General features: G+C 45.5%; 1 protein-coding gene across 1 annotated transcript; it reads left to right on the forward strand.

The window, feature by feature from the left end:
- Window positions 1-714: 714 nt before the first annotated feature.
- On the forward strand, window positions 715-32759 carry MAPK1 (mitogen-activated protein kinase 1). Its single transcript, XM_056858945.1, has 9 exons — window positions 715-891; window positions 12794-12976; window positions 15466-15655; window positions 18046-18162; window positions 19887-20001; window positions 29386-29517; window positions 31239-31348; window positions 31990-32116; window positions 32516-32759. The coding sequence occupies exons 1-8, from the start codon at window positions 749-751 to the stop codon at window positions 32104-32106; spliced, it is 1107 nt and encodes a 368-aa protein (XP_056714923.1). The 5' UTR covers window positions 715-748; the 3' UTR covers window positions 32107-32116; window positions 32516-32759.
- The last annotated feature ends 20993 nt before the right edge of the window (window positions 32760-53752 follow it).

The following is a 53752-nucleotide window of genomic DNA, read 5'->3' on the forward strand; positions in this document are numbered from 1 at the left end:
ATGCAAATAAGTATTAACGTTTTATACGCTTTGGAAAGGCCATTTAAAAAAAAAAAGAGAGAGAGAACGAGGGCATCTTCTCTCCAGAGCACTCTTCAGCACGCTGGCTCGGAAGCCCCACTTGAGGGCTTTAATTTACGCCCGAGTAAGCACGTGCGCCAGGATCGCGCGGCTCCCTCCCTCCAAAACGCCGCGCAGCCTTCGCAAACCCCGGGGCGCCCACGTGACCCTCCTCCTCCCCCTCCTTTTCTGCGGCTGTGAAGCTACCGCAGTCCCCGCAGAAGCCACGCCCCCTCGGGCCCCACGGCCACGCCCCCACGCCTCCCCCCCACCCTCGCGTGAGATCATAGCCCGAGAGAGAGCCCCTCCCCTCGCCTCTTCCTCCGCGCTCCGGCCCCGCCCTCTTCTCAGCGCGAGGCGGCGGCGGCAGCGGCGCGAGCCTCCTGCTTAGCCCCGCCCTCCCTCCGCTCAACGGCGGGCGCGGCTGAGGCCACGCCCCCTCCTCCCCCCCCCCGCGCCTCCTCAGAGCCTCCGCGGCGGCCGCCCTCGCAGAAGCCGCAGCGGGACCGGGCCTCCCTCCGCGCTCTTTCCCCGCCCTCCTCGCGGGACACCGGAGGGCGGAGTCCGAACTCCGCCGTCTCCTCGCTCCCCTCACTCGGCCCCTCCTTCCCTCCCTGCCTTCCACCTCCACGCACAACCACCCGCCTCCCCCCCCCCGCCGCCGCGCTCTCCCCTCACAGACAACAACATGGCGGCGGTGTCGGGGCCAGTGGCGGGCAGCTGTGTCAACCCCGCCGGGGGCCCGGAGATGGTCCGCGGGCAGGTCTTCGACGTGGGGCCTCGCTACACCAACCTCTCCTACATCGGGGAGGGCGCCTACGGGATGGTCTGGTAAGGAGAAGGCAAAGCCCCCGCCGGCCCGTCCACCCTTGGCCCCCTTGCTGCTTCCTCCTTCGCCCCCCTCGCTTCCAGAGGCCGGCCTTGCCCGCAAGGTGACTTGTTGCAACGCCTTCCGACGTGACGCCCGGATAAGTGAGCCCGGGATGGATTGCAGCTTTGAAAAGGAGTCGGGTTGGGGGGGGGTATATATGACTGTGGCCATTTATGCATGGAAGGTTTTGCCTTGGATTTGCTGCTCTCTAGATGCACATTCCCCCCCCCCCAATTCGAGTTCTCAAAACTCTACACTCTTAATGTTGAAAATAGTGTCGAAGGCTTTCACGGTCAGAGTTCATCGGTTCTCGTAGGTTATCCGGGCTGTGTGACCGTGGTCTTGGTATTTTCTTTCCTGACGTTTCGCCAGCAGCTGTGGCCAGCGTCTTCAGAGGAGTCACACTCTCAGTGTCAAGTGTGTAGGAAGAGTAATATATAGTCAGAAAGGGGTTGGGTTGAGCTGAAGCATTGTCCTGCAAAAAGTATCAAAGGTAATGTGCTAATCATTGTCCTTTAAGTATCGAGATAATGTGCTAATGAGGGTGTGGTATGTTAATATGGACCTATTGTATCCTGAAGTGATCTGTTAATGTGTGAAATCCAAAGCTAATCCGCATGGCTATTGTTGTTGTTGAGTTTTGAGAATGTGGATGGGGGAAATGTGCATCTAAAGCAGGGGTGGGGAACGTCAGGCCCGGGGGCCATATAAGGCCCGCGAAATCATTTGGTCTGGTCCTCCATGGGTCCTGGCTTATCTCTAGCTCAGAAGGATGCTGCCCTGCCTGAATCTCTTGGGTCCAGCTGGGGACAGCAGAGCTCAAAAGCAAGTCGCTCTAAGTGGCAGACACTTCGAGCCATCTCCGGTCGTGCCTCTTGGCTAAATGTTTCACCAAATATAGCAGGCTAATTTTTAAGTTGATAATTTTGTATGGCCCGTGAATGATGTCATAAATATCCAAATGGCCCTTGGCAGAAAAAAGGTTCCCCACCCCTGATCTAAAGAGTGGCAATATCCAAGGCAAAGCCTCCCATGCATAAATGGCCTAAATTGGTTTTATGGCTACTTACAATTCACTTGGAGCTCTTTTGGGGAGAAGGAGACAGCCCTTCCTAGCCTCCCGCCAGCCTCCACTTCATTCGCATGTTTGCTTGCAAAAGCATTGCATTGAGCGCTTTGCTTGGAGAAGAAAGGTGTTATGAATGTGGCGCTTTTTGAACAACTGCTTCCCGGGGATGAGGGTAGGCTTACCAAGAAACAAGCCCCCTGCCATCATAGAGAGTTGGAAGGGACCACCAGGGTCGTCTAGTCTAACCCCCTTGCCCAATGCAGGAAAGTCACAATTCAGGGGGAATGCATATTTTCTCAGAAGCCAGCTCTCCCGAGTTTAAGGGGCATACAATGGGTAGCCCTGTATTTGTGTACAGTGCCTGCTGTCGCTGGTATATGTATTTTAGTTTTAGTTGTTGGATACTTGGGGAGGACAGTTGGGGAGAGGGTGGCTGAAAAGCAGAATGACAAAGGTGATAAATGGGTTCTGATCTGCATGAGATTTGCTGCCTTGCAGCATGGTAGCCAGCTTCTTTCTGGAAACCTTATCTGGAATCCCACGCTTTACACCTTTCCCCCCCCTTCCTTTGCTGCTTTTCCTCCAAACTGTTTAACACAATGATTCCGGGGTGAAGTGATGGCTCGTTTTATGTCTTTTTAAATCTCTGTTTGCATTGCTTCTTTTCCAAAAAAAAGGCCCCTAGTAATTTATAACAGATTATTAAAGAGATCAGATACCAGTCCCGTGCACAGTACCTAGCTGAAAGTCCCACAGAATATATTAGGATTTAATGCTAAGTATATATGCTTAACATGCAACACATGTTAAATAACGTTCATTTGTGGTTATGGATGTGTCTATGTGCTGGATTAGTTAACATGTTCACTTAATGTATATGTTATGTTGGAGGAAGCCTAGCCTTCATTGCAGAGTCAGGTGAAGGGTAAAAGTAAAATAGAGCGTTGGCATGTCCCCCCCCCATTAATTACATATGGAGATACTACCATTTACCTTTTCCTCCTTACTGTAAGTACTTCCTCCTGTTTCCTTACTGGATTTTTGCCATGGATACATTGCCAGAAATGGAAAAGAGATCTTTGGTTAAATTTAGTTAACATTAACTGCTAGCAATGGGTTACCACTGACTAATTGTATGCTGTCATGAGCTATGTAATTAATGGAAGTTAAGGGAGTTAAACATTGGAAGAAAATGGTGGATTAAATACCACCAACTGTCACACTCAAGTTAGCATGATATGCTCTTGCTGCTGTTGAGGTGGGTAGTTTGCTACACCCTTGTGTACTTGTGGAAGTGTGGCTAAGCCATACGATGTAAAAGTGGTTTTAAAGCTATGTATTTAGTTCTTACCATGAGGTGTAAGATGTGTAATATAGCCTTCATATATGGAGACCTGGGACAGATGATAGATATAAAATCTCCCCAGAATAATAAAATGTATAAGAGGCAGCATAGAAATTGCCTAAATAGATACCTTTAAGTTGTGATGAAAAGAACCGGACCATGGCTGTAAGATGGAGGAATCAGAAGCAGTGATGCTTATTGTAAGTAAAGTCTCATTGTACAATACTGTAAAAAACAGGACTAATGTTGAGACAGCCACACCTGTTGTGGTTAGCTGGTAAAAGGCCCTGGTTTAAATCTCAAATATGTTTTACTTTTAGTATTGGAAGGCTCCATGGGTCCTGTAAAAATCATGTAAAGGCCAATGTACTTTAGTGCAGTGTTCATAGTTGAGATCCAATTAAAGCACAAAACATACTATTTGATTGTAGTAACAGTCTAAAGATGTACATTTTTTGTAGATTCCAAAGCTATTGGAGAAAATGCATTTTTTCCAGGAAAAAAATTCTGAAATGTTGGGGGAAATTTAAATATATTTGTGTTATGTTTATATCATACCTAAAATTGAAGTACTATTTGGCATACTTATGGACTTAGAAATATAAATGCCGTAGTTTTCTACAAACCAAATTGTCAGTGCACAAAATATTTGTGAGACCTGTAAATTGCTGCACCCTATGCCACTTTAGCATGTGTATTTTAGTTTTTTGCCATCTGACAAGAGAAAAATATAAAAGGTGAAAATAGCAAACTTTTGTAGTAAACAGAGTCATACAGTCATAATAGGACTATCAATGTATTTGGATATTGTGTTAAGCTTTATAATGTTAGACCAAAATTGTGTGTGTGTGTAAAGTGCCGTCAAGTAGCAGCCGACTTATGGCGACCCCTTATGGTGTTTTCAAGGCAAGAGACTAACAGAGGTGGTTTGCCAGTATCTTCCTCTGTATAGCAACCCTAGACTTCCTTGGTGATCTCCCATCCAAATACTAACCAGGGCTGACCCTGCTTAGCTTCTGAGATCTGACGAGATTAGGCTAGCCTGGGCCATCCAGGTCAGGGTAGACCAAAATTAGTCACTCTTTAAAAGTGAACAAATATAACTTGAGTGAGTAAAACACCTTGCCTTTACAATCACTTCACTCATCCCAAAAGAGAGAGTTTTACACAGGATCTTTTCAGAGTTATCAAAATTTCCCATTTTTACAATGGAAAATGGGGGGGGGAAGTACTTAAAGAAAATGCTTTCCCGGGCTCTTTTCTGTTTCTTCACTTCTGCAGCCAGAATCAGTTATTGCACAGGGGGCAAATAATACATCTAGTGCAGGGTTGGGGAACCTTTTTCCTGCCAAGGGCCATTTGCACATTTATAACATCTTTCGGGGGCCATACCAGGTGTAGATCTCCCGGTGGGGGGGGGGAGAGGCTAGGGTTGCGAGGTCTCCAGTCACCACCTGGAAGTTGGCAACCCCAGGGGAGGCCACACAGAGAAGGCCTGCAGGGCGCCCCCGCTCCCCCCTCCCAGGCGGGAGGGCAGCCAGCGGTGGGCCCCAGCAAACGCCGGGGGGGCGCAGCCTGCCGTCGATCGGCAAGGGAGGAAGGAAAACAGAGAAAGAGGAAAAGGGAGGGAGAGAGAAAGAGAGAGAAAGGGAGAAAGAAATGGAGAGAGGGGGCGAAAGAAAGAAAAGGACGAAGGGAAAGAAAGAAAAGGACGGAAGGAGACAAAGAAAGAGAAAAAGAGGGAGAAAGAGAGGGAGAGAAAGGAGAAAGAGTGACAGAAAAAGAGGAAGAAAGGAGAGAAAAGCCTCCCCACACGCTAGCCCGCACAACTGGGCCCCAGCCTCCCCACCTCCCCTGCCCACACACACACCTGGTCGCGCACGGAGCCCCGAGCAACTGGGCTCCAGTCTCCATGCCCTCCCCTCCCAGAGCCCATAAAAGCCCCCCCCCCAAGCCCGATCAGCTCCCGTATGCATGCTCTGCTGCTGGGAGCCGCCGGCCTCTTCCCCCCGCCCCGCTGCTCAACTGCCGACAGGCAGCGAGAGGGGCTTACAATGTGCCATGGCGTTCCTGCACGCCGCGGCTGTAGGGGGCAGCCTTGGGGAAAGCGTCCCTCCTCCTCCCCTCTCGCCGACCAACAACCAACAGTCGGTGAGAGGAGGTCCAAAGGGCACTACAGCGCCCCTATAAGCCGTGGCCCCAGGAACACCCTCGGGGAGGGCTGCCCTGCGCTCCACCTCTGCGGCAGGGTTCCCGGAGCTCCCGAGGGCCACAAAAAATGTCCTCGGGGGCCGCATACGGCCCCCGGGCCTGAGGTTCCCCATCCCTGATCTAGTGCAATAGGGTTGGATGTAAGCTTTTGGAAGTCAGAGGTGAGGGGAGAAGATAGGTCGCAAGGATATTTTCTGTATGTGCAGAAATTAGAGATTGTAGCTACTTCCATGTGAATGTGTTCAGTGTCAAATTATTGGCCTTTTCGGTTTTGCTAGAGTCACCTACCTGCAAGTAATTTGCAACCTGTTATTGAAACACTATGTGTGCCCTCCTGTGGCTTGTCAAATCTGAGGTCTTGTGTTGGTATGGCTTTCTAGCATAAGTAGAATCCAAGATGCAAGGCAGAGTAACCAAAACAGCCAAGGGCTTATGTGCTTCCCGCCTGTTGACTTGAAACGAAGAAAGTGGCCGGAATGTCAGGCTTGCTTCCAGCGCAACAGTGCAAAAGGTTAGTCCCCCTTTGACAGTTTGTGATCATTAGGAAGCTTTGTTCTCTTCAGCACCGTGATTTCACCAAAACCTGGCTCCCATCTAACACTGCTGCCACTATTGTAGTAGCGCTATCTTCCTTTGATAATCCTACCAGTTCCAGCCCCTGTTTGCACTCCCCCCTCAACCTTTTGAAGTTCATTCTCAATTTCCTTTACATCTCTGTGTTGTGGTATATTCTTGCACATTGGTTCTCGTAGGTTATCCGGGCTGTGTAACCGTGGTCTTGGTATTTTCTTGCCTGACGTTTCGCCAGCAGCTGTGGCCGGCATCCTCAGAGGAGTAACACTGAAGGACAGTGTCTCTCACTGTCCTTCAGAGAGACACTGTCCTTCCCTGTTACTCCTCTGAAGATGCCGGCCACAGCTGCTGGCGAAACGTCAGGCAAGAAAATACCAAGACCACGGTTACACAGCCCGGATAACCTACGAGAACCAATGAACTCTGACCGTGAAAGCCTTCGACAATATTCTTGCACAGCTCCACTCCCTTTCATGTCTGACCTCACTTAGCTCGTTTCACTTCCCCCTTGAATAGTATTCCTTAGAAATTCGGCAGTCATGTTGAAAGGCAGCCATTGAGACATCCACTTCACTTTCTCTTCCTAGTTTCTGCTTTGATCTTTCCCCACCCACTTCCACAGACTCTCTTGATGTCCTGTGCTCTGTCTGATCCCTCTGCTTTACCACAACCTTTAGTACTACATATTTGTCCTACCTCCACCACATTTTGCCTGGTCTCCATGACCATCCTTCTGTTGAAGCAGTGACCTTGGAAGTGTTCTTCGCCCCTTTTCTGCCCATTAGATTCTGCGGTTTCAACCTTCAGTTCTTCTGTATTTTCCTCTTTGGTCCCCTAACCCCTGTACTTTACACCTTGTATTTGATACCTTTATGCATTGGGGCATTTGAGCTGCTTTAGGAAGTCAAGAGCTGATTGGCTTTGTTCGGTCATGAACTTTGCCATATTCTCTGCCAAGCAACTATCACACCACACTGATCTAGAGTTGCTTTAATGCCTCTTTACCTGATTAAAGCTTGCTCCCTTGGCATTTTTTTCCTTTCTGTTTGCTCAACAACTTGCTTCTAAGAACTACACTGAAGCTTTTAGTCTTTCAGCCTTACCTCCCCAGGGTGGCATGATTTAAATCTAGATTCAAGCTCTGTAATTTATAGGTTTCCTGAACAAGTATGTATATTAATTGGTTGCTGTAACATGTAACATAGTTGCAATTAAATAGTTCTTCTTGTGAGCATAATCCAAAATCTCCATATATGCAGCCTGTATAGCATTTGTTTGCTTAGAGAAGATACTGTGAAATTAAAGATTTGTTTGGCTCTCTCAACATGTGTAAGGACGATAAGCAAGATCACTTAACTGGCTTGAACTCTCAGAACCAAGGACTGGCAGTTGTTGGATGGAGTGGTTTTCTATGAGAAATAAGTCATAACATATTTTACAAGTATAAACATTTTGCACAAAAATGAACATAAATGTCTTGTCAAGTGTTGTAATGATTGACCACAAAAAAATTTTTTGCCCATGGTTTTGTTTCTTTAAATGGAAAGCTTTGTTTTCATTGATTTTGACAAAAGGTCATTCTGTTCTAAGTGGTGAGTGTAAAATTTGTGATTTGTATTACAGTAAGAATTTTAAAATCAGGTTTAAACTTTGCCCATGACTTAAAGTGAGCTACAATGCTCAACATAACTGGTAGGCTGTATGTCTTTTGAGTAATGTCTGTTGTTATTAATCTGCTTGGTGAAGAATATCAGGTTCTGAGTTATGCTGTTTGAAAACTTATTGAAAACAGAAACCCCCTAAGAAAGAATAATGATCAAATGATGTTTGTCTCAGGACTTTCATTTTGCCAGAGTCATGAGATGGGGATATCTATTCCTTGGTTTAGCAATTAAACTTCAGCAGTAATAGAGCAAATATAGAGTAAAGGCAGGAGATAGATAATCTGGTATTATTTGATTTTTATTACAGTTGATCAATAGTATCTTTGGGTGAGGAGAAACAACATAAAATCAGAATGCATATATTGATACGCTGAAACAATTTAAAATCAACTTTGACTTGATTTATAGTAGTAAATTAGCAAAATTGCTGGGGTTATTTTTATTGCTGCAGAAGTGATGAATTTCAGTGAACCACGCATTAATTTGTGACGTCTTTGGGTGAATGCATTTCTTTTAAAGGTTACTTTATCCTTTTTTCTAAATTGGGGCTTTTCATAATGTTTACAGTATCTTGATGTGATATAAGGCATAACATCCAAATCACAAGGTGTCATATTTCCACTGTACACTGCATTGGTCAGGCCACACCTGGAGTATTGTGTGCAGTTCTGGAGGCCTCCGTTCAAAAAAGATGTGGACAGAATCGAGCAGGTGCAGAGGAGAGTGACGAGGATGATTAGGGGCCTGGAGACCAAGCCCGACAAGGACAGGCTGAGGGAGTTGGGAATGTTTAGTTTGGAGAAGAGGAGGCTGAGGGGGGACATGATTGCTCTCTTTAAGTATTTGAAGGGCTGTCACTTAGAGGAGGGCAGGGAGCTGTCCCTGTTGGCAGCAGAAAATAGGACTCGTAATAATGGGTTTAAATTGAGGGTGGAAAGGTACCAGCTGGATATTAGGAAAAACATTTTACAGTAAGAGTTGTTCGACAGTGGAATCAGCTACCTAGGGAGGTGGTGAGCTCCCCCTCACTGGCAGTCTTTAAGCAGCAGCTGGACAAACGCTTGTCAGGGATGCTCTAGACTGAGCCTGCATTGAGCAGGGGGTTGGACTAGATGGCCTGTAGGACCCCTTCCAGCTCTATGATTCTGTTATTCTGTTATTCTATATCTGTATTTCTTGCCACTATGAATACCTTTTATCATCCATTCTGCTTATAAACAATATGGGTTTGCAGAACTGGAGGACTTAGAAATTTAATTGGTCAAATTTTGTAAGACCAAACAAGTATACCTTGGTTCTTCCTCTGTCATTCCCCTTTCAATAATATGTAGTTCTGACAAGATAGTGGGAAACAATTGTCAGTTCGATGTGGGAAAGGAAGAAGGTAGTGACTATCAGTTTCTATAAGAAAAGTGGAATGGAGGACTTTCAGTCCCATGTGTCCTCTTGCAAAGCAGTGCACTTGGCTTGTATGACCAGCAGTGCCATGGAAAGCAGTCACACGCTTCTAAGTTCATTGTTCAGTGGACTTAGAAGGGTGTGACTCTCTTTAGGATTGCACTGTTTGTTTTGTGCAAGTCTCTTCTGGTTTGTATCCATACAGTGGTCTGTAGAAAGATAAGAGGTATTAAAGAAAGATTGTTAAAGGTAAATTAATACCTATCATTTAAGAGAGAAAATGTCTCCCTGATGTCTCCCTGCCAGCATCAATTATTTACCATAAGAATTTACATTTAGAAGAACTTGCATATACTAGTGGGTATATCCTAGAATACAGAATTGGGAGAATGTCATAAATGCTGTGGAAGGACAAAAGAGGTCGCTGTGATATGGCTAGTTTACCTGCAGAGGGTAAGATCAAAGAATTACCGTATATACCCATGTATAAGCCGACCCGCGTATAAGCCGAGGTGCCTAATTTCTCCCCCAAAATGGGGGAAAATTAGGCACCCGCGTATAAGCCAAGGGTCGGCTTATAACCCCTCCCCCCCAGCAGGTTTACCTTCACTCCAGGCCCGGCGAAGGCGGTGGCGGCGGTAGGCCCCCCGCAGGAGGCTCCCCCAGGCCGGTCCTGGGCGGGGGGAGCCGGGTGCGCCCGGTGGCGCGGCCTTCCCGTGGCCGCAGAAGGCTACCCCAGGCCGGTCCTGGGCGGAGGGAGCCGGGCGGCGGCACAGCCTTCCGGCGGCTGCAGGAGGCTTCCCCAGGTCAGTCCTGGGTGGGGGGCGGCGGCGCAGCCTTCCCGCGGCCGCAGGAGGCCCTCACAGGGCGCTCCTGGCCGGGGGAAGCTGCACGGGCCCGGCGGCGATGGCGGCGGTAAGTTGCCCCCTCCCTCCCCCCTCCCTCCTCTACCGTATTGACCAGCATATAAGCCGAGGCCGGCTTTTTCAGCCCTTTTTTTGGGCTGAAAAACTCCGCTTGTATGTGAGTATATACAGTACACATTGGTGTTTACTATATTGGCCACTGCCAAAATACTTCGAATATTATTCTGGATCAGACAGAGTGGCTAAATCTATAGTAGATTAGAGAATTAGTGGTCGTTATTTGTTCAAGAATCTATGCAATATATCCAAGTAAGTGTAATTAAAAATGCCACGTTAACAACATTAATTTTTTGGCATTGGGACTTAGACAAATCTAATAAGAACCATGATTTTCTAGCTTGGTTTAGTTTTTTAAAACTGATTTGTCCTAAGAACGAATATGTTACGCTTCCCTTTTTCATCATAGGTGATAACACATTTTGTGACTAGCTGTATCTAATAGGACACTATACCCTGGGGAAATTCTGGCAGTGTTTTCCTGTTGATTATTTTTCATTCGTATGTGCATGTGGTGAATGCATAAGAGCATTCACTAAATATTGTAATATGTGTTTTATGTAGCTGGGTGCTTCTGCATGAACTGAAGTGTCCTTATTTAGCTGAGACTTGTACCCAGAAGAGTTCTTTGTTAAAGATGTGTGCACCCTGTACCCTTTACAACTGCCACTAATATGTTAGAGTGATTGCATTCTAACTTCAGGAATCATCATGGTGTAAAGACAAACTCCAGTGCAGTATATGCTAGCTAATCCATTATAGCCCTGCCAGAATTAACAAATACAGCATTAAAACTCACCAGGATAAGTATCTATTTTGTCTGTCATTAAACATACATCCCTTTTTATGTATACTTGAAGTATGTAGATAATCAGCAGCATCATTTAGGAAAATAAAGCCAGGAGACTTTTGGATTCCTACCTATAATTAATATGTCATTGTAGTAACTCAGCTGTAAGAATTTCAAAAGCATAGATGTTATAAGCGTCTCTTAGGGTAAGTTGGATAAAAATCTTACTATGCATTACTAAATGAGGTGTATGCCAAGCAGTCCTCTGTTAGCTTTTTTTAGTTGATCTTGCTTGCTCCTTGATTGCAAGAGTTTAATCCTGATACAGACTTGATCCTGACCTGATTATTGTTCAACCAAGGGAAACAGTAGTCCTTTACTCAAGGAGGGTAGGAAGTTGCTTCTGATCTTCCCTATTAGGCACATTCTAAATTAAGATGGTCTTCATTTTTCTGTAGTTTTTCAGCTTGATCTAATGTAAAAGTTATTTGGCATACAACTCTTTTTTCCCTTTAATAATTCCTTCTGTTTTCCAGAAAGATCTTACTGGTTTTTAATCATCTCCAGTGAATTAAATTAAGGCATCATTCTCCCTCTTCCCTTAATTATTAGAAACCTCAGATGTCTTATCAGATAATCCTTGCCTTTTTGGCATGCCTTATTTCTCCTTGATACCACTAGAGAAGCATGCTTTCTTTTTGAAGAAGTTGAGATTTAGAGTCTAGGCATTCCCAAATTTAGATTCTTTTCATTCCTGCCAAGTTCCTTTAATTCCTTCCAAATTAATTCCTTTAATTTGACTACATTTATTTTTAAAAACATTAGATTGTATGTTATCTTTCAAGTTAACACATACATCAGTCACTTTAATAGGCCCAGAATCTGGAACAAAGTTCCAAGATACACAAAAACTGAATTTTGAACTGAATTTTGGATATCTGGACAGTCTTCCACATTACAGCTTTTCACTACCTTGCACATGTTTGAGAATAGTTAAATTGAGAAGTAACTGTTACCAGGATCCTTGTCAAAGCGTTTTAAGGCTGGATCTGTATACACATTTATGAGAGAAGTCAACTTGTATAAAATGTCTTACTTAGTAAATTGTAACATCCTTATTCCCATAATCCTAGTTTTCCCAGTGTTTTACTAGGATAGTAGAAATGTTGTTCCAGTAAGCTTGTGGTAATACAGAATATCTTTGGCAATATGCCTGGCTCGTGGGAAGTTACTTAAACAGAACCTGCTTCTAATACAAGCTTCTGTGTTATGAATAACAGGTATTACAGGGGTCCCCAACCTTTTTGAGCCTGTGGGCGCATTTGGAATTCTGACACGTGATGGTGGGCGCAGCAACAAAATGGCTGCCATAGGAGGCAAAGCTAGGCACAAAATGATTGCCACAGCTTAAATTCAGTAATGTAGTGCAGATCTTTGTGCTGTGGTGGTAACTACTGCCAAAGCAACATTTTAAAAAATCTGCACAGTCAATCAGAAGCCTTGCTGTGCAAAAGCCCTACCTGGCTCCTCCCATTTCCTAAAAACATTTGGCGGGCACTGGAAAAGGTGTTGGTGGGCACCACAAAGCCAGCAGGCACCACGTTGGGGACACCTGCCTTATTGCATGTAGTCGAAAGCTTTATCGGCTATGTTGTTTTAATGGAAGAGAGGAGCAACATTTATAAAGACATAAGAAAAGCGAAAATCGTGTACAAACCATCAGTGACTATGGGGTGTCTTGATGCTGAAATTTCACCAATGTCTTGTCACGTGTTGAAATTCTGTTGCACATTGCTTCATGAATGTAAAAAGTAGTGACTTTTCTTGTTGAGTTCCTGGATGATGATTAATAAATAACTAATCATGAATACTGTCACCTCCTTTTCCAGTTCTGCCTATGACAATATCAACAAAGTTCGGGTGGCGATAAAGAAAATCAGTCCTTTTGAACACCAGACGTACTGCCAGAGAACTCTGAGAGAGATCAAAATCTTACTTCGCTTCAAGCACGAAAATATTATTGGAATCAATGATATTATCAGAGCTCCGACTATTGAACAAATGAAAGATGTGTATCCTTTAAAGATATACTTCTGTATGCTGCAGCATTTTGTTCTGAGTTGCTTATTTATCTTTTATCTTGATACTATCTGAATCTGTGTTAGCATAGAAGTCAGCTTTTTATAGCAAATTCAGTTTGTTGATTCTTACTCAACAGTTGGACTTCTGTTTGCCAGCTATAACCAGCATTTACATTTTTATTTTATTTACTTTATTTATGGTCCATCTTTTTCACTGAGACTCATGGCAGATTAAACAGTACAAATTAATGCATTCAATAGGATGATAATCTTATAAGCAATGTAATAGGACTAGGCATTTCAGTAATTTGAAATGGAGCAGTCATCTAAACAAAACAAACATGACATGTTAATGCACAACATGGTATTACAGCAGTAGAAACATGGTCCTGTCTGTTATGATGTAGTCCTATTTCCTCTACAAAAAAGCCCTCCTGAACAATTTTATTTTACATAGATTTTGGAATGCCAGCAGCATGGGGGCCTTTGAAGATCTTTGTAAATGCATTCCTTTCATGTACACTTATAGGCATAATACACTATGACTTCAATAAAATTATTCTTGTGACAATTTCCATACGCCACTCCCATCTGTTTTTAATTTATTTAAAAATAGCATTTATTTAAAATATTTATATACCTACCTTTATTTATTTATTAGGCTTACTTTCTCCCAAGCATCCCGTGGCCCAAGGCAGGTGGTAACATAAAAACAATATAAACACTGTAATGAAAACAATAAAACACATTACAAACAAATTAAAACCCAAATATTTATGCCCCAACCAGCAAGGTATTCTCCTTTTGTCCAAGCTCAGGCTTTACTAAAAGCTCTTAGGAACAGCTCTGTTCTACAGTCTCACCAGAAAGCCAGGTGTGTAGGAGAGCCCATGGCCTCCGGGTAGCCACTGGAAAAGTCCAAGCCCAGACTATGGCAGAAGGTGCCTTAGACAGTGTGGGGGTTGGGTTTGGGTACTGATGATAATATCCTACTCCGACGTTCTGATCGTATCACATGGGTCTTAGAACATGGGTAAGGTTTGCGTATAACTACTTGCCTTACACGAGTGGCTTATTTATTTTATTTACATTATTTATAGTCTGCTTTTCTCATTTGAGACTTCAGGCAGATCACATAGTGTAAGTCAAATACAATTAACAAACATGGGACATCCAATCAACAGTGCAATAGGGTTTGGATTGCAGGAACAAACCTAAAACTGCATTTAAACATGACATGTTAAGCAATGCAGAAATTACATAATAGGAGCATACTTATAACAACAGACAGAACATAGTGGTATAGTCCACAATCCCAAAAACAAAGCATCTGTCTGAACCATTTTATTACCATACCAGTGTTATTACCTGTGTAAAAAAAGTTATCCTGAATAATTCAGTTTTGCATAGTTTGCAGAGAGTGGAACCCTTCCTAACTTTGTCAGACAGGCGATTCTGTCTGGTGTAGCCCCCACCTTACAATGCATGTGTTCAGGGGGTCATTGATTTAGTCCATTTGCATGGTGGTACCTGCAAAAGGCCCTGCAAAGCTGTTGTGGTAGAGCATAGGGAGAAGCAGTCCCACAGATAAGTGGGTCCAAGGGGGTAAAGGGAAGATGACTGGGGAAGGCACTGGTAAACCACCCCGTAAACAAAAGTCTGCTTAGAAAACGTCGGGATGTGACGTCACCCCATGGGTCAGGAATGACCTGGTGCTTGCACAGGGGACTTTTACCTGCAGAAGGCCCTGCAAAGCTGTTGTGGTAGAGCATAGGGAGAAGCAGTCCCACAGATAAGTGGGTCCAAGGCCATGAAGGGCTTTGTATGTCGATAGCCAATACCCTGAATTGATTCCAGTAACTGATGGGCAGCCAATGGAGTGATTGTAAAATGGGAGTAATATGTACACTCTGCTGAGCTTCTGGTAAGAACTGAGCTGCAGCGTTATGAACCAACTGGAGTTTCTGGCTTAGAATTTAATGCTTGGAGCAGCCTTAACAATTCTCTAAAAGTCTGGCTACTTAACAAATTTTAATAGGTCTTATTGTTTTCGAATCTTGAGCATATCCTCTGATGAGATAATTATAGTGTCCTGGATTCCACCAGGAGGCAGGGTTTTTTGCCAGTAAGCATGACTTTCTCTCCTCCCACCCTTGTAGTCCCAAGTGCTTCTTGAGATGCTGCTCCTGGCACAGAGATGGGGGACCCTGGAAAGTTAAAAAGCTGCCACAGGAGGGGAAGTCCAGTGAAAATAAATCATCTCCCGCATATACGTGGATCTGTTTGGGATCCGTAATTTCTTTTTGTGGAATTACTTGATCTTAAATAGGACTAGTAGGGCAAATAATGATATGTGTCTTCATCTCTCAATACAGAAGTCTTGTGTTTTCTGCTTTTCTTGTGTGGAAATCAGTTGTAAGCTGAGTGACTTCAGTTTCTGGAATAAAATTGTAGCTTGTTTGCCTTAGCTTGATTTACAGATACATTGTGCAAGATCTCATGGAGACAGACCTTTACAAGCTCTTAAAGACTCAACATCTCAGCAATGATCACATCTGTTACTTCCTTTACCAGATCCTGAGAGGATTAAAATATATCCATTCAGCCAATGTGCTGCATCGTGACCTCAAACCTTCCAACTTGCTGCTAAACACCACTTGTGATCTCAAGGTTAGTGAGAACCTTTCTGTAAGTTCAGTGCCTTTCTTAATCATGGTACCATGAATTTTCTTCCCACCAGGATACATGCAGAAAGTTATGCTCTGGTGATGATCAGGCTAGATTTTTTGGCTTGGATCCACTAGAGGTTTGCTGTCCATGGAAATGCTTCAACAGATCCAAGTCATTGTAATATATTATACATGGGACTGTCTTCAAAGTAGTCAGGCTGATCAGGATGGCCCTTCCTTCTGAGATCAGGCAAGATAGCACCTAGGGTCTTTTCTGTAGTATCACTCTTTGGAACACTCATCTGTCAAAGGCCGGATGAAGAGTATTTTCCAAAAATTTTGATTGTTTACACTATAATTTGTTAGATTTCTTGCTGCTAGATTTCTTGCTCTGTTTTGATGTGCTGTACCGATTTATTTTAAAACATGTAAGCTACCTTGAACACTGCGTGAAAAGGAAAAGGAAAATACTTTAAAATAAAAGCTGGCAGCGAGGAGCTATTAATACATGAAGCTGCCTTATACTGAATCAGACCCTTGGTCCTTCAAAGTCAGTATTGTCTACTCAGTTTGGCAGTGGCTCTCCAGGATCTCAGGCAGAGGTCTTTCACATCACCTACCTGCCTAGTCCTTTTAACTGGGGATGCCGGGGATTGAACCTGGGACCTCTTGCATGCCAAGCAAATGCTCTGCCACTGAGCCACAGCCCTGTGCATGCACTGTACTGAATTTTTCCGACTAAAGCAGCCCGGTGGCTCAAGCCTTTGCTTGCAAGGCATTTATTAAAACATTACAGATAAAACCCCCAAATACTCCCCCCCCACAGATGTCTGTTGTTTATACCCCCTCAAAAGCCGCAGCAAACAAGCCTTGCAGCACCTGCTGAAGATCTCCAGTATGGCAACCCCCAGTACCTTTTCAGGGAGTCCAATCTACAATGTGGGAGCTGTGATGGAAAAGGCCCATACTCTTGTCAATGCAAGGCATGGCATCTGGAGTGGGGGAACAGCCTGCAGGTGTCAGCCTAAAGACTGTAATTGGCATACGGGAACAGGTAGGAGGGGACAGTCCATCAAATAAGTTGGTGCTGGGCCGTGAATGGCAGATTTTAACCGGTGCCTTGAACTGAACTTGGAAACATGCCGGCAGCCAGTGCAACTGTTTCAAAATGGACAACACATGTTCCCTTTGGCTAGCCCTTGACAGTAATTAGGCTGCCACTTTCAGGACCAGCTGCATTTTCTTGGTTGTCTTCAAGGACAGGCCAACACAGACCATGTTACACGTATCCAGGAGACCCCCAATGTGGTGTCTTGTGGGCACCATGGTGCCCAACAACACCTTTTCTGACACCCGCCAAGGGTTTTTAGGAAGTGGGCAGGGCCAGGTAGGGCTTTTGCCCAGCAAGGCTTCTTATTGACTGTTGAAGATTTGATTGGCTGTGCTGATCTTTTTTTAAACGTTGCTTTGGCAGCAGCTGCCACCATGACACAAGGATCTGCACTACGCTACTGAAGTGAAGCTGCGGCAATCGTTTTGGGGCTGGCTGTCCCCCCTGTGGCAGCCATTTTGTTGCTGTGCCCACCATGTCATGTCAGAATTCCAAATGTGCCCACAGGCTCAAAAACGTTGGAGACCCCTGCATGAATCCAGCTACAACGGTGCAGAAACATGCATCAGTGTGGCCAGATGGGCTGTGTCTACAAATTTTGCTTTGCCTAGTCTGTAAAGAGAGGCAAGGTCTTAATTTGCAGGGTTGAGGAATCTGGATTGTCGAGAGTGTGAGAGAAAAAGTCCAGAACAGATTGAAAATGAGGCAGACACAAGAGGCCTAAGGGAGAAGAGAATGGGGGCAGCAAAGATAAGTGGAGAGAGCTAGGAGGCTTAAGGTTCCAAAAAGTGGTGGGCATGGAGCATGGAAGAATGCTGCAATGTTGCATTAGGTTAAACTACTGAGAAACAAGAAAAAGGACGGTAGGGTTTTGAAGAAGGGGGTAGTCATGGGTTGTGATTGATTCCAGTGTGTGGGGTTTTGGATTGTGAGAGGGGCAAGGGTTTACCATGGGATATATTTGCATGCAGTGGCATATGGCAAGCGGTGTTTTTAGTAAACTGCTCACACACACACACACACCCCCCAGGTATTTTGTACATGAATGAATGACTTGTTTGTTCTTTTCTTAAAACATTTTTTATGAGCTGTGTTGCTGTTCCCATTTCCTTAATATGCAAAGTGGGACTTGTAAACGCTCCTGCAAGTAAATGGGGAAAGCAGTCTGTGAAACAGGCTGTAAATTTGCTTTCTGTTTTATAAAGCTTATATTACATTATGTAAAACGGAGAAGATGGTGTTTAGCCATATTATTGTTTAATGCTTTTGTTCTATTATAGATCTGTGATTTTGGGTTGGCTCGCGTAGCAGATCCAGATCACGACCATACTGGTTTCTTGACGGAATACGTAGCCACACGTTGGTACAGAGCTCCTGAGATTATGTTGAATTCTAAGGTGAGAGGTGAGCTGTGTACAGGGAAAGATTAAAGATGTGTTTGTGCCATTTCTATACTGTATGTTGCAGTAGAATGTCCTTGTGTATCAAATATAGCATTGTTGTATCAAGCAGTTGACTCTGGTGCTGGAAATCTGGCATCCAGTAGCCACTGGTAGCTAAAAATGTGTGCCTGGCAACTACCACTCAATTGCTGAGGAAGGCAGGAAGCAAGTTTTTTTTCCTCCCATGTATGCCATCTGTACAGGCTGGCTGCGCTTCTTGAGATTTAATCATTCTTGCATTCAGGTATCACAAAAAACCTCTGTTCATAACAGGCATGGACCTTGCTAGTAGTTGTGCTAGCGAGCTCCCTCGGGCACAGAATGCCATTGAAGACTTTGCCAGACCTTCTGACTTCAGAAGTCCTCATTCTAATTCCAGCTAGCATGGTATCCGAATCTGGGTACCTGGACAAATTAGGAATTTTTTTCTCCCCACGAACGGGGATTCTAAGAAGAATTCAATTGTAGCTTGTGGGGTACATAGGTATAAGTGCTGCAGTGAACTCAGGTGCCAGGAAGAACTGCTTCACGTTATGGGCATTGGATTTGTGGAATTCACTGCCACAAAGTGGAGTGATGGCCATTTACTCATGTGGAGGTTGGACAGAGAGGACATGTCTGTCATTGGCTGCTGGCCATGATAGTTAGATGGGACCACCATGTTCAGAGATAGAATGAATGCCTGTGATTGTCAGATACAGGGGAGCAATCTGTAGGTAAGGGCTGTTGTCTGTAGGCTTTCCTGGGGCATCTGACTGGCCACTGTGGGAAACAGAATGCTCTAATATGGTACCATAAACAATGGGGTTGGGTCCAGCCAACTTTGTCATTTTGTCTCAGTTCCAGACAACCCCATGTGACTTTGATATATGTGGTGTATTTTGAGTAGTGGTTTTTTAAGAACAAAATAGCCAGGCAGTTCTCTGTGCCTGTAAAAACAAGTACTTCAAAACTTGCTAATTTTCTTCCTCTTTTAATTATGTATCTGTTCCTTATATTGCACTTTGCTCATTTTCTTTACATTCAGTTTCTTCTCTCTGCATCTCCATCCCTCTTTAATCTTGTCATCTTTTTCCTTCCCAGCCCTTCATTTTCTAACTTGTCATGTTGTTTATATTTTCTTTTACATTCTTTTCAAAACCAGATCCTGCGTTTCCCATTTATTTCTTTTCTAGGGATGCCAGCCTTCAGGTGGGATCTGGGGATTTCCCCAGAATTACAGCTATCTCCAGACTACAGAGATCAGTTCTCCTGGAGAAAATGGCTGCTTTGGAGGGTGAACTGTATGGCATTGGACCCCACTGAGGTCCTTGTCTTTCCCAGGCTCCACCCCCAAATCTCCAGAAGTTTCTCAACCTGGAGCTGGCAACCCTACCCTCTCTTCCATTGGTGGCCTGGGTGGGGGCCCTGGCAGCCCTATTATTTTCTGACCATTTTCTAGTTTCCTTTATTCTTTTGCGTTTTCCTGTTTCAAAGTTGCCCTTTCTCCTTGTATTTGGTGACTTCATTGGTTTAGAACACACATCCTTGGCTTTAGCTTTAAGCAGAAAAGTGTAAGGCAGGTGGCATCATAGACACTCTGAGGCTTAGCAGTGGGTCCCCGCATGCACGCAGAGTACTTTGGCCATTTGTATATTAAACTAGATATCAGCAAGTTTTTTTTCCCTTCTTGCCTGTAGGGTTACACCAAATCTATTGATATCTGGTCTGTAGGCTGTATTTTGGCAGAGATGCTGTCGAACAGACCCATCTTTCCTGGAAAACACTACCTTGACCAGCTGAACCATATTCTTGGTAATGTTTTTTTTAATATATAAAGTATATGATTGCCTTGACCTGCAGCTTGCTAATTTGATGGTGCCAACTAAGGACGTCTTTGTATTTTTATTTTGAAACTTATGCGTGACTTCTGGTTTTGTGTGTAGCACTGTTGATTTGACAAACTTGGTTGCAGGCCACTGGAAGCCTCTAGCATGAACTCCATTGTCATTATGAGAAGCAAGGAAACAAAAGTTGCTCTTTATTGTTTGATACTAATGTGTTCTGTAGAACTTTAAGCTTAAGAAACACACGCGCTTGCATATCAGATAGGTCCCTAGATTTATTTAGGACCGCATTTGATTAATTTACTGGCAGTTCTAAATTGTGATTTTAAATTTTGGGTTTTTTATGTATTCTATTTTATGTGTTTTTATTTATATTGTAAGCCACTTTTGAGTTCCATAAGGCAGAAGGATGGCAAATGTTTTAAATAAATTTTATTTTATGGAAACAATTGTTAGAATACATAATCAGAATTTTGACTGAGAATACATAATCTAGCCAAAGTTAACACTTCAGATCAATTTCCCTAGAGGGAGAGTTTTGCCAGGCTATGGGTACTTATCATGGTATCCTTAGACCCAGTTTATTGTACATGTTTTACTCAGACATGCTCCATTGAGTTACAAGGAATTTGCTCTCATGTAAATGTACATTGCCCTGACCTGGATGTCCCAGGCTAGCCCTAGCTTGGGAGCTAAGTAGGGCCTGCCGTGATTAGTATTTGGATGGGAGACCACCAAGGAAGTCCAGGGTTGCTACACAGAGGCAGGCAATGGCAAACCCTTGGCTCTTGCCTAGAAAACCCTACAGGATCATCATAAGTCGGCTGCAACTTGACGGCACTTTCCACCACCAAATGTGCGTAGATTACACCCTTAAGGTGATTCTCATTTCAGAACATGCCAGGTTCATGGAAGATGGGCATCTTTTATTAAATTAAATCCAGATCCCTAGCATTCCTAGAGAAAGAGCCCCATAGCTAGAATGGTTCTTCCTTGGGCCATCTTGATTTTACAGACCTTCTTCTGTAGCAGTGGGATCCACATGTCAGGGTTGGATCCAGACTAAATTGGCAATTTCCATCAGTTCCCCATTCCTTCTGCAGGACCCCCCTCCATGTCATTCCTCAGGATCTCCTATCCCTTGGGAGCAGCATTTTTTAGAGATCTGTGGGCTGCAGTGGGAGGGGGGAAGGCAGGAAAGTTTTTTTATGCAATCGTGAAATTAGTGTGGATCCAATTCATACTTTACTATCCCTAGTTAAATAGTGGGATAGTCAAAGACCTAGTCCATTAGCTAAAACAAGTAAGAGATAAGGCATCCATCAGCTGGTATTAGGCTGGGACATTTGACTGCAGGGCAGGGTTGCCAATTTCCAGGTGGGGGCCTGGAGATCTCCCAGAATCACAACAGATCTCCAGGCTATGCAGATCGGTTCCCCTCGAGAAGTGGTTGCTTTGAAAGGTGGACTTTATGGAATTATTCCCAGCTGGAAAACCTGGCCTCCCCAGGCTCCACCTCCAAGATCACCAGAAATTCGCAAACTTCAAGTTGGCAATGCTACCGCAGGGTCTTGGATATCTCATGCAACAGCTGCTATGGAGTTACTTTCTCCCTCTCCCCCATGTAGTTGAGCAGCAGCAACTAATCTGCATTTTGCACTGGAAAGAAAATGAAGACCCAGCTAGAATAAGGGGGTTACCGCACTTGTATTCTCGCTCTAGGTAAGAAGGGCGTCTTCATTCTGGGTTATTTTCCTTTATTTGCTAGGGAAGGCAGGAATCAAAAATTTTGTAGGCCTTCTGGTCCCTCAGGGGAAATGACCCCCTCCCATCAGAATGCCTCAGTTTTGTTTCCTGCCTTTGTCAAGGAAGCAGGTTTGCAGCGGTACTCCGCCGTTTTTTCTCTATCTTTATTCTGGAATCGGGGGCGGGAGATTTTTTAAATTTCCTCATTTTCCCCCCTTTGTTTCTCTTCCCTTTTTCCTACTTGTTTCCTCGTATTGTCTCGTTGTTTCGGGCCCCGGGGATTTAGGGTCGTATTTTCCGGCCAGTTTAAAATGGCGGCTCCTAACCAGGACGAATACATTTCGTCCATAGATTTGGACCCGAGTCTCCTTGTCGCAGCGGCTCAGAGTCGCGAGGGCTCCTCTAACCCCTTAAAGGGCTCTAATTCAAAACGAAAGAGGAAATAGGACCCGAAGGAGAAGGGAGAAAAGAAAATCCGTTCCTCAGGGAAAAGGAAGGAGACAGGCGCGGCTGCTAGCCGACTGCCGAACATGCCCGCCATCACATCTGTGGCGGAGAGGGTAAAATTGAGCGCGGCCGGTTGCCGGTTGCGGCTGCTAGCCGGTCGCCAAAGGACTTGGAGGCTGCCGAGCGCCCCACGGGGCCGACCGATCAGCGGGGCCCCTTTTGATCGCCGCGGCTGCTAGCCACGTTCCTTCAAGCGGCAGCGAGCCTCCCCGCCGTTCGTCTGTGTCACAGCCGTTGACTTCTCCCGGTAATGTACAAGCGTTCGCGGGGAGTTCGGACAGCGGGGGGATGGCCGCCTTAAGAGCGGAGCTCACAGAGCTCATTAGAAGTGTGTTTGTGGAAGGATTGCAGGCGGCTCAGGCGACTCCTACTCCCTCTGTTAGGGATTCGGAGGACTACCAGGATCCTTTAGAGCAGGGATGGGGAACCTCAGGCCCGGGGGCCGCATACGGACATTTTTTTCGGCCCTCGGGAGCTCCGGAGCCCTGCCATGGAGGCGGGGCACAGGGCGACCCTCCCCAAGGGTGTTCCTGGGGCTGCGGCTTACAGGGGCCCTGTGGCACCCTTTGGACCTCCTCTCGCCGACTGTCGGCTGTTGGTCGGCGAGGGACGCTTCCCCCAAGGCTGTCCCCTACAGTCGCGGCATGCAGGAACGCCACGGCACATTATAAGCCCCTCTCGCTGCCTGTCGGCTGTTGAGCAGCAAGGGGGGGTGGAAAGAGGCCGGTGGCTCCCGGCGGCAGAGCATGCATGCGGGAGCCGATTGGGCTTCGGGGGGGGGGCTTTTGTGGACTCTGGGGGGGGGCATGGAGACTGGGGCCCGGTGTGGGGCCGGCGTGCATGGGTGTGTGTGTGGGGGGGAGGCTTTTCTCTTTTTTCTGTCACTCCTCCTTTCTCTCCCTCTCTTTCTCCCGCCTGGGAGGGGGGAGCGGGGGCGCCCTGCAGGCCTTCTCTGTGTGGCCTCCCCTGGGTTTGCCAACCTCCAGGTGGTGGCTGGAGACATGGCAACCCTAGCCTCTCCCCCCCACCAGGAGATCTATACCTGGTATGGCCCCTGAATGATGTCATAAATGTGCAAATGGCCCTTGGCAGGAAAAAGGTTCCCCACCCCTGCTTTAGAGGGATCTAGTTCACACCACAGATTTGCTGTGTCTGGGGGAGAGAAGGCTACCACTAGCAAATCCTCTCGTCAACCCATGCAGTCATGCAGTCTCAGTCCTCCCCAGACTCTTCCGAGGATGAGGATGGGGAAGAGGATGACTCCTCCCCCGAGGAAGATCCTCCAAAGCCAGAGGAGAAGCAGCTCAGACTTTTTCCTCAAGAGGATTTCCCCTCCCTCTTGGCTAAGACATTAGAGGCTTTGGACCTGTCGGAGGTGCAGGACCCTCAAGCTCCTGACAAGCTCAGGTGGTCCAAAGAATTTTTTCACAGACACACTAATCCCTCACGAGTGATACCAATACCAGACTATTTCACTTCGCTTATTACTGCAGAATGGGACAAGCCATTAGCAGGCAAACAGGCACCAGCTATAGCTAAAAAATTCTATGAATTAGCACCTGCCTCGGCCCAAATGCTTCAACCCCCGGTAGTGGAAGCACCTGTGTGTGCGTTACACTCTAACGACGTGGTGGCTAGAGATGGCACAGGCTCTATCAGAGATCCTCTCGATAGGAAAGCAGAGATCTCCCTCAAGCGGGCACACGAAGCCTCTGCTCTAGCAATCAGCGCTTCAGTCACGTCGGCGTTAGTGTCCAGGGCAGCAAGACTTCGACAGCTCATTCCTGAAGGAAATAAGAAAGCTCAGGAGGGAGTGTCCAGGATCCTAAAAGCAGTCACCTTCTTGGCACACTCTTCCTTGGACAGCCTCTCATTTTCAGCCAGAGCCATCGCCACTCAGCTGACGTCAAGGAGAGCCCTTTGGCTTAGGCCATGGCAAGTTGACCATCATTCCAAAGCGGACCTAATGGGGTTTCAGTACCAGGGAAAGAGGCTCTTCGGCGAGCAACTTGACCCTATCTTAGTTGAGATGAGGGACAAGAAAAAGGCGCTCCCCAAGAGCTACAAGCGAGACCAAAAACCCTACTCGCGTCCATTTCGTTCCTCTCACACCCTTCAGAGATTTCGGGGTGAGCAGAGAAGGGGTTCTTGGAACTCCTTTAAGGGTTCCTTTCGAAGGGGAGGCTGTTATTCCAGATCCCCACGTTTTACCCAACCCTCAGAAAGGGTATGGACCACAAAGACCAAACAATGATGCCGTTATCAGACCAGTGGGGGGCCGTCTCACCCGCTTTGCTGCGGCGTGGCGGTTATCCCATGCAAATCACTGGGTATCCACCATCATCGCGCAAGGATACCTGATCGAGTTTCACAGCCCCCCCCCCTTCAAGGTTCATCTCCAACACCTGATAGATATCCAGGCTATCGAGCCCATAGAGTGCTCAGAGCGCTGCTCGGGGGTGTATTCCGTGTTTTTCACGGTTCCAAAGAAAAATGGAGACTGGAGAGCCATCCTGAACCTCAAGTGGGTGAACAAGTTTGTCATCTACAAAAGGTTCAGGATGGAACCCCTGAAGTCCATTTCAGAGACCTTAACACCACGAGTTTTCCTTACCTCGGTGGACCTCACCGAGGCTTATCTCCATGTCCCCATCCACCCAAGTCACAGGAAGTTCCTTCGCTTCACTTGCCAGGGCAAGCATTATCCGTTTCGGGCCCTACCATTCGGCCTAACATCTGCACCAAGGGTCTTCACCAAGATCTTGGTGACCCTCAAGGTAGAGGCCCGCAAGCAGGGCGTCCAGGTACACCCATACCTGGACGACATCCTCATGTGCTCGCCTACACAGGAGCTCAGTCGGGTCCACACCAACATCGTGCTCAAGATTTTACAGGAACACGGATTCCTGATCAATTGGTACAAAGCTCAGCTGATCCCATCGCAGAGGTTGACTCACCTCGGAGTGGTCATCGACACCACGACCAGCTCTCTCATACTCACTGCGGAGAAGGTGGCATCCATTTCCTCACTTGCCAAGCAGGTGGCATCTGCTTTGACATCTCGGCTCATGACGTTGGCCAAGCTCCAGGGGCACATGATATCGTGCATCCCGTCGGTTCCGTGGGCTCGCTTTCGAGCGAGGCCATTACAATGGTTTCTCCAACCATTCCAGAAGGATATTGCCAAGAAACGAAACAAATTCCTGAGACTCTTGGACTCCGCCCGAGCTGGACTGGCCTGGTGGACGGTTCCAGCCAACCTATCTCGGGGATTACAGTACATTCACGACACACCTATCCAGTTGTTCACGGACGCCAGTCTGTTGGGGTGGGGAGCAACTCTCCAGGGCCAGCCAGCGCAGGGTGCTTGGGAACTCAATCAACAGAAGAAGAGCATCAACTTCCTAGAGATTACAGCAATATTGAATGCCCTCCTGCACTTCGGCCCTCAGCTAGCCGGGATGCACCTTCTCATCAGGACGGACAACATAGCAGCGAAGGCGCATATCAACCAGCAGGGGGGCTCCAGGTCGTCCTCACTCCACAAGCAGGCCTCCAGGATCCTCGAGTGGGCCGAGACCCGCTTAGCTTCAATATCAGCTGAGCACATTCAAGGCGTTCAGAATGTTCAAGCCGACTGGCTCAGCAGGCAACACCTCGACGAAGCCGAGTGGTCCCTGCATCCAGAGGTCTTCAGTCAGATCATCAGCAGATTCACCATACCACAAGTGGACATGTTCGCAACTCCAGCCAACTCCCAGCTCAGGAGGTTCTACTGCAGGTACCACAAAGCCGGAGCGGAGGGGACAGATGACCTCTTGTCTCCGTGGCCGAACGGGCTGCTGTACGCGTTTCCGCCTCTACCTCTCATCCCCAGGGTGATCAGGCGCATTCGGAGTCTCCTAGCTATGGTGCTGGTGGTAGCTCCGGACTGGCCAAGGCGGCCATGGTATCTGGCACTGCAACAGATGTCCATTCGACCTCCCTGGCAACTTCCGTCCAGGCAAGACCTCCTACTCCAAGGACCAATTTGCCACCCGGACCCTGGGTGGTATCGACTAACCGTTTGGCACTTGAAAGGCGAGACCTCATAGATCGAGGATACAATACCGGCATCATTGACACCATCTTGGCCTCTAGATGGCCAGCCACACAAAGGATATACAGGGCTACCTGGAGGGTGTTCGCTACATGGTGCCACCATAACGCGAAGGATCCTCTGAAACCCAGGGTGGCTGACATTTTATCTTTCCTTCAAGAGGGAAAGAAGCTCGGCCTCAAAGTTTCCACCGTGAGGCGCCAACTGGCCGCTATAGCCACTCTGGTACCTCGCATAGCTAAGTATCCTTTGACCAAACACCCTCACATCAGCGCTTTCCTTAGAGGGGTCAAATCGACTTCTCCGGCGGTGGTTCATAGATTCCCCTCCTGGAATCTGTGCACGGTACTGCAAGCCTTGACCAGGTCACCGTTTGAGTCTCTCAGAACGGTTGACCTTAAGTGGCTCCGCATGAAAGCCTTGTTTCTTACTGTGGTCGCTTTGGCCAGAAGGGTATCAGAGCTTGGGGCACTCTCCGTCAGACCGGAATTTTGCGTCTTTCGCAAAAACAGAGTGATACTCCATACCGATCCTTCTTTTATTCCCAAAGTTCATACTCATTTTCACCTCGAGCAGGAGATAATTCTCCCTACTTTTTTCCAAACCCTTCTAACCAAAGGGAGAAGGAGTGGCACTCGTTAGATGTAAAAAGAGCCTTGCGCATTTACATCAGAAGAACCCAACATCTCAGGAAGTCAGAGTGCCTCTTCATTACCTTGACAGTTCCTAACAAGGGCGGAGCTATGTCCAGGGCGGCTATTAGTAGTACCATAAAGGCCTGCATTTCCCTCGCCTATAAGGCTTCCGGAGTAGGCGTGCCGTCCAACATCACTGCGCACTCGGTCAGAAGTGCAGCCACTACTGCGGCCTTTAACCACAGAGTTTCGTTGGAACAAATACGCAACGCCGCTACTTGGTCTTCCTTGTCGACGTTCACTAGACACTATAGGGTGGACTCGTTCTCCAGGGATACATCCGCATTTGGCCTGGGAGTGCTTCAGGCTGTGCAGGAGGTCTAGTTTCCCACCCTAATTGATTAACAGCTCTGGTAAGTCCCAGAATGAAGACTCCCTTCTTACCTAGAGCGAATAAGAGCCTTGGTACACTTACCGTGAAGGCTGCTTCTGCTCGTAGGTAAGAAGGGCGTCTTCCCCTCCCTAGTTCCTGCAAGAAGCACATCCAAAAAATAATTCACATATATATATGTATATATATATGACATATATATATATATGTCAAATGCAATGGGAGGGTGTCTTGAGTGAAGTCTTTCATGTCAACCTCAAGTGATTGTCTTGTTACAAGTTTTTCCCCCTCTGTTTTTGTCTGTTGGGGAGAATTGTTTTTCACAGTTAAGTTACAAGGGTTTTTTTCTATTAGTACTATCTAAGCTTTCGATGGGAGGGGGTCATTTCCCCCGAGGGACCGGAAGGCCTACAAAATTTTTGATTCCTGCCTTCCCTATCAAATAAAGGAAAATAACCCAGAATGAAGACGGCCTTCTTACCTACTAGCAGAAGAAGCCTTCACGGTAAGCGTACCAAGGCTCTTTCCCAGCGATGTATTAAGAGTTTGAAAATGTTATAAAAATACTGTTCACGCTTTGTTTGGCCCCTTTAGCTGTGAAGACGTCTTCCAACCATTTATAAGCCGTGGTATCCAAAAACCCTTTTAAAGCAAACTCTTGATACATCACTGGGAATACCTAGTGCGGTAACAGCCTAAGTTTACTTTGCTCAGGGACAGACCTTTGTTTAATTCTGAAGGACATTATTTCTTCTAGAAGGCAAAGCTTTAATTTGCAAAACAATACAAACGTGTGCAAAGCCCAAACTGGAGTCCTGATATCTACAGAGAGCAGCCCAAACTCAAGTAACACAAAGACTCGCAAGAGGGAAAAATTGCCTTGCTTTGCATCTCCTTGTGACAAATCTGTAAATGAAACAGATCCGTCTCCTGCAGAATCATGCATCTTTTCTGTTTCTCAGCTATGTGAAAATCTAGTTTGAGTCACGTTAAGTTACCAATTAAATAAGAGCGCTGAAACTCCTCCTGCATAATGTTTATATTGTTCATAACAGTGTAGCTAGACTTGTAATAGCCACCTTTATTCCTTGGCTGCGCAGCTGCTGTGCTATTGACTAGAAGGAGAGCCATTTTCCTGCAAAAATGCTCTGGAGCTCCTTCACCAAACCCCGGCTTTTAGCTGCATGAGCACTTCATTGAGAACAGCGGCTCATGCTGCTTAAAGGCAATTGTCATCGTTAGGATTGGGCTGAAGCGGCTGGGTTGCAATCATGCCTGAGCTGTTGACTGCTTTTTCTTGTCGCAGCTATTGCAGAGTAAAAGAATGTGTAACACAATGTTACAGGCGAAACAGTGAAATCCTCTTCAAAGATAGAGAGCCAGCGTGGTGTAGTGGTTAAGAGCAGTGGTTTGGAACGGTGGAGTCTGATCTGGAGAACCGGGTTTGATTCCCCACTCCTCCACATGAGTGGCGGAGGCTAATCTGGTGAACTGGGTTGGTTTCCCCACTCCTACACATGAAGCCAGCTGGGTGACCTTGGGCTAGTCACAGCTCTCTCAGCCTCACCTACCTCACAGGGTGTCTGTTGTGGGGAGGGGAAGGGAAGGTGATTGTAAGCCGGTTTGAGTCTCCCTTAAGTGGTAGAGAAAGTCGGCATATAAAAACCAACTCTTCTTATCTTGTCTTCAGGCAAAAAGTTAGTGATTCAGATCAATTTTTAGCTCTTGGTTTTGCAACATTAGGCAAAAAGAATGGACTGGAAAGGACAATTTCTTTTTCAGTCAGGGGCAGCAGGGGATGGATTGAAAGCTGTTAATGTCAAGTGTGAAATGTGTGTGGATGGAATTGAGTTTTGCTAAAATGGTTGACAAGTTCCATCTAAACTCAGTTCTGTCTAATGATAATGCACTTGAGCAGCTTTTTAACAAACCTGCTTTGTTTCCATAGTAATCTTTCCCCCCCTGGATTTTTAGGAATACTTGGATCTCCTTCTCAAGAAGACTTGAATTGTATAATCAATTTGAAAGCCAGAAATTATTTGCTTTCTTTACCGTACAAAAATAAGGTGCCATGGAACAGGCTGTTTCCAAATGCTGACCCCAAAGGTAACTTATAATGTGAAGGAATGTAGTAGTTAATATGACTTTGAGCATCCACGCTCGCACTCCATTAAATACACCCTTCATAGAGTGCAGCTTTATAGATTGTAAACAAGCATGGTCTAATCTCAAATTCATCAACTGTGTTTGGTAATCAGCCCAATAATTTGTCTTATCCAAATAATTGTCAGTTTATATTTCTTTAGATCGAGTTCAGTAGGTTTACGGTGATTACGCAGCATTTACACAATGGTTAATCACCAAGGTATCAAATCCATGTAATACCTATTTATTAGGACCAACCAAAATGGCACATGATATTTGGCTGCTTAATAAAAATGTGTCCTGACCTGGATGGCCCAGGCTAGCCTGATCTCCTCAGATCTCAGAAGCTAAGCAAGGTCAGACCTGGTTAGTATTTGGATGGGAGACCACCAAGGAAGTCCAGGGTTGCTATACAGAGGAAGGCACTGGCAAACCACCTCTGTTAGTCTCTTGCCATGAAAACCCCAAAAGGGGTCGCCATAGGTCGGCTGCGACTTGACGGCACTTTACACACACACACACACACACACACACAATAAAAATGTATAACATGGATTTGGTTTCTTATTCCGGATTTTGCATGAGCCAATATGGCTGTTTGCAGCTTTTTAAAATCACCAAGACACCAGTTTTCACCTGCTGTGAATTGTGAGAATTGTTTTAAAGCGTGTCCAGAATCTAAAAGAGTTGTAGGGTCATAGAATTTGGCAGCCCTATCAGGTACACCGTAAGTCCATTTCACATTCAGTTATGACTGGCAAGTTCTCACACCAGCTCATATTGACTTATTTTCTTGTGTTATTAATACATAATGTTTCAAGCTAATTATTATCCCCTCAGTAGTGTACTGTGATTGATTTTAATTCAGCACTAACTCACAAAGTAGGGCTGAGTTATTAAAACTGTTTGACCGCTGACCATGATTTGACCAGTTTCTTTAAAGTGTTAAATTCATTTGACAAATGCGGGAGGAAAAGACACAGTGCTGTGAGCTGTGGTTGGGCACTTCTGGTTTCATTACTGGAATAGACTAAAGAGCAGGCAGCATTTTGTGAACTTGCGTATGAAATGAAAACTGAGACTTATGAAATGAAAACTGATACTCAGTGTCCAGTAGAGGTTGGAAGCAGTGATGTATCCTGAATCCACCCTTTCCCCTTGATCACAATGCAATACTGTTTTCTTGCACACTCGTGCCACCTCTCACATGCTATTCATGCACAACACCTTAGCTCAATTTTACCTTCATAGAGTGATGGTGCTGAGCCTTGGCCTCCTTCTCTATTGTACATCAGTGTGTTCATACTGTCAGTGCAAGGGTTGTGGAGGAAAGGCATTCCTCCACCCACATATACTTGCAGATAAACACACAGGCTGGAGCAACAGCAAGCTGAGTGTGCCAAATCCAGCCTCCTACATAACACTTAGAAGTAATGCCTGGGTATCCCAAGGAGTGGTGTTGGGGTAGATTTGGCCTCCCACACACTATGCTCCTACCCAGGCACCATTCTGCCTCCTGGTATTCACACACAAACAGTATGTTGAAACTGAGTTAGATACCTTCTATCATGCACTGGAATAACTTGTTTCAGAAACACTATGTGTGTAACATGATGTGGAGCGAATAGCACTACTGAGATGACAGCCACGCAGCACTGATTTTAAAATTATCTCCTCTCTAGCTCTTGATTTGTTGGATAAAATGTTGACCTTCAACCCTCATAAGAGAATTGAAGTAGAAGAAGCTTTGGCCCATCCATATCTAGAGCAGTATTATGATCCAAGTGATGAGGTAAGGGGACCTTTGCTCATTGGGGTTTTTGTTGCATTTGATCTAAACTTATTTAGGTGGATTTAAGCTTATTGTTGGAAGCCTTAAGTACAAATACGGCTACTTCTACAATTCAGACCGTATTGGAATATTTTTATATTTATTTGCCTTTATACCCTGCCTCTCTCCCCAGTGGGTTTCCAGAGGTGCTTATATAATTCTCCTGTCCTCCATTTTATCGTCACAATAACCCTGCAAGGTTGGTTACGCTGAGTATGACTGGCCTGTGGTCCTCCAGCCAGCTTCCATGGGAGAGGGCGGATTCAAACTGGGTCTCCCAGATCTTAAAGTGACACTCTAATCAGTACACCACATTGGCTCAGGGATAGAATATTGCATGAAACATGTGGCTTCTATTTTAGGAACTAAATGAAACTTTTGACCTTACTCTGCTTCAATGCTTGGCTGTTTCTCCAATATTCAGAGAATTCTTCCATGGGGTACTCCTAAAATATTGTCTAAAATGCTCCAAAATGCAGAATCTTCCTGTTATGGAAGCAGTGTAACCATTTAGGTGTATTTAACTTGAATCAATATGTCTAAATGAATGACTGGCAGCAGTTTCATGTATTGAAACTAATTTATGTATTTATTTTTTAAAGCCTGTAGCTGAAGCTCCCTTCAAGTTTGACATGGAGTTGGATGATTTGCCGAAGGAAAAACTGAAAGAACTAATTTTTGAGGAAACTGCCCGATTCCAGCCTGGATACAGATCTTAAATTGCAATTGGTACATAAAATCGCAAGATTTAACTAAAAAATGCAGAATGTTTGATGATGCTTCTTCTAAAACCAATACAATAAGTGTTGAAATATTAGCCTTTGTTTAATTACTGTGGCTGTAAAAGCCTTGCTGGATCAGACCAAGGCCCATCAAGTCCATCTGTCTGTTCACATAGTGGCCAACCAGGTTGATGCCTTTAGGAAGCCCACAAACAAGACGACTGCAGTAGCATTATCCTACCTGTGTTCCGCAGCACCTAATATAATAGGCATGCTCCTCTGATCCTGGAGAGAATAGGTATCCACACAGGGCTGCCTGGAAGCATGCTCGTAATGCTGTTTATCAGTGAATGTGTGTTGGTTTCTTGATTAAAACATCTTTGCTCTCTTCCCCCTTTTCTTGCAGGATGAAGGCATCAAAGGGCTGGGCATACTGCACACAGATGTTCTCTTCCTGGTTCTTTATCTCTGGCCATGTCATGTGGTCTCTCTCAGCTTATCCACTAAGTACTTCAAGCCATTCAGGAGGCAGTTTCTGGTAGTCCTGGTTTCTATGCTTTCAACAGATTCTTTATTTATGCCTGAGAAATTGATACTCCTATGTGTGATGTCCTTTATTGGCATTTTGCAATACTATCCTTCCGCATACATCTACCGCGAACTCGTTTAAACTGCTTCCTTTCTGATTTGAAAGATGCAGTGTTTCGTTTCTGATTTTAACCAAGAAGATCAGTAAAAATGTTGGCACCATGAACCATTTTCTCTCCTAGGTTTTGTTAGTGGCATTTTTAAGAAAAGCTATGATTCAAGGCACTTTAAGTCAGTGGCGTCCCCACTCTTTTGCACTTGTGTAAGCAGTAGTGGTTTATTTTAACAATACAGGCAAGCAGAGTGACAGCATAGTCCATATTAATGTTTATTTGCTTGTTCTGGTTTCTTGTACTGTACCTATAAATTAATGCAGGGCTTAAGACATCTACAAAACTTGCTTTGTTAACGAAACAATGGGAAAAAATCTTCCCCTCTTCAGAGATTCTAGGTACTTATGCAATGTTACAGGAACGGTACTTCCAGAGCTCCTGCTGTCTGTCATATTTACAAGATGTGTGATGAGAGAATGATTTAGGACAAAGTTGCATAGTTGCTATTTTCCTTTGTGGAAGGCATCCATGTGATGTGTATTGGTAGCTGGATTCTCATGTGATTTATTGTAAATTCAATCTACCATTGGGTACCAATGAAATTCTTCAGGAGTCCCTTTGAAATATAGCATTTGAATTTTACATAGAGGGCTCTGATGAAGGAACACTGCATCTTTAAATGAGAAAGTTAGGGTTTACCTTTGCTTTCCCAGCATGTCCAACATCTCATGTTTATTTCTCATAACTCGCCCTTGTCACAAACTCTGATAGCATGTCACATGAACCGCTGCTCAGTCAGATACTTATTCCAGCATTATATCTAATGCTGTGTTAGGGCCACAAAACAAAGCTATCGCTAAACCATGTTTCATCTATACCTTTCTTAATGATAGCTCTTCGAGTATTTGTTTCTGAAGTTGTATACTGGGGAGTTGACTAGATGTTATGTTCCAGTGCAGTGCCTCCTTTCCCCACTGCTCTGTGGTGAGAAATTTGCCTTGTTTGAGATAATTACTGTGCCCTCGCATGACTGTTAAAAGCTTCCTGTGCAAAGATGACTGTCTAAGTGCCACATGCCTACAATTGAAAAAAAAAGTTACCTCCAAGTTTTGTTAAATGAAATGGGGGGGGACTAGTTTTGTTCATTGCTCTGTTTTTGGCAGTGGTAAAGAATGGATTGTACAAAGACTGCTTACTAATATGAAAACACACACTTGTAATTAATAAATAATCGTATCTTTATGTTATGCTTTCAAATAGCTTGATTTGCTTTTTGATAAAGTTTTTAGATGGAATTGTGGCTTGTTTGGCTACTGTAGTATTTAAGAATTCTTGCTGGTGTACAGCACTCATTCTGTTTTTAATGCATTTTAGAAACCTAGATTCTTGGCATGTTTACTCAGTATTAAGTCCCACTCAGATCAACAGGACTTACTTGCAAGGAACTGTATATAGAATTGTGTGTTCTGGTTACCAATCTGGCTAAAGTTCCATAGAAAGCAATAGGAAAGCAAAAGTTAATCATGACAAACATGCTGGTTTCAATGAGATTTAGTCAGGTGAAACTTCAGCTAGATTGGGGCTCTGGTGCACAAGAGTGCTTACAGGACTCAAAATTTTAAGTTTTCCTTAATGTATATTTGAAATAGTAGCCAGCTGAAGCTAATGTTAATGTGTTCGTCTTCAAAGGGCATTTTCTATGAACTCCTGTGGTCCATAATCCTACTGTGTAAAACACACGTTCAGAGCATTGTGGTGACAATCCTGGGCGGATGTCAACTTCTCTGTGATCCTGCATTTGACTGCTCGTACTGGGTGTGGAAACTTTGTCTTTCTGCACTTTGTCCATTACCAAAACATTGTCCCTTGTTGAGTTGAAAGCCTCAGTTGTCTACCTGCGTGATTGTTACAGATTTAACGGGTTAAGTTTTGAAAGGTGACTGTTAATGAAAACTCTAATGGTGATAGAACTCAGTCCTCATTGTGGAATGGCTTTGGCGTCTTTTTGTTTTGTTTTGACTCCCTGTGTTGGTTTTGAGTTTTTGTATTATAAACTACCTTATTGACTTTATATCCCTACACAAGAAGCCATGGGCATAATGGTCTAATATCTGGTGCTTTGAGGCATTCTTTTTGTCTGTTGCAGCAGGTAGGCTTGAAACCACTAATTGCAGTTGTTGGATGCTGTTGTGCTTGAACCGCTGCCTTGACCCTGAGTGGGATTTTTGGCAGAATGGGAAGTCTTTTAAAAGACAGCGCTTATAATGGTGTGCTTTTTAATGTACACTTTTAGTACCTATTCTGTTCCTATATACTATTTCTGAAACTTCTTACAAAAACAACTACTGTGAGGGCATGTGGTATACAAGTGTTCAGAGATCTTCCCTTTAAGGACTGCATCTGTTGTGGTTGATGTGAGTTGAATGGAGAAGGGCATGTTGCCTGGTCCACTGTGTGAAATCCTTGAATTCGTAGTCAGTTTGGAGACTATGCATATTGAACAGGCAATGTACTAAATCCATTCTGTCAACTTGTGGATATTCTCTGTTCCACTTCTACAAACGATGACACATTCTGGCTGTCAAACATTCCAGCCTTAAGTTAACAGTACCTTGTAGTTAATGTGGGTGTGATGTGATGACGTTTGTATCCTGGCTGTGATCGATCTCCTCTTTAAAGCCTAAACTTTCCTAAAGCCATATGTTTGTGTGCCATTCATGGGGAGCCTTGTAATGTATGCTTTGCTTTCAAACAATAGTTAATGGAAGACAACCTGTTTCCACTGTAAAGTATGAAGCTGCCTTATACCAAGTTGGACCGTTGGTCCACCGAGCCCAGTACTGTTGATCTTGATTGGCAGTTGCTTTCCAAAGTCTCAGGCAGACGTTTCTCCCAGCTCTGCTAAGATACATTTTTGACTGGCTATGCCAGGGTAGAAACTGGGACCTCCTGGCATGCCGGCCTTAAGCTCTGCTGCTGAGCTGTGGCCCTACCCATTCTATGATACATCCATAACTTGCCTGAAAGATGTTAGCTGAACAGAATGTAATGGGGATTTAATAACTTTTATGAATAAACTGGTTTCTGTACATCTTTATTACACAGCCCGTTGCTTTAATGTAACAGTTTAAAAATAGCTCAGATATATAGCATACATAGCATATGATTTTATTCCCTTGCATAGTACTTCTATATTTATAAAGCAATGTTTTGAAGCAATCCCAAGTTTAAGGGAAAGTATTTTTGTAAGTGTAGTGGTTCAAGTCCAAGAAATTCTTTAACATAAGTTTGAAATACGTTAATGCTTTAAAAACACACACACTCACACACACACTGAAATACAACATTAAAGAAATGGAAAAGTGCACATTAGTAGAGTCCATTCTAGTCACCTGGATTGTAGCTTGTGCTGTGACTGGAATAGGGCGATAGAGTCGATCTGGTGAGCCCAGAACATTCTTCTCCAAGGTTGCAGCAGGTTTACTTGGCTATTGCTGCCTTTTCTTGTGGTGTTTCGGTGTCAGGCAAGCACTCCCTAAGGAAATACTTTGCTTTGTATTTGCTTTGTACTGTTGGTGCCTTAGTCATGTATCCCAGACATCCTGCATAGCTAATTTTTAGTTCATGTTTAAGTTAAAAAACAAAACTAAACTTAAAACTAAAGCAGAATTTTATAAAGTTTTCTGTATGTTACATTATAACTAAACATTTATATTGTGTGACAGATTTGTGATTTGGTTAATATAATATGTATAGAATTATTGTAAGTAGAAAAAGTTTATATTTTGTCTTAATTCTGTTGATGTAAGCGTATAATTTTTTAAAAAAATAAATCAGTTAATTAAATGTCTTGTTAGTATATGCCACCGGATTCTTGTAAAAACAAATGTGACAAAATCATTAAATTGTGATCTTGTATTACCAAAATAGCGTAGTACTGTGCATATGTAGAATGCTTACTTGGGGAAAAATAAACTGCTGTTAACCTTTCTATATTTGGGTATCAAACTTTTATAGTACATCATGAAATCCAGTCTTTTAATTGTGGGTAAATAATAAATCTATCAGTGTTTCCTCTTATGGATTATGGAAGTTCACTGGCTGTAATGTCTAATCTGAGCCAGTTATGTGTTCTTGACTTTTAGGCAGCATGCACATTGCATTACCTTGGATCAGTTTCAGAAGTTTGTGCATTTAGTGGTTTTCACAGCACTCATGATAATAAAACTGTTAAATAAAACTAAAGGATGCAGAATATTTGACTGCATTCTTGTGCTTTTTTCCAATTAGGATCTTCCTCATACAAGCGAGGGAGGTAGCAGCTAATCCTGGCAGGTAGAAAAGGAGGCAGCTGTTATATCTCAGGTGTTGTACATTTGGCCGCATCTTTCTTGAAGAAAACACTGCTTGCTCGGAAGAGAGCACTACACAACTGATGTCCTTCCTGCTGGGGTGAACTATGAGGCCAAAATGGCCCTTGAAGGGACCCCGCCTGCCTCCACCAATGGAGCAGGGAGGAAAGGAGGAGGAGGACCTTCCCCTACCCCGGGGAGGGGAGAAGCAGGCTCTCTGCAACTTGTACTTGCCCACCTTATGCAGAGGGAGGCCACTGGCAGCCATGAGGCAAGGGCCAACAGCTTGCAGAGGCAGCTCCCACCCACCCCTTGCACAAGGCAGGGGCTTGGAACAGCTGTCCCTGCCCATCTTGTGCAAGGCTGCCCCAGAGTTGGGGTGGCTGGTGGGCACACCTAATGCATTTTAAATTCTTCTGTGTCAAGGAAGTGGCGCACATCATAAATGTGAAGGTTCACTATGTATGCGCAGAAAAGCTATTTTGAAAGCCAGGCCATGGCTTAGGACAAAAATATGAACTATGTCTCAGTGAGTTGTGGGTTGCATTTTACATTTACAGCTGTTTCAAGCACCATGAAGGTGGATAGGTAGGGTTGCCGACTTCCAGGTAGTATCTGGAGATCTCCTGCTATTACAACAAATCTCCAGGCAACAGAGATCAGTTCATTTGGAGAAAATGGCTGCTTTGGAAGGAGGACTCTATGGCGTTATACTCCACTGAAGTCTCTACCCCCAAAATCTCCAGGTATTTCCCACCTGGAGCTGGCAACTCTACAGATAGGTTATTGTGTGCTTGATTACAGGAGATGTGTAAGCAAGTTGTGTTTTAAGCAAGCAGGTTTCTCCCTCCCGCCCCCTGCTTTTCAAGAAAAATCCAAGTCCCCCTCTTCAGGAAGCACTGTTGTGGCTAATGCCTGACTGTAGATCCCTAGCATCAATCTTATCCGTATTCTTTTTAGGAAACCTTAACTGGCATTTGGCCCAAGGTATGGCCCAAAAAAATCACAGTAGGACAGGGACAGCTCCAACTTGTCCTAACCAGATTGGACAGATTAGATTGTTTTGTAGTGTCTGAAAATATTAGGTTATGCTGGCTAGATGTAGCCTGACGCATTAGAAACAAAGGCCATATTGGCCAATGTGAAGAAGAAGAGTTGGTTTTTATATGCCAACTTTCTCTACCACTTAAGGGAGACTCAAACCGGCTTACAATCACCTTCCCACAACAGACACCCTATGAAGTAGGTGGGGCTAAGAGAGCTCTAAGAGAGCTGTGACTTGCCCAAGGTCACCCAGCTGGCTTCGTGTGTAGAAGTGGGGAAGCAAATCTAGTTCACCAGATTAGCCTCCGCCGCTCATGTGGAGTGGGGAATCAAACCCGGTCCTCCAGATCGGATTCCACTGCTCCAAACCATCGCTCTTAACCAGTACACCACACTAGCTCCTGTGGGTATATATGTCAAGACAGAGACTATTTAATACACAGTATAAACTCAGGGCACCCTTCGTTTGGATTGTAGCATCTGACAGTGGAGAGTATCTTACATAACAAACAGCAATAAGGTGCTTGGGGCAGCATGAACTGCTGAGATAGAACTAAAGCCTCTATCAGCCATCCTAGCAGGGTTGAGGCTGATCTTTAAATAGAGATTTGGCTATCCACTGTAGGAAGCCGAATGCTGGAACAAATGGAGTATTTGTCTAATTCAATATGGCTGTTACAGTATTTTGATAAAGACCGCACAAAGGAAACAACACCAAGCAGGCAGTTTACAGAGCTTTTCCATCCCCTTCCTCTCCACCCCCCCAATAATGTCCATGGTTTCATTACAGATCTGGGGTTGTTCAGTATAGAGACATCTGCTTCCACGGTTACAGCTACATCCTCAGGAGATTAGTCAACTGTTACAGATTTAAAAAGGGATGCTTACAGACGCTGGTATTGAAAGCTGTAGCAAAATGTGCGCTGCATGAAGCAAGCAGTGGAAATAATAATCACTGTGCTGTTCTATTTTTAAGCTGCTTACATTGCTCCTTCAGTTGCTTGTCACCAGCCTGGGAACTGTGCAGTTTACAATAACTCTTACAGCTGTGAGAGCATTCTCTGTGTTAATGGGTTTGCTTTTAGAAGGCTGCTGCTACCACCCTCTTAACTGGACTTTAAAGCAGCCAGCCGTGTAGATTAATATACTGCATGTGATAACTCTGAACTGGGTGGGCAAGTTACAGCTTGAGAACTATCGCTTGCTCCCAAGCAGCTCAGGAGGGAAGATCTGCTCATTCTGCCTTTCCATAATGGAGCTGAGACAGCTGCATCAGAACTGAAGAAGAGTGGAGGGGGATAATAAGGGCCATCGAGTTGTAGACAACGCCTGGTGTCCCTTCATGGGGCTTTCATCCAAGTACTAACCGTGGCTGACCCTGCTTAGCTTCCAAGACCTGATGAGATCTGGCTAGCCTGGGCTGTTATAGCTGGACTTAGTTATGCGAGACTCTCCTGGTGAAGAGGCTCAAGAGGCTTGTGGGGGCAGGTTCAGAAAAGAGATGAGCATCAGAAACAGACTGGATTCACACATTATCTCCTTCTGCTTTGTTTCCTTGCATCTTGTGCAAGCTGCTTACTCATAGGAGCAGTGTAATGCTCAAAGTGAGCTAACCAAATGCAGCAGCAGCAACTGCCAGAGGTCTTACTGATTTATAAAAGGTAAAGGTCCCCTGTGCAAGCACTGGGTCATCCCTGACCCATGGGGTGACGTCACATCCCGACGTTTACGAGGCAGACTTTGTTTACAGGGTGGTTTGCCATTGCCTTCCCCAGTCATCTTCCCTTTACCCCCAGCAAGCTGGGTACTCACTTTACCGACCTTGGAAGGCTGAGTCCACCTTGAGCCGGCTACCTGAAACTGATTCCCGTCGGGATCAAACTCAGGTCGTGAGCAGAGCTTGGACTGCAGTACTGCAGCTTACCACTCTGCGCCACGGGGCTCCTTACTGATTTATACATGTTACAAAAACCTGGGGGGAAGGTTCCTTGTGGACAATGAAATCCCTTACAACTACAAAACTCTTAAGGAAATTTCAGAGCTCCCCGTGCAGATTCTGCTGCTGTGGTCCTCAAATGTCGCTATGTGTGAGTAAACCACTTATATGAATGAAAAATGACACAATGGAATGTGGCATTTGGCCATGAGATCGAAAGGAATGGAGTTGCCACTGAAGAAGAGTGAGCTGCAGGGGAACAGTCTCTGGCCCCGTGCTTGCTTTTGATTCCAGCTAGCTGCCCCTGTAATAATACAGGAACAGTCTCGCCTCCGTAAGTAAAAAGGTCCTGATTGCTAAAGAAACTGCAGGATTAGCTGAAGCTGTGACTTACCTAAACAGGCAAGCTGTGTGCTTTCTTTTCTTGTACTTTCAGAAATGGGTTCCAGTTGTGTTAAATCCCACTTCAATAGAAGCAGAGCTATAATTACAGCATATAATTAAATTAGACAGCGTGTTCTGCTCTACAGGGAAATGTTTCGGAGAAGTAAGTACTGTTTGGGGAAGATCTCATGTTTAAATGCCTTTGTTTGCTTCAGCTGTCTGAAGACAACATGGCACTAATAATATGCAGCCCATCTTGACACTGGACTACACCCAGACAGTGGGTGATCTGTGTTTTGTCCAGAACCTTCTGGCTGGCTTTTTTGGTGGTTGCTACTGCAAGGCATAATGACAGGGCATTAAATTAGGGGTAGGTAGGCTTTAGGTGGCCATTTCTTCTGGCCTGAGAGCTATGGTGGGAGGCTGTTGAAACTCCCAGCATGCCAAAGCTGCATCAAGTTAGCTCCCTGTAGCTTTCTACATACTCGCATGGCTACTCCATAAGTCAAGGGTTTAGCTGCAGAACTGTGAGGGCTAGAAACTTATTTCAAACTAGCTGGGGTATGGTGCACTCAGAAATTCTACAAAGGTGGAAATAAAACTGGACCTTGATGTCGGAGGGGTGGAAATTGAACCAGTGACCTCCCAATACTCTGCCTGGTTGCAGCCATATGCCCCTACCACTGACACATGGAAGAACAGAATAAGTGAGACAAGCTGAACTTTGGTTATGCCGTGTAGCTGAAGGGCTCCCCTGGTTACCAAAACAATTTGAAAGAGGAACGCTGGTTCATTTTTCCAAGTATACCCCAAAATAGTTAAGCTGACCTGGAAGCCGGTCAATCAATGTTTGGGGCATGAAGGTGACCTCATTTTGGAGACCAGCATTGTAGCACAAATGAAGTCAAGCTGTAGGTTGCCTGATGTGCGTGTAAAATGCCATCAAGTCGCAGCTGATTTATGTAGAGTTTTCAAGGCAAGAGATGTTCAGAGGTGGCTTGCCATTGCCTGCTTCTGCAGAACAACCCTGCTATTCCTTGGTGATCTCCCATTCAAATACTAACCAGGGCCAATCCTGCTTAGCTTCTGAGATGACAAGATCAGGCTAGCCTGGTCATCCAGGTCAGGGCTCATTGCCTGATAAGGGGTATTAAAATATGTTCCAGGTGACCCTGGCATGCACTTAAGAAGCTGCAGGTATCTATTTAGCTTTCCTATATTCCTTGCAAGAGTTACACCTCAACAATGCTTTTGGTTCATTTTGGGTATAGCACACAAGTAAAAATATTAGAGAATCTTGTAAAACAATTATTTCCGCTTTAAACATAGATATACTTAAAAGAAAACAATAATACTATTGATTTTACATAGCTATTTAAAGGAGAGCAATTATTTCAGCCCATTGTGCGACTGTTCTGTAGCCCCTCTTTTCCGTAGCTTTCACTAAAGTGTACATATGCCTACAGCATGCTGTTCAATTTGTTAGTTGCATACGCGTATATTATAAGCGCCCAAATCTTTACCGGATTCCTAAGGCGAGGAAATGAAGTTGGAGACATATGAAACGCATGTCACTATTCATGCTGTCACAGGCCGGGGGGGGGGGGGGGGAAAGCAAGGACATTCGGAGTTGAAGCTCCTCTCAGAAACTGCTTGCCAGGGTGAAGCTGGGTTCCGGCAACAGCAAAGCGAGAGGCCGCTCTTCTGCCTGGACATGTGAAGCGGACCTTGGAATCTCATTATAGAAATACTGATTTGGCTGTACAATTTTTTCCCCCCTAGTGCTGTTAAATAAGGTTGGATGGATCTTAGCGCAAGGCTGCTTGTGACTGCTGCCTGGGCAACGATAATGTTCTGTCTCCCGGCAGACAATAGTGCCATTGCGGTAGCTGGTAATTTTGTAATACAATTTGCGACAGGGTGGTAAAAAAAGCACCGATACTTCAGCTGAGCTGTTGATACAGCAATTATGCCGTTTCATAATTTCAGACAGCACCAGCTTTCAATGGGGGGTGGGAGAAAAGAATGTGTTTAATGTACGTCAAGAGAGACTGATTTAGAAATCAGTTGCTGTGGTAGGGCATTTGTCCTTGCAGTCTGGCAGCTGTGAGAAGAGACAAAACAGCGAGGTTAGTGAAAGGGGATGGTGGTGGAAATGACCTGTGCGGAAGTCATGCAGAAATAGAAAAACACCCTGCTTTTGTTCTGCCGTTTACAGATCTAGCCAGTAGAACAGTAACCCAGAAGGAATTGGATCTAAGAGCCATTAAAACAGATAGCAAAAGGATAATGAGGGGAACAAGGCTTCAGCTGTTTAAGAAGAAGAGCTAGTTTTTATATTCCGACTTTCTCTACTACTTAAGGCAGAATCAAACCAGCTTACCATCACCTTCCTTTCCCCTCCCCACAATAGACACCCTGTGAGGTAGGTGGGGCTGAGAAAGCTGCGCCTAGCCCAAGGTCACCCAGCTGGCTTCCTGTAGAAGTGGGAAAACAAATCTAGTTCACCAGATTAGCCTCTGCCACTCATGTAGAGGAGTGTTTACTACCTTCCTTCTTTGCTATTATCACCCTATTTTATTCTTACTGGAATGGGGGGTGGGGTTTACAGGCTGCAGTGAGGCCTTAGATACTCCCATTCACACATGAACTATATCACACAGTATAGCTCCAGAAAGCTGGACTTAATATGTATCACAGTTCACAAGGGTAACCATATTTAGTCTGTTGTAGCAAAAATAAACAGGATTCTGATGGCACTTTACAAACAAGGTTTTGTCCTAGCATCAGCCTCTGTGGGATAGAGACCACTTTTTCATAGCCACTTCATTGATCTGAAGAAGTAGGCTTTAGTCCATGAAAGCTTATGTTGGAATAAAACCTTGTTAGTCTTCAAGGTGTCACCAGACCCATGATACGCACAAAGCTCAAGACACACAGATGTCTACAAAAGCCTGAATAGGAGAGATTACTCTCTCCCTCAAAACATGGAGGGGAGGCTGAAGAACAACGCAGAGTGCTTCAAACCCTTATCCAAACCTGCAACTGGGGCTGCTTTGGGCTCAAGCTTCCCATCATTACTGTGTCACAGAGCAATAAAAAAGTTACAGCTACACAGATAACTTGAAAAGCAAACCAGGAGTAAGAAGATGTCTCTTGTCATCTGCAGTTGTAACCTGCAGGAAAAAAAAGAGACCACACAGGAAACAGATTATGGAATGCACATGTTGGGTTTGACACCGTGTTCAAGAAGCGTATTGATTCAGTATGATGGAGATAAAAACCAACAACCCTCTTGTTCACAGGGGTACTGCCATAGGACTCAATGAAGTTTTCTGCCCCTAATTAGTTTTGTTTTTTTGCAATACAAAAGGTAAGACCATCTTGATAAATTACAATAGAAGTGAGCGGTGACTTTTCTTAGTGAGACACTTTCTAGATTTTGTTTACCATCTGCCTCACCGTGGCTCAACTAGATGTTACAGATTGTTTAAAGGAAGCAGTTCCCAGCCTGGTACTGGGACTTTAAGTACCTCCCAGGAGAGGAAGATAAACATAGCTGGGATGGAACTCAGCTTCTGCCAGCAGTCTTCCTCACTTCCACTTGCTTGAGTCCCTAAGACAGGGGTGGGGAACCTTTTTTCTGCCAAGGGCCATTTGGATATTTATAACATCATTCGCGGGCCATACAAAATTATCAACTTAAAAATTAGCCTGCTATATTTGGTCAAACATTTAGCCAAGGGGCACGACCGGAGACGGCTCCGAGTGCCTGCCACATAGAGCGACTCGCTTTTGAGCTTTGCTGTCCCCAGCTGGGCCCAAGAAATTCAGGCAGGGAAGCATCCTTCTGAGCTAGAGATCTGCCAGGACCCATGAAGTGCCAGACCAAATGATTACGCGGGCCTTATACGGCCCCCGGGCCTGACGTTCCCCACCCCTGCCCTAAGAGCTACCTTGAAGGAGGAGATTTGGGGGTAATGGGGTGAGATTTACAAACTGTTCCACCTTCCCATGATTCCTTACAGGCTCTCAGTTTATACACACTGTGCAAACTTGTTACAAACAGCCAGGTTTTTTTAAATGCACTTGTTGGTCTATATTGGTTAAAATAACCCTTCTCAGCAGGCAATTCAGATATGTCAGGACCTGCCTGGCAGCAAATCTTATCCACAGCTGGAGCAGCATTCCAGAAATCTGGATTACAAAATGGGCAAGGAGCCAAAGGGGATGGTACTTTATAGCCACGGCTGAACTGATGCATACCCAGGTGTCATAATTCCCTCTCCTTTACTATGCATCATGTATCTTCTTTCTTTGCTGGATTTCGTAATAATGCCTCAGTAGCTATATGTTTCTCCAGCGGGGCAGATAGCTCCCTGGGGCTGTTTTGAGTCAGGAAAATGGCATGGGAGGGAAGGCTAGAAAACCACTTCTCATGCCACAGTCCTGATCAGCATTGGGATTGTGCATTCCTGCTTTCGAAGACACACACACACAACCGGGGAAAGCTCTGTTCGCAAATCTCCACGCATCAAGATAGTACCTTCCCCCTCCCACTGGAGATACTCCCAGATGGTATGAGAGAAACACAGACATGCAACTCTAGGCCTGCGGTTTAGGAAATGTTGATGAAGGAAGGGACATTATTTTTTTCTGCAAGGGTGGGGGGCTCCTACACAGAGCAATGGTTAGTGTTGGACTAGGATCTGGGAGACCCAGGTTCAAATCCTTACTCTGCCATGATAGTTTACTGGCTAGCCTTAGTCCAGTCACTGTCTCAGCCTAACCTACCTCACAGGGTAGTTGTTGAGAGGTTGAAATGGAGCAGCAGAAAATTATGTAAACTTCTTTAGAAAAAGTAGGATATAAGTAAGGGTGTCATCTTCCGCTCCCGCATGCAGACACCTGAGGTGGCTGATAAATATATACTGATATATTCCTCAGGGTCAGCAGCTACAGTAAAACATTGTGTGAGGTAACCACTGTATGTATGTGATGCGAAGAAACTTATCCGGTGTGGTGTAGTGATTAAGAGCAGTGGTTTGGAGCGGTGGAGTCTGATCTGGAGAACCAGGTTTGATTCCCCCACTCCTCCAGATGAGCGGCGGACGCTAATCTGGATTTGTTTCCTCACTCCTCCACATGCAGCCTGCTGGGTGACCCTGGGCAAAGTCACAGCTCTGTTAGAGCTCTCTCAGCCCCACCTACCTCACAGGGTGCCTGTTGTGGGGAGGGGAAGGGAAGGTGATTGTAAGCTGGTTTGATTCTACCTTAAGTGGTAGAGAAAATCAGCATATAAAAACCAACTCTTCTTCATCCTTGTGCCAGACCTATGTTGCTGCCAAAAGTAATGTATGAAGTCACTCACTGGACTTATCACTCCCATGCCCCCACTGCATGCAGAACAGACAGGGGTACATGTGAAGGAGAAAATTGACAGCTAAGGGGAGGGGGTGCATACGAAATTATAAACTGAACTTTTGATTATCATCCTTCAGTCCGCGAGAAAGACAGAATTGTTTTAATTAATTGCGTATGGCATGTGTTGCTAGAAAGCGTGATGATAGCCACTGGCTTAGATGACTTGAAGAAAGGATTTGACGGCCATGTTATGAAGCTGCCTTAGTTGGACTGCTCGTCCACCATCTAGCTCAGCATTGTCTCTGCTTTGACTCGCAGCAGCTTGGCAGGATCTTGGGCAGCGAAAGGCCTTTTCCAAAACCTGCTACCTGAGTTAGCTAACCGGAGAGGCCAGGGATTGAACCTGGGACCTTCTGCTTGCAGGACCTGCACTCTCCCAGTGACAGTTCTATCCATGGAGATAGATCACGAAGGGTAGCCGTGTTAGTCTGTCACTAGCAGTAGAAAAGAGTAGGAGTCCAGTAGCACCTTAAAGACTAACCAGATTTCTGGCAGGGTATGAGCTTTCGTGAGCCACAGCTCACTTCTTCAGAAAGGCTCATACCCTGCCAGAAATGTGTTAGTCTTTAAGGTGCTACTGGACTCCTACTCTTTTCTGGTTCTGTCCATGACTCTTTAAAAGGCAGCCTCCATATTCAGAGGTAGTACAGACTTGTGAGCACCAGATGCTGAGCGAAAATAACGGGATGACTATCTCTACTGCGTCCTGTTTGTAAACTGGGATGTCTGGCCAGCGGCATTAGGATTGTCAGATTAGACAGACCTTTGGTTTGATTCAACAAGGCAATTACGGGTCATGCTAATATCCCATCGTATCAGAAAGCTACGTAATAATTATATAATAAATAAAAGCACCAAGCAGGCTGGTCTGTTCAGTGTCTGGAAATTATCCTGTCCTGCACTGAATCAGAGTAATTAGTAGTCGTCATCATTTGCCTTTCCTCTGGGATACATCAGCCCATTGTTTAAAACAACAATTATTTAAAATGACTTCTTGCCTCTATTTATATCTCACCTTTCTCCTCAACAGGGACCCAAAGCAGCTTACATCATTCTCCTCTAATTTGTCTTCACAACAACCCTGTGAGATTGGTTAGGCAGAGAGAGTGTGACTGGCCCAAGATCACCCAGTGAGCTCCCATGCCACGAGGGTGGATTTCAACCTGGGCCTTCCAGGTAGTAGTCAGACACTCTTAACCACTACACCAAACTGGCTCTCATTTCTAATAGAACCCATAATGGTTTCAACCTGAAAGCAAAGCATGGCAGAAAAAAGACATAGCAAATTTAACCACAAGATGGAGCCACATGTGCACACAATAGCCTATTGCTATAAATTTATTGTTGTGATCCCACATATAAAAAACACTGTAATATAAAACTGTTACGGGCAAATTGTCGTTCTGTATTTCTCCACCAATGGAAATGGAGTAGTTCCTTGTCTGTAATGGGCACAAGATGGGTGAAATGCTTAGAGTTTCAGATGTAATTCACAATTCAGATGTAATACCATATTGCCAGTCCCTGTGCTCACTCCTTTCTCCTGGTTGTGCTCGGTTTATTGATGACCTCTGTTTTAGCGCAAACCATTATTTGCTCTTGCATCGGAACTTGCTCCCTCGTCAAACGCAAGGTAGCAAACCCTGGTTTGAAACTGGGCTGTAATCTTGGTTTAGAGGGCAAGCACCAGAATTTGCTTGTTCAGATGTAACAGCAAACTACGGTTAGTGTTAAAGCAAAGGTCATAAAGTGGCTCTCAGCTGTTCAGATGAAAAGGAGTGCATATACAGGGCTCATTCAGAGTGGCAAAGAATAATTTGGTGTTACAGTTGAACCTGCCCTTTTCTGTGGGCACACAGCCATCCCTGGGTTTACTCACATAAGGAAGGTTCCAAAGTTGGTTCTTCTAAGAGATTGATCTGGTACCTTTGCTCAGTCATGACCAGGTCAACAGAAGCCTCCACTGCTCTGTAAATTCCACCTAAAAATAAACCTTCATATGCTTGCTTACAAAGAGATGAAAGAGTAGTGAGCCAAAAACCTTTGATTTGAAGTATCACTGCCAGAGCCCTGATCTTATTAGCAATTATTGTTCCCCTTTCTTCTTCATAAATTGTGACTCACCCATGGAGTATCTAAAGTTAACTTTGAAACTGCCACAAAACTTCACTTGGGGGTTTCCCTGAAGTGCCCTAAAAAAACCAAGATTTAGTGCTGGGGTGAGGTCTGTTGTATATTATTATGTTAATGATCGAACCTGTTCTGCTGAGGGTGGGGGATGATCCCTATTGAGGCCCAGGGTTATGTGAGAATCTGTCAAAGCAGAAAAAAGCTGAAAAATTTTCAGGGCCTCTTCCCACACTTCTGGATACTCACTGTATATTATAAGTGTGACATCATATATGCTCACAACTAAGGCTTTTAAGTCATGCTCATTAACATATCCTCCCCTTAGTTTGCCCTCTGAGGAGTTGCTACAAAGCTTTGCTTTGCATTGGGTGCCATAGCTCACCGTTGCTGCGGCAACCCCCCAAAAGTAAGGTAAAGTGAGCTCGTTTATTTGTGCGAATCTGGGTGGAGGGTAGGAAAATGTAAGCTTGAAAAGGTAATAGAAAAGTTGCTTTTGGCTACATAGCTTCAGGTTGGCTACAAACACCTGTGTTTATCAATGACTTTAAGCACTTCAAATATACAATGACCAGCAAACAAAGACTTGCAATTGGACTGCTGGATTACTTTGGATCACCACCAACCTGTGCAGGAAGAACAAGCAGCCATGGGAAATCACATTGCCTCTACCTCACTCCTGGCCACTGGGTACTCTCTCCCTGGCTGGAATAACCATGGGCTCCTAGGGCGGCTGCCTGCCTCGGCCTTTGTTGATCTTTCCAGCCATGGAAACGGCCTGTGATTGCATACACAGCAGCTCTGATGGGGTGTCGCTCTTTCTCCTACTTGGATAACCAGCTGGCATTGCTGATAGGTTTCCTGATCTGCGATTACTGTCGGGATTCTTTTTCTCTGGAGCTCCAGCGACAACTGACAAGAAACAATGGAGATGATCTATCTTTGTAGAAAAGTGATGCAGGACTTACTCTGCTTAGCTAGCCAGCACCTCATTGATCCTGGAGCTGACTCTGGATTTGGAGGACAGTCAAAACATGTATGGCTCAGTGGATTCATATTTTTTTGCAAAATTAAATTAATTTTTTTGCAAAGGTATTCCTTTGGTATTCATTGTTAGTGTAAAAGTGGGCTTCAGTAATAAGCACCTCTCTGACCTCTTACCTTTCAAAAAAATCTTAATTTTGAAGGCTGCTTGAAATAGCACCTGGAAGGTCAACTTCTCCATTCAGCCAGGCATTATTGTGTAGCAGTTTCCTATCGGACCTCCCCCCCTCCACAATTGAGAGGGATGCTCTGCAGCAGCATGGGGAAGAGCTACACCGTGCATGATCGTTTGCTGGAACAGCCAACACACAAATGGAGTCTGAGTGAGTTGTCATAACCCTGAGCTTTTCCTTCCTGCCCGGCAGCCAGAAGAGGAGTTCAGGACCCTGCTGCTGTTTTTACATCTAGTAGTAAATAAAAGGTCAAGAAATGTAATTTACAAGAAAGCCTAGCACAAAGCAAGCCAAGTCACAAAGTTCCAGGCGTCGGAGGGGAGGGACTTCTTGCAGGAGTTGGGCTGTGAACTTTAGCAGGAAGGGTAATTTACCAAAACTCTAAAATCTGCTCTCATTTTGATTAATCAAATAATCCTTGCAGTGAAAGGTTAGGGTACGCTTTCTTTTTTCCAAGGTTTCTCAGTTTTGGTAGTAGAGATGGACAATATTAAATGTGTAAACAATTACAGTGAGTTCTTGTAGGTTATCCGGGCTGTGTGACCGTGGTCTTGGTATTTTCTTTCCTGACGTTTTGCCAGCAACGGTGGCAGGCATCTTCAGAGGAGTAACACTGAAGGACTCTCTCCCTTTTTTTTGTTTTGCTTCCTTTCCCCTTTTTTTTTTTTAAATCTGCACGCATGCAGAAAGGGAAAGGACAGTGTTACTCCTCTGAAGATGCCTGCCACAGCTGCTGGCGAAACGTCAGGAAAGAAAATACCAAGACCACGGTCACACTGCCCGGATAACCTACAAGAACCGATGAACTCTGACTGTGAAAGCCTTCGACAATAATTACAGTGAGATTTGTTTACCACTTATATATGGATGTAAACTGTTTAAACCTTCTCCAAGCGCAAAGGATTACGTGTGAATTCCAAGACTGCCTGTGTCTGCAGCTGACCACACTACTGTCTGCACACAAGACTGACACCAGAGCACATTCATGTGCCAAGTTTTCCTGAACAAGAATCAATAGCAAAGCAGATAATATGTAAGAATGACTGTATGAGCTAGATAGATTATGAGCTTGTTTGGGACCATTTAATATTAAATGAAATATGTGACCCTGTTTGGCATGTGAGTCCTATCAAGGACTAGATATGAGACAAAAGGGTTATAAAATAAATTTGTTAACATCTTACTACCTGCCGCTGGTCTTTGAGGTAGGAGGAAGGGTGCAAAATTAGTCAACATATTATTTCCATCGTGTGTGCATAGAGGGGAGGTTTTGGCAACGGTACCTCTCAGCGCCAAAAAACTCAATAGAAAGCTGGGGAGGGAAGAGTGGAAGAGCCTCTGCTTGGCATGCAGAACCCAGGTTCAATCCCCAGCATCTCCATTTAAAAAGGGACTAGGCAAGTAGGTGATGTGAAAGATATCCACCAGAGACCCTGGAGAGCTGCTGCCAGTCTGAGTAGACAATAATGACTTTGATGGACCAAGGGTCTGATTCAGTAGAAGGCAGCTTCATGTGTGTTCATGTGTGGAGGGGGCTGTTTCAGCAGCGAGCACTGGCAGGCCAAAATCCCTCTGCGCTTACCTCAAAGCAAGCACCCTTGGAACACAAGAGGGGCTTACTTCCAAGTAAGCACGTTGCACCGGAGCGCACTGCCAACACCATTCATTTAGCAAACGGCTGCAAACGGAAGGAAGGAGATTTCCCATTGGCGACAGTGTAGCAGCACGCGCGGAGAAGCCGGATGGAGGTGTGTGTTGGCAACAAAGAGTCTGTCGGAGCGCGCGCGGATTGGCTGGCGGCTCAGGCAGAGCGCGCGCGCCTCTCAGCCCCTCCTCCGCTCTCCCAAAGAAAGAAATCAAGGCTCGGGGAGGGGGTTGGTTTTGCGCGGGAACGGCGTTTCTGTCCCCCCCCCACCTCCACCGCCCTTTTCTGCCAGAGCTGATTGGCTAGCTCCGTTTCCTTCCCTTTTCATCCCGCTTTTTTTTTTACTTTCCCTTTTTAAAAAGAATCTGCGCGCGTGCAGAAAGGGAAAGGACGCGCGCCACGCGCTCCTCTCCCACGACTGAAGGTCCCGGCTAAGCCCGGCATTGTTTCCAACTGTGGCTGGATGCCATGGCTCAGTGTCAGAGCGTCTGCTTGGCATGCAGAAGGCCCCAGGTTCAATCCCCGGCACCTCCAGTTAAAGGGACTAGGCGAGTAGGTGATGGGAAAGACCTCTGCCTGAGACCCTGGAGAGCCATGGAGAGGAGCTGTGGCTCAGTGGTAGAGCCTCTGCTTGGCATGAAGATAGGTCCCAGGTTCAATCCCCGGCATCTCCAGTTAAAGGGACCAGGTGAGTAGGTGATGTGAAAGACCCCTGCCTGAGACCCTGGAGAGCCGCTGCCAGTCTGAGTAGACAATACTGGCTTCGATGGACCAGGGGTCTGATTCAGTAGAAGGCAGCTTAATGCGTTCCTGGGATTATGTAGCCATCGATAATGAACATCTGCCAGGTCAGCTCAAGGGTCTGTCTCCTCCATCATCGGCTCGGCAGATGTCTCTGCAGAACAGCGTGAGCTCTCCAGTGTGGTGCAGTGGTTGTCGGGCTATGATCTGGGAGACCAAGGTTCGAATCCCCACCGGTGCCATGGAAGCTCCCTGGGCGGCCTCGCGCCAGCCGTTCCCTCTCGGCCTAGCCTACCTCACAGGGTTGTTGTGAGGATGAAACAGGTGGAAATGGTGATGCTCGCCGCTTTGCGTCCCCATTGGAGAGGCAGGGCGGGGTATGGATGGATGGATGGATTCAATAAATAATAATTTAAAAAAATAACCAGCTGTTGTGGTTAATGGTTGCTGACCGCCCACGTTGTGTGTGTGTCAAGTCGCTTCCGACTCATGGCGACCCCATGAATCGTATGAAGCAACGTGAGAGAAGCTTCCATGGATCTGACCGAAAGCTCCTCTATATTCAGACTCCCCGTTCCCAACAGCGGCCAGCCAAACGCCTCCTGTGGGAACTCATCAGCAAACCAGACCAAAAATGAAAGGCAGAAATAGGTGGTATAGTTGATTGAGACCCTGATTGCGAGGTAGACTGCTCCTGAACGTGGAGGCTCCCCTGGGGACACATTAACCGCGGAGAGACGTCCCCTTTCGCCTTCCCGCGGGAAGGAGCCGTGAGCTTTAGCCGCCCTCTGCAACAAAGGAGCAGCCTGCCCACCAGCGCCGCCATAAAGCCGGTCACGCGGCTCCCCAAATCTCCCCCCTTCTCCTTGCAACCCACAACAAGAACGGTGGGGGGGGGCGGGAACAGCGGGCGGCGAGAACCTCTCGGATTGGCTGCCGGCGAGAGACGGCCTCTCCCTGATTGGCCGCCGCCGGCGTTCCAAAGACGGTTTAACGGCCGCGAAGCCGCGCCCTCCCCCCTTCGGCGCGCGTGCGCCAGAGGAAGGGGGCGGGGAGAACGCCGACGGGAAGGGGGGGGCGGAGGTTGGAGAGAGGAAAAAAAACCCAAACAAAGCCAGGAGGGTGGGAAGGAAAAGAAGCGCAAAATAAGCACCGCGCGGGTAACAATAAGGGGGCGGCGCGGTTTGCTGCTGGGAGCCGGCGAGCGCCATGAGTCCCTCGCTCGCGGGCCCGGAGGCCAGGGGGGGAGGCCGGCTCGGTGGCGACGGCGGCAGCCGCGGCGCTCGGCGTTCTCTATGACCCCCCCCCTCCACCGCGAGGCTCCTTCGGGTAGGGTCGTGGTCGCCGCCAGTGAGGAGATTAACGACGACGTCCCCCCACCCACCCACCCACTCCGGTTCTCGGGTCCGGGAAGGGCCCTGGCTCCTCGCCGCTGCAAAGACCCCCCCTCCCGAACCGCAGTACGTATCGGGGGCCCCTCCTCTCCGATTGCCCTCTCCTCAAACCCCCCCCTCTTCCTTCCACTTCTCAGTGTTTTGGGGTGAGTGTCCTCAAAAAACGGGGGGGGGGCTAATCTTCTGGAGGGGGGGTTGTAGTTGGTCTCTTTCCCCCCTTTCTGAACCCCCCCCAAAAAAACCTGGCTTTCATAGAGTGGTGGGGTTAGGGGAAGACGTTTGGGTAGGACTGTCCTTCCGCATTCTTACCCCCCCCCCCAGGTTGGCGTTCTGATCCAGTTTTTTTTGGGGGGGGACACGCACTGATAAGTAATGGGTCATCACCCCCTCCCATGTTTTTTTTATCATATTCTTTGCTTCTTTTTCATTTGTTTTCCCTCCCCGGTAATTTGATATATCATGTTGTTTTTGTGGTTGTTATCCTTATTCATTATGTTATTACAATTTGGTCAATAATATTATTTAAGTTAATTGGTTTCTTAATTGTATTTTGCCCTGCTCCAGGTGAAAGGCAGTGTGCCCGCTACCCTAGGCAAATAACTATCTTTGACTTTTAGTCCAGTTTTTAAAGCTGTGGGACACTTGATTTTCTCCTCCCTTCTTCCCCCCCACCCCCAATAATAATTGAGGATGTTGTTCCTTACCCCTTATCTGTAAAACAGTTCAACAGTTTCTGCC

Source organism: Euleptes europaea, chromosome 13 (genome assembly GCF_029931775.1).
Source record: "Euleptes europaea isolate rEulEur1 chromosome 13, rEulEur1.hap1, whole genome shotgun sequence".
In the NCBI taxonomy this organism is placed as follows: Eukaryota; Metazoa; Chordata; class Lepidosauria; order Squamata; family Sphaerodactylidae; genus Euleptes; species Euleptes europaea.

Coding starts and splice junctions, on each gene's coding strand:
- MAPK1 (XM_056858945.1), top strand. CDS start 749: ATGGCGGCGGTGTCGGGGCCAGTGGCGGGCAGCTGTGTCAACCCCGCC. Junction 15,656..18,045: donor ACACCACTTGTGATCTCAAG/GTTAGTGAGAAC, acceptor GTTCTATTATAG/ATCTGTGATTTTGGGTTGGC. Junction 20,002..29,385: donor CCAGCTGAACCATATTCTTG/GTAATGTTTTTT, acceptor CTGGATTTTTAG/GAATACTTGGATCTCCTTCT.